Raw genomic sequence first — 72,089 nt, 5'->3', positions numbered from 1 at the left:
GACTGTGAATTGCCCTCACCACTGTGCCCTGGGACACTAGCCATTGCTTGAATTCCCACCAAGGTGCTAGTATCTGAGCTGGTGCCTGCCTGGCAGAAATATCATGACGCTGGCGAGACTTCAGGCTCCTCAGGTGTGAGAAGGGGCATCTATTGCTCCTCCTCCTGGCCCTACTCAGCTGATGCTGAAAGGAAGAACAAGGACAGTGGATCAGTTAGCGTGCAGACAATGACAAAGTTCATCCGTGACCCCCGGCTCATTATGCGCTCATCCTTCCATAACCAATGGCCCAGCAATATTGGAACAATAACTAATTTAACAATCATCAGTGCTTTGGCCGTTGGGAGGACAATGCGGACCTCACTGTTGGGCTTAAATACCTGGCCGTGCCACTCCAGCCTCACCGACACCAGTGGACCTGGCTGCATGGTACCTCTCCAGTTCAAGGGCCTCCTGCTCGAAGTGGTTTAATTTGGAGAGCTGCGCCTAGCTGCCTCCAGTCCTCACATGCTCAGCCGCGTTATGAGCATTCTTCTCTTGAAAAAGAGCGAAGAGCATTGATTTGTGCAATTTGTACATGGACTCTGTTTGTGAACAGTCCGCCCCAACCAGAGTGGGACATATCTGGGCTCCAGTGCCTCCTCATTCCGCTGCTGCTGAGCACTCAAACAAACATGCTAGGCCTGCTGCCCAACCCCCCGCTTGGAAACATGCTGCCTACATCACATTAGGAACCACACGATATTTCCTCCTATAGCAAGGAGGTGCAAGCATGTGCAGCGTAGAGGGCAGCAGATGGTTCGTTGTCACGCCACCCTGAGGCTCCCCTTCCACCATCTCATCATCCTGAACAGGACATGTCCTGGAGTTCTGAGTCGACACCTAGGTGCAGCTCCTCCAGGCTGCCACCAAACCAGTCATGCGGGACTAAGATCAACACATGCTGCCGGGTAAAACTCATCTCCTTATGACCCACTCAGGCTGACCTCAGCATGGGCACTATCTGCTGGCCCAGCCAACAAAGGAAAAATGCCTTCAATGATTCAAGGCCGTCACGACACTAAGACCCTGGGGGGAGGTGGTTGGGGGGCTGGGGGTGGTGTTGGGGAGTGCAGAGGGTAAGGCTACCTACTGGGTTAAATGCCCAATGCTAACATGGTATTCACCCTGCCACAGCACAACAAATCATTAAAGCTAAAGAAGGAAAATTCTGCCCATGAATCCTGCCCAGGATAAATGGGTGTTATGTATTATATAGTATTATATAATTTAAGAAATGAACATAACGTTTATTTTTCATTTGTCTCGGATGATATACAAGTTTCAGTAAGGAGTACTGTACGTTTGTTCCTTAAAATATCAACAGGATGTATTTTGGTCCCAACATTTTGAAGAAAAAGAAAATAAATTTATGAAGTGTTCAGATTGTATCTCTCAAAAATTACTTGAAGCATTTCACACACAATGAAATACACTGAGGCACACCGATTATCGCCAAATATCATGTTACAGTCGTAGATTATATTATGCCTAGTAAAGGCATGTCATATTCATAAATTTACACATGGACTAATTTCGTATGGAAGCTTTTGGAACTGTCTTTTACTTGTTTAACATGGGCACTGATGAACTGTTAAGATGTCTACCAAGGGGTCAGGTCACCTTGGCTTATTCAATTCAATTCTTATCAAGCTTCCGGAAAGTTCTCAATTGAATAACAATGGGTGGGGGCCTGCCCCTAGAATGGACATACAAAGACGAATATTATCTGTGGAATTCATACCAGCCATTGTTTAAAAGTTCCTCGAAACACAGAGTCAATGGACTCCAAGGGTGGAATTCTCCCAAAATGAAACTAAGTGTGATGGTGGGCAGTTTCAGCAGTGCCCAGCCCACCGTCCCTAATGGCGGCAACTCGTGCACGATTTTGCACTTGAATTCTCATTAATTATGCAGCGGCGCGTTTTGCTTTGAATCACCTGGAGATGATTCGTCCGTCCGCCTTAGCTGTTGAGTTCGAAGGTCCAGGCGCCATATTTGAATGCCAGTCCAACACACAGTCTCAATCTCTCCAGCTCACCAGAGATGTCCACAACTCATAACAGAAAGGCCAAGAGCCTCAGGACAATGTCTGTACCCCGCTTCACCCACAAGGTCCTCCAGGCCTTGATCAGAGGGGTGCAGGAACAACGGCATATGCTCTACCCCACGGATGGCTGCAGGAAGCACAGCAGCCTTACCTTTTGGGCCTGGGACACTGTAATGGACCAGGTCAGTGAGGCTGATAGCCAAGCCCGAAGTGCTACCCAGTGCAGGAAGTGGATGAATGATCTCATCTGCTCCGCCAGTGTAAGTCATCCTTCAACACCATCCAATATCAAACTGTCATCATAGCATCATGCACTCAAATGGCTACTGTCCTCAGGGGTCTCACACAACCATTAGTGGGGGACGCATATCAACACTCATTCTCTCACCGAGACAATCACATCACCACCATCCCACTTATCGTGTTACTACACTCCATCTTCTGGTCCTTCTGGGGAGGGCTCACCACATGTAGGGGAACATGCATCTTACCTCTGCTCCATCCTTTCTTATCACGTGCCTTTCTTTCTTCTTCATACAGGCCAAGATGGTGCACAATGGGTGCGAGAGAGTGCAGCCCATGGGAGGGACGTCCGACATCCTTGCCTTCAGTGAATTTGAGGAGGCTGCAGCTGAGCTGGCCATGGGACAACAGGGATCGCTCTTGTGGGGAAGGGGAGATCAGCCTCTCCAAGCAACCTAATACGGATCACAGCTCCATCCCCTCATCAAATCCTGATATTCACAGTGAGTCACATGCAAGTCTTATCTAGCTCTATTTTGTATTTTCTAGGCACAAGAGCATCAAGTTCTCCAAGGCATTCCAGCACCACCAGTGCGAGCCCCCAGACCTCATCCAAGGAGGAAGCTCTGGAAGAGCCATCACAGCACCCATGCACACCCTACACCAGCTCAGAGACACACATGTCAGTGGGGCACAGCTGTAGATTAGGCTCAGGCTCACTTTCTGGGGAACAGCTCTCTGACAGATACCCGCAGCAGCCAGAGGCAGGGACAGCCCAGGTCTTTAACACCCAGAGGGCTGCTGGAAATCAGCCACTCACTCGGTCCGAGTTGGGTGATGAGCCTCTGGAAGCGGCCAATAAATCTTTGCTGGAGATGCAACAACAGGCGGCGAAACATCAGGCAGAGAATCGGCAGTCACTCAGAGTGAACGATGGAGGAGTCCGTCCGCATTCTGCCTGATGTCGTGGCTCCAACATGTGAGCAACTGGAGGTCACCATGGGAAGGCTGAACATCACAGAGAGCTTGGTCCAGTGGGTCTTGCTGGGTTTGTGCTCAGCCCTCCACTCCATGGCCACACACCCTGGTGGGCACCATCAGGATGTGGGCAAAATGGTGACGAAGCAACTTGACCTCCCTCTGAATGCACCATCTTCTGCAGGAGTCAGGGTGGGGCCCTCGGGCACCCACAGGGAGGATGAGCTTCAGCTGGACACCCCAGGGGCCTCCTTTCAGGGCAATCCAAGGGTTTGCAGCCGCTCACAGCCCCCTCTGCCTGTGGCCCCATCCACTCCAGCTTCTCAGGCTGCCAAGGGCGCTCCTGCCCCTGAGCAAGTGACCCTTATCAGGCCGGGGCCCTCCAGGCCGTGGGTCACCAGAGGACGTCCACCACGGTCATCACAGACGCCAGGACGTAGCAGTCAGCAGCTGCCTCTACCTCTGCTGCGGATGTCAGGGCTGCACCCAGGCGTTCAAGTTAGGAAAGTTAAGAAAAATTGATGTTAGTTTTGGGTAACAGGTGTGCTAGACATGCAAATAACTTGCACTTTTGTTAATACATTTGATGATTATGTGAATGTTCCTGTCAACTAAAGGTGTTGTGATTTTATACTTTGGAGCCTTCTTATTTCGAGGCTTAACCTTCCTCCCACTCAGCGATAGCATTCCACTGTGAGATTCACATTCCCGTGATGTCAACCTCAGGTGAACAAGGATCTGCACCCCTTGTGTGATGTCAGGGAGAGGTGCTTAAATCTTTATCAGAAGTGTGAGATGTAAGCATTTCTCACCCTTCTCCCTCAAAGAACACCATTGATTGAGGGCAGCTCATCAGCATTGATATTCTAGCGGCATATGTGTCTCATCACTGGTAGTGGCAGAAGAAAAGACATGCACAGGAGGAGGAGGTCCCGAGGCATGTTCACATCTCAGTCACAGAGTGTTGGCATCATTAGATGGCAGCTGTCACAAAACTATCATAATTTTCATAATATTATTGTAGGTTATTGTTAATTAGACTTATGTTTGTGTGTGTGTGTGTGTGTGTGGATGATTCTTTATGTGTGGCTGATTTAACTAAATTAGAAATGGGAAGACTGCAAAGTTGAAATTATCAAAAGAGTTAGGTCTAAAAGGGCATGCGAAATGCTAATGAGTGAATTAGGATAAAGTCTCAGCAGATAGAGTATGAATGAAATTTGTGTGTTAGGATAAGTGGAGAGGTGTTTGGTTTTCAAAAATACATGGTAGGATGTTTACAACTAACAAAGTGAATAAGGCAGGTTATTACGTTGCTTTTTCCCAAAAGTGCTGGCCATAATGACAACATAAAAGATTTTTATTTTATGGGAAAAGTAAATTCCAAAGACACGGGGGAACAATGGGATTTACAGATTAAAGAGGGGAAAATTTTTAAAAGAAGAATGGAAGGCTGCATGAGGTGTGGCTGTGTAATATCTGAAAGGTAATCCGTGTGAAACAGACGTGGGGGAAAAGCCTGTAGCCATTTTGCAGAAGTCTGCTGTTCCAGTAACCAAAGTTGTGGTAAAAGCCTTTGGAATTCCACTGTCAAGTGGGTGCTTGCTAGATGTCACTATAAATTTAAAATCTATTTTGGGCTGTTGCCTTAAAGGGGAAGTGTCATTGGGTGTCTGGTTGGTTAGGAATTTTGGGAATTGCTATATCACCAAGTAACCGTGTAATTGTAATCTTGTGTGAGTGTTTTATTCTTTACTTTTGTTAATAAATGTTTTAATTTAATTTTTAAAATCTCTAACGTGTTGGTACACTTGATACATCTGAATTCAGTACACATATCTTCTTGCACTAAATGCAAATTGCAAAACCGTTGTGATAGCGTGGCCAAGTTTGCCTTGTGGATTTGGTCAGCCTGGCAAAAACCACCTGCTGTATCATAACTAAATTTGGGGCTGTTTACAGGATTTTTGAAATGCCTCGATTGGCTTGGAGTTGGTGAATCTTAAGGCTACGAGTACGAGAGGAAAATTGATCTCAGGAGTTGATGTTGAGGGACATTAAGTGGTGAGACTGTGATTATGGCTTTAAACATTGCTCAGGCTTTTCTGGGAGTAGAAGAAATAACCCTGATTGATTTACAAAAAATAACTAAGGTCAGTTAACAGAATTGGCAGATAAGTTGCAGTTAGGTTTAACAGCAGAGACAAAGAAAGCAGGCATAATTGAAGTAATAGCGCACTATTTGAAATTGGAAGGGATACCTGGAACTAATGAGTCACAGCTGGAGGTAGTGAGACTTCAGTTACAAATGAAGAAGCCTGAACTTGAACAAGCAATGGAAATGAAAACTTGAATTAGAGGAAAAGGAAAGAGAATGAGTATTTCAAAGGGAGCAAGCAGAAAGGCAGGAGAAAGAAAGGGAATAAAATAAGGCCAGAGAACTTGACTTTAGGGGGGAGACGTTAGTGTTGGAAGAAAGAGAAAAGGAAAGAAAAAGGGAATATCAGCTTAGAAAGCTAGAAGTTAAAAAAGAGATCTGATGCTGAAGAAGGTTCTCACGTGGAAATGACTGCTTTCAACTTAAAAGCCAATGGGGAGATGTCTAAATTTGTACAGATACTTCTGAAGTTTGAGGAAAGGGATGTAGAGGCATTCCTTATTTCATTTGAGAAGATGGCTTAGCAGATGAAATGGCCACAAGAAATCTGGACATTGCTTTTACAGTCTAGGTTGGTAGGTAGAGCTCATGAGGTATATGCATCACTGTAAGAAGAGGTATTGGTGGATTATGAGACAGTGAAAAAGGTTATTTTGAGTACATATGAGTTGGTTCCTGAAGTGTACAGGCAGAAATTTAGGAATGTGAGGAGATAGCCTGGTCAGACTTATATTGAGTTTGAGAGGGTAAAACAAAGTAATTATGACAGGTGGATATGGGCATTAAAAGCAGAGACAACTATGCAGCTCTTAGAGAAGTAATTCTTTTGGAAGAATTTAAAGATTCAGTTCCTTCAGTAGTAAGAACTCGTGTGGAAGAACAGAGGGTTAAAACAGCAAGGCAAGCAGCAGAGATAGCTGATGATTAGTTCATAGATCCAAACCTTTTCTCGTAACTCTTTTAAAGCCAAGAAGGATAGAAAGTGGGAAGGTGACAGGAAGGTAGTTAGTCAAGTAAGAGGAGTAGTTGGAGATTTTCAGGAAGCGGTGTCATCAGCCAGCGTTTCAGTGGGTACTCCTTATCTGCAAGCAGCCATCCCTCAGACATAATGGCCCCTTGAAAATCTCAGGCACCTGGGAGTGATTCAGGATGTAGGAGTCATGGCAACTCCCAGCGTATCATGCACAAACGTGCAGTATGCGCTTCCGGTGATCACACATCAGTTACACATTGATGGAATGATAGCCCTTGCGGTTTATAAACATTAGGGGCTGCTGCCATAGAGCCCGTATAGCCACACGGGTCCAGTCTATTGCATCCTGCATTCTGGGAAAGCCTGAGATGGCGGCAAAGCTGGTGAATCTTGCAGCCTGGCTACCTTTGTCCACAGCAAACTTGGCATAATGGTGGGCCTTCCTTTAAAGGGCATCTGTGACCTCCTTTATGCATCGATGTGTTGTGGACTGAGAGATGCCTGTTGATCTTTGGAAAGAACCAGGCTCCAAGAAATTTAATGCAGCGGTCACCTTCAAAGCCACTGGCAGGGGATACCCTCCAACTCCACATGGTGACAGGTCTCCACTAAGGATGTGGCATATGTGATATACCAGATATTGGGACAACGCAGGCATGCATGGCATTGCCTCTTGCTCATTTGTAAATAGGAAAATCTTGGATGATAAGCCCTAGGTCTGGCGAGTTGCCCCCGATGTCTGGGTTTCTCCTCCTGACCCCCCCTGCTCATGCTGTGGTTCTGCGCGACCATGTCCCTTCTGCTGGATCTACGTGTGGTGTCACCTCTATCTCCTTCACCTCTTCCATTGCATTAGGACCCTGACAAAGACAACATTGAGCCCTGGATCCATATCTGCTTTTGCCTTCTCTCTGAAAGGAAACATTGAAGACATTAATGATTCAAGGAGCAAGAAAGCGAAGCTCAGAAGATGACACATTTGGAGACTGTAAGGGTCCATAGTTTCTCCTGCCCTATTTGCATGGTGGCTGATGCCGCCTTGTCCCTGAGACACCAGCATACACATCGAGGTGACCAAGATGGCATCGCAGATATATAACATCTTGAGCCCAGCATGGGATGCTAAAAGTTTAAGTGAGATGATTGACTCAACCTAGCTCTGTGTTCTAATCTCAGATGTGGCATTTAAATGACCAATCAGTTGCTCATGGTGAATGAGTGGATGCCCTTTGGCCTGTTAGGTGTGTCACATCTGGTAAGCGCATGACAGGCCTTCATTGATGGAATGCCATATATGGTACAGCTGTGCCTCCCTCACTATTGCCTGCATTCCCAAATTCTACATTCCGATGTGTCACTCTTGAGATGCAGCTACTGTGATGTGAAGCCACTGAGCTCTGAATAGCTCTTTAACAGTGCGAATGGAGCCATTGGCTTTAAATTGCTTTTGTCACAAGGTCTTCCTCCTTTCTTTCTAAGCAGATTCCTGCTCACTACAATGGCAACAAGAGGTTAAAGGGCAACTCCAGAAAGGTTTCCCCCCCCCCCATGTTTACCCTTCCCCTAACTGCCATTCCACAGCCTTCCCTCCCCGTTGATCCCCCCTATGACCCCTCACCTCATAGCCACCCCCGGTTGAAATGCTAGATTCTGAAAGTGGAGGCCTGCATGTGTACCACAGCACTGTGGTGTTCCTCGGGACAATGAAAACAAAGGGAAGGAACAGTCCAACCCTATAGCCCCAAGAGATTGGCATTCATCACAACAAGACCGGTGCAGCGGCTATGGCAGGTATGTTCCACTCACCTCGAAGTTACCAGTGAACTGAGGTCCAACTTGTGCAAGTCGCCCTTTTTCAAATGGATTTGAGGCTGACGTAATTTTTCGTTGGCGTGACGCAAGATTAGAAGGCATGGCAAGATTCCAGCAAGTAGCTGTTTTAATCAGCATTCATGACATATTAACGAATACAAATGGCGCTCGCGCCATGAGTCGGCAGGATAACCAACCTGCCATGAAAAGGCTGTTGGGAAAACACTGGATTCTCCGCTCCTGCAGCCACAAAACCCGCTGCAGGAGGGATGGGAGAATTCTGCCCCTAGACCCTATGGGCAAAATTGTCCCAGATTTGCACTAAGTGCGGTAGCGGGCAGGGAAAAGGTTGTTTTAACCGCTGGCCGCAATGGTGGGTTTTCGCTCCATGTTGTCCCATTCCCAGTGGATCGTTGGCAGGTGGATTCAAATTTGCCCACCATATCATAACCTCAGCGCTTCTTCACTCTGGAGCACCAGAGCGCAGCCTACTTCATGTCTACAGAGCAGGACTGCTCCAGGCGATGGGTGGCCCTGAAAGCAAAGAAGATGTCAGCCCCCAAATTTAGTGATGCCTCTCTGGGGCTCCTGCTGGACATAGTGGTGGGTTGCCACGAAGTCTTCTAATCCTGCCCTGGGTGCAGGGGGTCCACCTGAGTCACCAATCCAGCCTGGGAGGTGGTGGCAGCAGTGGTCAGCGGCACCGGAGCACAGAGAAGGTCAGCCGTCCAGTGTAGGAAGAGGATGAATGCTCTCATTCGTTCCGCCAGGGTAAGTCAACCACCTCATCACTCTCAACACTCCAAACCCATTACACATCCACAGGAATCTCACACCTCGAGGGCCACACTAACTCTCACACACACCCTCCCATCTCCATCAGGCTCATATCCTCTGGAGTTTGCGTCCTCATCCCCTCCATGGATCCACTCACCACACAAACATTCCACACAGTGCCATGTGTCCTGCTCACACTCTCTCCATCGGTTTTCATGCAGGAGAATCTGGCTCACAACAGCAGGAAGAGGTCCTGGGACAGGGGTGGAGTGGCCCACATTAGGCCACTCATTCAGTTTGACAAGCATGCCAACATGCTGATTGGTGAGGACGTGAACCGTGCCTGCGGCAATGGTGAGGTCGGTGGTGAACCCACATGAGGATCCTGCACCACATCATCCCTCTCTCATGGCAATTGTGAGTGCTCTCTCTCCCACTTTTGACTCTGCTGCCATGCACTAATTATCTATCGTTTGGTTCACAGGGAGCTCTGCCAAGTGATTCATGCCCTCAGCCAGTGAGTCCCTCAGCTCCATCCACATCCTCACCTCCAGACGAGAGGATACCTTCTCCATTGAAGAGCTGAAAATAAGCAGCCTGGAAGACCCATCACAGCGCTTACCCACACCCTCCACCAGTGCAGAGACACACAATCAGTGGGACCTAGATCAGGAGCAGGCTCAGATTCACAATCTGGTGGTCATTGCATGGCTATGTGTCTGCAGCAGGAGGAGGCAGGTTCAGCCGAGTTCCCTGGCACTTGGAAGACTGCTGGGTAAGAGGCATCTGTGAAGTCCGATTCAGATGACGAGCCTCTGGATTTGGCCTTCCAACTCATTGTGGAGAGTCAGCAGAAGGTGGGGGAATGTCACACAGAGCTGTTGGAAACCCTCAGCAGAGTGGCATGTGAGTCAGAGGAGTGCGTCCCCCTGCTTTCTGATGAAGTGGTGCCCACATATGTGCATATGGAGGTCTCCATGGAGATCCAGGTCCCGCAGAATGTGGAGATACACACAGACCTGCACTCCATCGTGTTAGCCATGAGTGAGTTCCTGCAGTGGCAATGTGAGAGGGAAACGAGGCATCTCAATGTCCTTTCAGGTGCTCCTTCCCCTCAAGGAGTCAGGGTGGGGCTTTTGAGCACCCAAAGGGAGGAGGAGCAGCAGCTGGACAACTCTACGTCATCCAATCAGGAGTCCCAGAAGCAGCCTACTCCCTCCGAGTCCCCTTTGCCTGTGACCCCCTCCACCTTATCCTCTGTCACTGCAGAGGGAGCAACTGGCCCACAGGAGGACAGCCAAAGCAAGTTGGGGCCCTAAAGGCCTCGGCTTTCCAGAGGATCCACGCCAAAATCATCAGAGGCAACAGGACCAACCATTGCACAGGCTATCTTCACCTCTGCTGCAGATTTCAGGGCAACACCTAGAAGAGGTAATAGGCCTAGAAAAGTTATGAAATTCTGATCACAAGTGTTTGCACGGGTGAACACATTTTGTCTCTTTATAATCTGAAAATACATTCACTTTCATTGAATAATGTGTAATGTTGTCCTGCAGCTTCATTGACAGTCTTCTTCAGTCCTCCCCCTGCAACACTGCTACCCATCCCTCCCATTAGCAGTTCAGCTGGACCATGAGTGATTCTGGATGGAGAAGTGTGTGTGTGTGTGAGACAGGGCGTATTGGAGTTTCGTGCAAGCAGTCTCGCATGCATGCAAAACCTATGTTCATCACACCCATCTTACTGTCCCGAGATTTTTCACTGCTGCCTGCTGGGGTTCTCTTTCAGTTGTTCACCTGAGTTGACCTGCATCTCCATCCACCCACTGACTGCACTCGCATGCAGCGCTTGTGCCTATCCAACAAGAGGCTCCGCTCACTTTCCATTTCGAGAACGATGGTTGTAGTCAGGTTATTGTTCAGCTCCCCCATCCTTTCCCCTCCCCCAGTCACCCACGTCCTTTCCCTCATCACTGTTGACTCCACTGACATCACCTTCCACCTCCCCACTGTCACTTACCAATCAGAACCTATTTCTTTCCAGGATGTCCAGGTGAACATGTCTCGACCTTCCTAAGAATCCCACCTCCATCCACATTGATCTCCCCAACTTCCTCCTTCCCACCCCCAAGGTTCATGTCTGCCTTCGAGTCCCCACCAACCACACTTGCTGTCCTTTCTACTGTTACCGATGCACCCTCACCCTCGCACCCCTCTGACTCCCTCTTCCCCCTCTCATACTCACCATTCCATCCTACCAAGCCCATCCTCAGTTCAGTCCCCAGGAGGCAGTCATTAACTCCACATGCCCCTCCCTTGCACATTCATCTGGATATCCTCCACCCCTTCCTCCCTCCTTCCCGTGAACACCATCTCCCCTCCTAACTCCTTTCCCCTCTGAACTCCTTCTCCCACCAAACTCCTTTACACCTTCCTCCCCCCCTTACACCTACTTGCCCATTTGCTGTATTCTCCCCGTTACACCATCTTCCCCATAGTTCCTCCTCCTCCTCCCAACCTCACTCCCTGACACCTTCATCCCCCCCACCCCAACTTCGCCACCCTGACACCTTTGTTACTCCCAACCTCATCCCCCCGACAACTTTGCCCCCCACAGCCCAAACTCTACCACTCTAACACCTGACACCTCCATCCCCCATTCCCAACCTCAAATCCCAGTTACACCTTCTTCTCCCACTCACAGCTGGACTTTCCCAAGTCCACAACCATGATGTTCTGAAGCAGACCTGAGACATCAACAGAGACCTCCCACCTTCCATGATTTGCTTTGCATCTGAGCCATGTCCATGAGAATCCACCCAGCATGCGATGCACTTGTTCCTCCAGGTTCCAGTAGCTTTAGTGCTTCGGCATCTTCTGCTCCTCGGATGGCCTTGACACCATCAGATGATTCCATTGTGCTTTCAAAGTGAAATTGATTTTTGGCCTTCTCGCCATATTGTGTTTCCCACCCACCCCCGCGCCATGATGCCCGATGCCAGCAGGGCCAGAAAATTCCGGCCTATGTCTCCAAGCTTGCAGTTCAACAAAGAAAAGCTGACAAAACCAGTTATGCACAGTTTAAGTCTGAAAGACCATCTAGTGTGTACCACCTAAAAGATGCAGTGCAGCAATTCACCAAGGCTCCTTAGACAGCACCTTCCAAACCCACGACCATGACCATCTAGAAGGACAAGGGAAACAATTAAATGGGAACACCACCAGTTGGCAGTTCCCCTCCAAGCCACTCACAATCCTGACTTGGGAATATAACGCCATTCCTTCACTTTCGTTGGGCCAAAATCCTGGAACTTCCTTCCTAACAGCACTATGGATGTACCTATACCACATGGATTGCAGTGGTTTAAGAAGGCAGCTCGCCACCACCTTCTCAAGGGCAACTAGCCCAGCCAGTGAAGCCCACATCCCGTGAATGAATTTTTAAAAATGTATTGTATATCAATGGCCTTTTAGCTTTGAGCCATTTTGGGTGATTAATGGCCATTGACCATGTGACCAAAACTGGCTTCTGATACTGAGATTGTTTATTATCCCAAGATCCAGAAGAGACCTGGGCAGCCTACAGCCTACTGAAAAGAAAAGTTGCAAAGAAAGGTTATACCATCTTCTCTTTTTAAGAACCATCAGTCATTAGCCAGTCTGAGAACCAGACTCTGGAACTAGCTGCAAGTCATCAAGCAGCTAAAGCAGTTAACCTGTGCTAGTTTCAAAGTTCACCTGAGAACCAACTTCCTGGATATTTGGCTACCAAGAACCTTGCAAACTGCTTTACTAGACCCTCACTTCAACTTATATCATCAAAACTATTCAAGGAACCATAGACCTTTCATGTGGGAGACTGGAAATTATAAATAAGAGACTGTATTAACTGTAATCTGTAAAAGTGAAGTATTTTTATCTGTATCCAATCTTTTTCTGTGTGTGTGCATGCATGAGACCCCGTGGGGCTTTACATTAACCTTCTTTATTTTAAATTCACAAAAGCTTGCTGCTGAATAATTTCATTAGAGTACACACTCAAGGGGTAAGAAAGGACACTTATTTCTATACAAAATATACCTATTACAGGCAGTAAGATGGCAAATACATTCTATCCATGGACAATTGATTTTACAATTTAAATCTCAGAAACTCAAATTAATATTCCATTTTTATTTGTAATTTCTCAATTAATCCCAAACAGAATTCAAAAACTGCGCTTATGACTATTTACATCACAACTCTGACCAATACTTGGAACTTTATAAACACCCCAAACACAGAAACATTTACAAATATCACAAAAGCAAACAGAACAATTCAAATAAATGTGCATATTAACAGCAAACATCTGAAGCTTTAAACACAAAGGATATTCAGAGGAAATTGTAAATGTAAATTGTTGGCTTGTACACAATGTTGTATTATCTCTTGATGTCAAAATACAACATTGAACATTGCAAAATACAGATGAACCCTTCTAGTGAAAACTTTAGTGATGACAGCTATCTGATACAAAGGGCTTCATCAGATGATCCTGAAATATTCCCTACACAGGCAATAGAAATCAAATCATGTTAATGCAATAAAACCCTTAACTAAGAGAATGGTCTTTTAGCTTTTTACACACCATTATTTGCCTATGTGACCCTTTTGTGTATATTTCCTTCCAGGCAATACCAAGTATGCATTTGATCATGGGATGGGGAGTTGGGAGAGGGGTCCATTGGTGGGTGCAAGGCTGCTGGTAAATTACATTCAGAATGTTGCATTAGTTTCTATTTTGTCCTGATGTTCTTTTCTGCATTTACAGGAAGAAAGGACTTGCAATTATATAGCACTGTTCATCTCATCCCAAAGCACTTCGCAGGGAATTAATTATTTTTCAAGTGAAGTCTCTTGTTCTTTTGTAGGCAAATGAAGGAGCCTAACTGCATAGCAAGGTCCCACAAACAGCAATGAAATTAATAATTCCCTGCCCTTTAAACAGTTCCTTGGGATATTGTGTTCACCTTAGTGGGCAAAGAGGACCTAACATATATTGGAAGACAAGGGTAGCAGGCACATGGGAACAACATCACCTGCAAGTTCCACTCCAGGCCACATACCATCCTGACTTGGAACTATATTGCCAATCCTTCAATGCCACTGTGTCAAAAATCTGTTACTTCCTTCTTAACAGCACTGTGGGTGAACCTATGCCACATGGACTGCAACGGTTAAAAAAGCGACCTACCATCAGCTTTTCAAAGGGCAGTTAGGGAAGGGCAACAAATGCTGGCCTTGCCAGCAATGCTTATGTCCCATGAAAGAATAAAAACAGGCAGCAGTTCCTTCATTTTTGCACTGAAGTGTTAACCTAGATTTATGTGGCCAACTTTGAGAATGGGCTTATACCCACATTCTAAGTCAGAGGCAAGAACACTACTACTGAGCCAGAGTGGCAGGTAGTGATTTGCCGCTGTCACTGCTATCCCATCTTCTACTTGTTTTAACTGTTTGCTTTCAATTACTCAATGGAGGCCAGCAGCAAATGGCAACAATAAATACTGTGGCAACACTGCTATCAGATGGTGGAAAACACATCAAAGACTTTTATTATACCTAAACACATAATCACAGAATGAACAAAGCAGCTAGCTGCCAGTACCCAACTTGCAAAACAAAAGTACTTCAGTGGGCTAAGCCTGCAAGACTTGGGAATACCACATCAAACATAGGAATGGAAAAAAACCATGGACAACCAATAATACCTTTGATAAGCAATGTCTAGAAGGGCTTCCTAGAAGCTGCAGTCTCCTGGGAAAGAGGTTGGACAGATAAAAGCAGGGTGGAATGGAAGAACTGTTGCTGTTCTACATATCTAAAGCATTATAGGAGCTATTGATAGCGCCCAGGGAAAATCGTTTGATATTAGCTCTTTGATATTTGCAAGCAGTTGTCACAACCATGGGGTATATCAAATTCCATTCTGATGAAGGGGCAATACTCTAAACATTAACTTGTCTGCCTGCCTGCTGAGTGTTTCCAGCATTTCTATTTTGGTTTCAGATTTTAGTATTTTGGCCACAAATTTTATTGGTAAGTAACTAAATTGGTATAATGGAAATATTTTAAAACACTTGTTTGCAAAAAAAGGAACTTGAAAGTGGAATGACATCTGGGCTTCTATACACGTCAGTAATTGTTTTAGCAATTAGCTTGGCCCAAAAATCAGTGGTGTGGCAAAGATTGAAAAGTCACATGATTTTTGTAATACCTAATTAGGTCTCAGAAAAATGCATTACAATAAAGGCTTAAGTCTGTTCTAAGCATAGTTAAGAAACATTTATAGCAACTCATTGCAGGTTTCAAGAATTTTTTGACATACATTATGGCCAGTCAAATGCTAAGAACCTGATAGTATGCGTTTAGAATTGACCCACTCTGTCCTCACTAACAAGGTCCATCTGCATACTCAGTCTATGTCCTACCAAGAAAATATCAGATCAGTTACTTCAGAAATGCAAATTAAAATACCTACTGCTGTTTGAATATTGTATTTTTAGGATTTTCAGTGTTACAGACTAAGATTAATCCCATAAAACCTCTTTAGCTTGTGATACACAGAAAAGATTACACCCTTTACAACCCACTAATCTACCGATGGGAGGGAAACTTGTCAAGTGGCAATTTATCCAAATTTTTATACAAACTGTAAGTATGACCTGATCCACACTATAACACACGTCTTGGCTGTTAAATTAAATGTGCATTATAGAGAGAGGGAATACTTACTAGTTTACTCATTGGGTTAAGTTGAAAAATCTGTTAGAAAATGGAGCAGCATTTGGCAATTTAGTAGTAAAATCAGGTGCACTGTGCTCCCTCAGACACTTAGCTGCTGCTTTTCCTACCATCCTATTGTAATGTGTAGGTGACCTGGGACTAAGATGTTTGCCTTATTAACCAAGGCAAAGGCAAGGTGAGAATGAATGGAATGGTGAGATTGCATGGCTCTGCATTGAATGGTCTGAGCCAGGGTAGTGGATTTACAGAAGCTGCAGAGCACGTGAAAAATAAGATTTAAAATATTTTAAGTCACTATATGCTTAAAATGAATTTCTTGCAGTATTGTATGTTGTAAGCAGAACCTTTATCCTGGACACTGAAATAGAAGTCCTGCTTATAAACACACAGTGCCACTATCTACTACTGGATTCATTGATTGCTGTATACAGATGAACACTGGAATTAGAATATATTTTAAACCAATTTCTAACCAATTGGCTTTTGAGAAACTTTACCTCCCTCACTGGGTTGTTCCAGCTGAAACTCCCTGACAGAATAAACTGATGGCAGGATAGTGACATCATTGCCTTTCAACCTGCAGTCTGCAGAAAAGGTGGAATTCAGCTCATCACTTGGGGAGAAGGCACAGTTTATGCAGATTGAGGCAAATCATCTGCTGTACAAGCTTGGAAGTCTTGCAATTAAGTTTTTCTCAGCTGTATGTCAATTAAATCAGCACAACTGAGAAGCATGGTGACAACTAACAATGATTTTGTATCAATAAAAAGCTTGAGTCTAAAGCATGCTGCTGCGTTTTATCAGTATCGACTGGATTTGTTAATGGCTTTATACTAGCTAGTCAGCAAGTATAGGTAAGTCCATGTTTGTGATAGGGTGATAAGGTTATTCTTGTGCAGCAAAGTACACGTCAAACAATAAAACAAAATAAAGAATAGGGATGTTGAGGAAATATTTCACTTTTTGTAATTTAATTTTTAAGATTAAATGATTTAAACATTAACATCAAAATAGCTTACAGCATCAGAAATCTGTGTGTTTTGTTAAGTTAAAAAGCTTAATAAATGTAAATTTTTTACCTTTGAACTGCTTGACAGACTGCTTGGCCTACTTGTTGCTTTCTTTTGTTTCTCAGTGATTATTTTTTTCTTCATCTGTAAATTGGACAATTTTTCTGCTGGCTTCTGCCTCCATATTTGTTGCTGCTATGAGTATATTCTCGAGGATTATTGTAGTAATTGTTAAATTAGCCGATCAGAATACACTGTCATTTGAGCACAGTTTCCTGATTGGTCACTTTTCCTGATTGGCACATCTGGGGCATTAGGTACCAATGGTATATTTTGGGTTTTGAAAGGGGGTAATATCCTTCCTCACAATATATAATTCTAAGCCTTGATTATTATACATTCCTTGATCCATATTGTATAATCATTCTTGTTTTTGTTAAATTCATCAAGTTTTGTTAATTTTGTCTTTAGGAACTTAACTAAAGGAAAACTTCTTAAAAATCAAAGTCTCTGTTTTTTTTTGCTTCTCCCAGGAGACAGCATTACTAGAAGGGTTTGGTAGACAATGTGCAAGTTTACACTATATATCAGTTTGGGCATATTTGGTGGACCCAATGGTATCGTCTTACCCTTATTCTTGTATGTTTTTATTTGACAGATGGTTGCTGACTAATGTCACATGATAGTGGATATGAATGGGCATGATGTTAAAGGCAAACTTGTGTGTGAGACAGAGGCATGGGCCTGGATTCTCATCCTTAAGGTGGGGTAGCAGGGTTCAGGAAAATTCCCAACTTGGCCTGCCTGCCTCAGGAGAAAGTGCCAGGAAAGATGGGATTTTCATTCTGGTTGTTGGGGGGTGTGGGTGGGGGTGGTGGTGGTGGTGGTGGGGTTCGGGGGGTGGGGAGCGGGGGGTGTTGTGGGGGGGAATGGGGGTGCAGGCTGTAGTTGAGCCCGTGAACTGGGAAAAAGTTCAGAGCGGCTGCTAGGTGCCGAGGCAGGAAGTTTAAAAAGCTGGCTTTGGTGTATGGGACTTTGTCCCAGTTTTAATGACAAAAGCAAGGCCCTCCAGACCTCATCCCTCAAACCTCTTCACCCTCCACCCCCTCACCGCACCCTTCACACACAATCACCATGCCCCATCCATGCTGCCTCATGCCCGCCACCTGCTGCCCATGGCCCCACATTCCCCCTGGCCAAATTATGCCACCACAAACCCCCATGGCCCCTCATGCCCCCCATGCTAAGCTATAGTGCTTCCATGTCCATTCACCTACTAGACAATATAGGACCAATGAACCCTACAGTGACAATAGAATATGTAAACAAAAGTTTAAAAAATGTTATTGATTGAACATTTTCCACTTTCTTAAAAAATACACCTTTTTTCTGCAGGCCAATAAGTGTCAATTATCCAGACCCTTTAAAGTATCAATATCAGAAACTGTAAGCACTTGAAACCTCTTTATCTTGTGTAAATAAACATTGTGCAATTGTTAGAAAAGATCAGAAAGCCAGAGCTGTCAACCAAGCAATGGTTATAAATGTAAGATAAAGAGGTTTCAAGTGCTTGCAGTTTCAACTATTGATCCTTTAAAGGGTCTGGATGATTGACACTTTTGTTTGGATATAGTAAAAAGGAGTTTTGTTTAACCAAAGTTGTCAATGAATGACTAGTTTGTACTAAAGTTTTTTTTTAACACATCCTGCTGTCACAAAAGGGTTCATTGGTCTATACAGTAAATAATGGGTAAATGAGTATGAAAGTGCCAAAGCTTGGCATGGGGGCATGAGGGGCTAAAGGGAGTGGGTGGGAGCATACTTTTGAGTGAGGGGGCATGAAGGGCCATAGGGAGTGGGTTGGGGGGCGGTGCATATCTTGACATGGTGAGGACCTTTTGAACTTACCTTTCAAAAGGTTTCCTCATGCAGACTAGGGTTCATGACACCTCTGAGGTTCTGCGAGCCATGACTCTTTGAAAAGCTGGCCTGACTCCATGAAAATTGTGAAGGACTAGGACATGCCTATCCCCACAATGGAGCCAACATCCTTAAAACATTCTGCTGAAAATCAGAATCCATGAGAATGGGATTGGTCCTGGCCCCAACTTTCACACCTCCACTGAGTCTCTCTGACTCCATGAAAATCCAACCCATGATTCTTCATGACTTAGTTATTCAACACAATAATATACTAATTTCACAAAAATTGACAAGGGGATTGGGAACTTTAAAGTTTCATTTTTGCCAGATATTTGATGTTAGGAATGCTAATGTTGGGGGAATGAAATAGATTTTCACTTTTAGCATCTAGTATCAGTCTCAGATGTGGAGTGAGGTTCTCTCTATTCCGCTTCATCAATGTGCCTCAACTCTAATTTCACCTTAGCACTATCTAAAACAACAGCTTGAAATTTCACTTTTGAAATGACATAGTCAATCTATGCTGAACGAGGAGCAGTTCTCTGCTGCAGCACCAATAGAAATGAATTGAGAGCTTCTTCAACTTATTTCAACTAAAAACTTTACATCAGTAGAAAATTTAGACTTTCATCCCATCACTCTAGACTGAATTTGATCTCAGGTTGCAGAGGTACCAATCACACAATCCTGCTAACATTATTTAAATCTGGATAGCAGTGAAACAACAGGGAACAGTAAATACTCTTTCTAATAAATTCTAGAGTTCCTGTTTAAAAACTTTCAAATAATTTAGTAAAATAAATTATGTTGAACATTCTTTGCACAGAAAACAAGCTCATGCATATTCTGTGCTGAGTACACTTATGGATAAAAAGCAAAGTTATATAATATTAGTGACTGCTTTGGTTTCTCAGCAAAGGAAAAGTTCCCAATAAGAACACTTCGTTGCTTTAAAAGAATATTCAGATACTACCGAATTTCCAGTTAATAGACAGACTACACCCAATAATTAATTTCTAATTCATTTTACTCTCACTTCATCCTTACACATCGGTAAATCATGGCCAAATGTTTTCCACTTACTATGAGAAGCCATTGGAGCATTTGCTACCAGATCATGATGAAACACTGCCTCCTACTGGCTGAAATTACATTGAAGGCAATGAAGTTAGGCACATTGTTGTACTATTTTCTCTTTCAACAGTTCACAGGATAGCCATTAACACAGAGATTCTGTTTAGTTGCTTGTGAAAACCTGTTTTTATAAAATTTCCAAATTAAAAAGTCTTGCATTGGTATATATTTTGTCCCTATACATTTTAGCAAGCAGCAGCCAGCAGTGTGACATCATCACATGGTGACAAAAGTCCACCAATTACCTCATAGGAAGTACAAGTCATTGCGTTAATTTGCCTTTTCCTGATTGGTGAAATTATAAAGATCAACCTGGACTTGAAAATCAATGTTCGCGAAGAGATCCGTGTTAAGTAGAAGCTGTTGATCTTTCTAGTTGTGGAAGTCCTTTTTATCTAGTATTGCAAGGACAAGATGTGGACAACATCATTCAAACAGCAAGTTTGAAAGTCATTGACAGAAGCAATTCAAGCAAGTCGTTTGCTGTGGTAAAGGGTTCAAATTAGAGGACAAAATAAAGAAATAGAAACTTAGGAATAAGAAGTAAAGTCAGGTGGAACATTATTTTCATTCAAGGCAGAGTTGTGCATGACGTTAACAGGAAGAACCATTCAGGCTGATGGTATAAGTAGCTTTAAGAGGCAATTATAAGTATTCTTGGAGATCAAAGGATGTGGGGAATATATGGTGAAAAGACACATTGATCTCTGAGAAAGGGACCAGCTTGTGTGGACCATGTTTATTCCTGTTCCAAAGAATTATCATTACTTTGTAAACTACAATGAAAAAAAATATATGCTGGCCTCATTTCCAAAGCATTGTGTGAGATGGCTAAATGGTGTGTGAACGAGTAGGATGGATGAGCCTGATGTTCTTATTTGTACTTTTTGAGTGCTTGTAAGAATTGCTTAAGTTCTGTCACAAAGAAACACTATAGCAGGAAGTTATCTTTAGTCCTTTATAATTAGGCTACATATGCCCTTTGATGAAGAGATCTCAAAAGCTGCTAAGTTATCACGGATACCATCTATGGAACAATCCAACAAACTCCTTAAATTTACACTTTTTCCAAGGATTCTATGGCATGGAGATGACTAAAAATGGAATTTACTTCAACTGTTAATATTATATTTGTAATTAAGCACCTTATTAGTAATAACAGCAATGTTCTCACTCAGTTATTTGTACAATATATACATGGTCAGATTCCCTTGAAATAAATTTCAATATCATTTCTGGTTAAAATCAGCAAATACAGTATCATTTTTAGTGAAATCATTTGATTTTGTTAGTAAAAACTGACATCTGTGTGTCATCAAACCAACTGAAGGAAAAATAATAAAAAGTTCAACCAATTGCCAGAAGAGAAACAGCTCTCTACGGGTTGTAATGTCACCTGTGTCTACTGTATAGAAAAGGACAGGTCGCAGCGTGTTTGGAGTGTGGCTTTTCAATGCCATCTCATCTTGGGGTTGAGATGACCTTGATAATTCAATCACTCAAGTGTCACCTACAGTTTATGGTGTCACCTCAACCCTTGACCTCCTTATTACATACCCCAATCCATGTGTGATTTTGTATGTACCATATCAGGACAGCACTTAATTTTCCCCAAATTAATGATTTATGTAATAAAATGACTATTGCTCCTTCTTACCAATAGTCTCCTTCGCTGTGCACATTAACTCACCTTGATGTAATGGAGGACAGTGTGCTTAGTCAAAAGAATAAGAGTAACCGGAGGATAAATTTTCAGCTGGTGTTATGCCCTTCATTATTTTGGACTGTCCACGCATCAATTACAAACACACTCTGCATATATCTATAATTTCCCTGGCTATCCATTATGCTATATATAACACACAATTAATTAACAGCTCTGTATTGACAAACTATATCAATTCTTCCATTAAATTGTACACACAATCTTCCTATAAAATCAGCAATTTGTCTCTAAATTTCATTTCTATTCTCCTTAAACTATGGTCCACATACCTGTCAAGCTAACTAAGCCTCAAAAAGCCTCACATTGCACCAGAATAAAGGCAAATAAAACAATTCACTTATGCACGCTTCATGGATGGGCAAGGGATGACCTACAAAAGAATCCCAATGTCTTAGGGCTTGTAAACAAATTTGTTGTTGTATCATACATTTACACTTGACTCAGGGTCAGTTGGGAACCACAAACACTTCTGTAATCCACCTTGGTCATTTTCTACATGTTTCTTTTCCTGTCCAATAATATCATTTTCAATATGTTGTTATTTCTATTATAATATTGTTCAGGGGAACATCATTATGGGTTCATGATGCAGGTGAGTAATGATGTGATTGTGAAATTTACTCATTAGGCTGCTCGCCAATTGTCCATTTAGCATCAGATGATGATTTCACATTGCCGATGTCTTCATACATTGCTGACTGCATAACTTCCAAACCCTAAAATGAAACAAAAAAAGACTTTTTAAAAAATGGTTGTATTCTGCTAAGTAACTTTGAATACGCTCACATCAATTGCTTTGATTAAAATCCCAACACTACTACATTTATTCATGCAACTTAATTAGATCCCAGTGATAGAAGACTGCTCTTACATTAAAGTCAATTTAACTCCAATCTAAGTTTTTCTAAAGGTATTTTGTTCCTCTAAAGGCTGTAACAATATCAATGTTTGCCTAGTCTCAATACCTGGCCTAATAGGCACCATTGCACTGCCAATAATTCCACACTAAAGGCTTTATTGCCAATTTCTTTTAAGGAAGTGAAGGATTGTTCCAGCAAAATGTTAAATTAAATCATTTATAGTGCTGTTTATGAAGAATAATAAGAGTAATTACAATCCTGTAACATTATCAGATGGGTTTGGATGATCAGGTGGAAATTGTGATCAGCTCTGTTCTTGATAGGAGAGCTTGAATTAACTTGTTCTCTGTACTACCTTAATGCAGGTGTTAGAATAGCAGTGAAGAACTTGGTACAAACACTTTGGGCAGAATTTTGCTCTCGAATGGCGGGCAGGCCCCACCGGCTCGGCGGCAGGCAGGCAGCCAACCCCCGCCACTGAAATGGGGCCCACTGCCATTTTAAGTGGGCAGGCCAATTAAGACCCGTCCAATGTTATGCGCTTCCTGTACGGGGGGTTGTGGGGGGGGGGGGAGGGAGGGATTCCCCATCTGTCAAAGTGCGCTCTTTCCCGCATGCGCACGAAAGAGCACACTGCTCCCTGAGACTAAGTCCTGTCTCAGGGAGATTCATGACAGGTAAGTAGTCTAAAAATAGATAAATATTAAAATTATTAACATGTCCTCCTCATGTGACAATGTCACACGAGATGGGACATGTTAATAATAAACACAAAGTTTATTACATTTTTTAAAAGCGGACATGAAACTTCATCCCGCCAGTGGATGAGGTTTCATGTGTTATCAGAAGCCCGCTGGGGCTTCTGGCCTGCCCGCCAGCCTTAAGCTTGGATGGGCAGGTCTTTAATTATCTTAATTAGTCTGTCAACAGCTGATTTCGCTGTCCACCCGCCTTCCTAAAAATTTAAATGGCCCGGGGTGACGTCGGGGATTCATCCCAACGTCATCCCATGTCATTTTCCCCTCGGTGAGTGGGCCCTGCCCCCAAATCGCCGAGGGGAAAATCCTGTCCATTAAATGCAATTAAGAACTGTGTCAAACATAGACCTTGCCCTGATGTCACATGCTGTGACAGCCAGGTTTGAATGAGTTTTAACCACCATTTTTGATGCTGACTATAATGCTGATTCTCCAGTTGGATGTTCTCACTGGAGGACTGGAACCCACAAAGAACATTGGTGTACAAATTGTTGGCCCGCTGTTATTAATTTTCCATTCATTCATTTGAATGAATAGAGAACTAGCACTTCAGGCCTACTAATTCCTTTGGTCAGCGTACCACCTAACTGCCAATCCTCACTGAGAAGTCAGCCCTTATATTTACAAAATTCATGTCCGCTGCCACTGCTGGCCATGATCTTTTGTGATGTAATTCACCTGGTAGGTTTAACAATTATGACATAATGACTGAAACTTTATTTAAACATTTTAAACAGTTGATATGCAGAAATTTTGAAAGACATTAAAAGTTATAACAAGATGTTCGCTGATCTTCGTAGTAAGTTGAAGGATCTAAGACCATGTGCATTATACTAAGTAACACACAATCGATTATTCTGCTAAAGGAACTTGTGTATAATGTGAACTATCTAGTTAAGACCATAGCATCATCTCATTCCACTACACCTGAGGTCAATTAGATGCTAATTTTTGTTGCTAAGGGAAATTTGTCAGTTGATTGACAGCTGCTTTTCCACTTGGGGAAGGGTCAGGTTATCAAGGTCAGAAGAATCCAGATTGAAATGGCTGTGTTTTTCCCTCTCTTTCAAGAAATGCTTCGTTTTAAAGCTACTATTTTTTTATTGGTATCTTCTTCTTTGATCAAGTTTTTTTTGCTGTTTTGTAATATTTTAGGCAAGCGTGACAAATGTGCTAAATTCAGAATTTAAAAAAAATATATGTACTTTAATGTCAGGAAAAACTGGTGAATTTCAGCAGTTATGTTTAATATTGATGATTATTCTAGTTGCTAAAATATCTTATCATGTAATAGTCTGATTGGCAGAGGGGTAACCATTCTATAATCAATATAAAACAACATGCTAGTTATTGAACAGCCAAGCAGCAATGCTTTTTGCTTGACAAATATTTGTTATTGAAAACATTCCACTTATTTCCACATATTCTCCACCACCCCTCATTCTGCACCCACCACCCCCCCCACCCCCGCCCCAATCCCCCGCCCCGCACATGTGGGCAGACAAATTATAAATGCAAATAAGGGAACTGCAGCTTCACATTCTTTAGTGACTGAAGGCTTTTGGCTGAGGTCAAGGAGGCAAACCTAGGGTGGTTTAAAGTCCTGGAGATGAATCCCAATCAAAGCGATTACAGTGGCAGCCCAGTCTCTTGAAGTTGGAGCTCCAGTTCTAGGTTCCAGAAGTGGAAAAAGCCTATGCCTGAACATCAGTAGTATTTTAACTTTATAGACCTAGCCTGGCTCTTGCCTCTTTGACTCTGCACAATTGAACTAGGGTTAAACACAAGAATCTGTCTCCAAGGAATGTATAAGATTAATGCTGAATGGAGCTAGTAGATGATGCAAGTTGCACTAGTTTTATTCACTGAACAATTTGGTGAGATATCAATCTCACTTTCTATCTTGGTTAGGGGAATTTTAGCGTAGTTCTTGTGGATTTTGTAAGATGTAGCACTTTTGTATGTATTCTCTTGTGTTCTAGAAGTAGAAGTATAACCAGAGATTCATGCTTTAACATTGTAATGATGTTTTTATAACATTTGAACGTTTAAGCTTATTATCAAAAGCCCTTGTTGGGGATCCAATTGTGCCAAATTCCATTTTTTTTGGGAATGGAAAACAGTTTCCAGTGGTGTTCCACAGGGCTCTGTTGGGGCCCTAGCTGTTTGTTGTATATATTAATGATTATACTTAAATGTGGGAAGCATGATTGGGAAATTTGCAGATGACAGAAAAATTGGCCGTGAAGAGGTTTGCCGTTGACTCCAGAATTATATCAATGGTTTGGTTGAGTGGGCAGAGAAGTGGCAAATGGAATTCAATCTGGAAAAGTGCGAGGTAATGTATTTGGGGAGGGCAAACAAAGCAAGGGAATACTCAATAAATGGGAAGTTATTGAGAGCGGTTGAGGAAATGAGAGACCTTAGAGTGCATGTACACAGGTCCCTGAAGGTGGCAGAACGGGTGTACAAGGTGGTCAAGAAAGCATATGGAATGCTTTCATTTATTGGATGAGGTGTTGAATTGAAAAGCAGGGATGTCATGATAAAATGCTGGTTAGGCCACAGCTGGAATTTTGTGCACAAGTTCTATTCATCACATTACAGGAAGGACATAAGTGCTTTGAAGAGAGTACAGAGGAAATTTACAAGAACATTGCCAGGGCTTGAAAGTTGCAGCTATGAGGAAAGAATGGATAGGCTAGGGTTGTTTTCCTTAGAACAGAGGGGGCTGAGGAGTGGCCTAATTGAGGTGTACAAAATTATGAGGGGTCTCGATAGGGTAGACAGGAAAGACCTGTTTCCCCTAGCTGAGAGGTCAATTACCAGGGCGCAGAGATTTAAGGCGATTGGTTGAGGATTACAGGGGACATGAGGAAAAACTTTTTCACCCAGAGGCTGATGGGCATCTAGAATTCACTCTCTGGTTTGGTGGTGGAGGCAGAAACCCTCAACTCATTTAAATGGTACCTGGATCTGCACCTGAAGTGCTGTAGCCTGTAAGACTACGGACCAGGTGCCGGAAAGTGGGATTAAAAGGAGCGGTGAGTTTATTTTTTCTCTTTTTTGGCTGGTGCAGATATGATGGGCTGAATGGCCTCTTTATACACAACTTCTTTATGGTTCTACTTCTATGGTTCTCAGTACATTGGGAAAAAAAAGTCATAGAGATTATCATTAAGCATGTGATCTCAATATTCATTCACATGGTATTTGCATGTATATTTCAGCTGCTGAAAGATTATGACTTGAAATGCTAACTCTGTTTCTCTTTCCACAGATGATGCCAAACCTGCTAAGCATTTGAAGCAATTTCTGCTTTTATGTCGGATTTCCACCATCTGCAGTATTTTATTTTTGTGTTTTGGTGCCTTGTTGTGTTTTTGCTGTTAAAATTATAAGATGAGAAACAGAATGATGATTTTTTTAAATTCATTTATGGGATGTGCACATTGCTGGCTAAGCCAGCATTTATTGCCCATCTCTAATTGCCCTTGGGAAGGTGGTGGTGAGCTGCCTTTTTGAACCGTTGCAGTCCATGTGGTGTAGGTACACCAATAGGGCTGTGGGGAGGGAGCTCCAGGATTTTGACCCGGCGACAGTGAAGGAACAGCGGTATATTTCCAAGTCAGGACAGTGAGTCACTTGGAGGGAACTTCCAGGTGGTGGTGTTCCCATGTATCTGTAGCCTTTGTCCTTCTAGATGGTAGTGGTCATGGGTTTGAAAGGTGCTGCCTAAGGAGCCTTGGTGAGTTCCTACAGTGCATCTTGTAGATGGTACACACTGCTGCCACTATGCGTCAATGGTGGAGGGAGTGAATGTTTGCGGATAGGGTGTCAATCAAGCAGGCTACTTTGCCCTGGATGGTGTCAAGCTTCTCGAGTGTTATGGAGCTCCCAGGAGCAGTCATCCAGGCAAGTGGGGAGTATTCCATCACACTCCTCACTTGTTCCGTGTAGATGGTGGACAGGCTTTGGGGAATCAGGAGGTGAGTTACTTGCTGCAGGATTCCTAACCTCTGACCTGATCTTGTAGCCACAATATTTATGCAGCTAGTCCAGTTCAGTTTCTGGTCAATGGTAACCCTCAGGATGTTGATAGTGGGGGATTCGGTTATGGTAATGCCATTGAATGTCAAGTGGTGAATGTTAGATTCTCTCTTGTTGGAGATGGTCATTGCCTGGCACTTGTGTGGCATGAATGTTACTTGCCACTTGTCACCCAAGCCTGGATTTTGTCCAGGCCTTGCTGCATTTGGACATGGATTGCTTCAGTATCTGAGGAGTTGTGAATGGTGCTGAACATAATGCAATCATCAATGAACATACCCACTTCTGATTTTATTATGGAAGGAAGGTCATTGGTGAAGCAACTGAAGATGGTTGGGCCCAGGATACTACCTTGAGGAACTCCTGCAGTGATGTCCAGTGATTAGTTACTGAATGGTTGTGGATGTTTCCTTAAGTAAATATACACCTGTCAAGTACATTTACCTGTATTTTGTGAAACATTTTCTCCTAAAACTAGTGCCTGTGCTCACAAAGGTGTTGCAATAGCCACACTAGTCAGCAATTTCTTTTGGATGATACTGATCAAGCCAAACTATCTCCACGTCACCTGTGTTTAGTGAAACTGGCACACCAGTAACAAAAGAGTTTAAAATACCTGCAACAGCACAAATACCTCTCACATCATTTGGTTCAAGTACATATTTCCCCAGGTGTAACATTAGTTTTAAAATTGCCCCCTTTGTTTCATACCTCATACATATGGTACGTCTCTGCTTCTTCATTCCTCTTTGCCTGATTGTTCTGTGAAGAATAAAATTGATTATGCTTACAACTCTTCTTTCTTTCTCATTTGCTGATTTTTTTTTTACCCTCGTCCTTTGAGCAGCATCACTTCTTGTTTCAACTATATGGACCATTTAAAATAGATTGCCTTTCAAATGCCAAAAATCATTTGTTACCTCGATATTATGTTTCACAATTGGACTGAAATATCAGCTTCAGGTAAGACTTTATACATCAACAAACTTGTGACTTAAAATCTTTTCCTGCTAAACTCTAATAAGGATCTTGGTAAGCATCACAAGATGACTGTCCTTCAATATTACTAAAATATAGGTGCACATGTGGGGCATTAGCACCAGGCCTCTAGGGAGCAATCCATATACTGACTTAAAATAAAGCATCTCTAAAATATCTATGTTAAGAGAAAGTATATCACATCATTTGGCACCATGGATTGAGCAGATGGTCCTTTCAGTGGATATTTGAGGTTAAACCATTCCAGAATAATGGGACGAAAGTCTTCTCTTTTTGCTGGTTCCAAAAACTCCAAGTTTAAATCTGGATGATGTTAGTCAAGTTCCAAATAAACAATGGCCTTCACTATCTTTTTCTCCTCACTATTCTCAAGGTACTGAGGCCAATTATAACACTGCTACTACTTAAATCAGCGAACGTACCACAGATTTCAGACTTGTATGTTTGGCACTACATATTTACTCAGTACAGGCCATTGGGGACTGAAAATAAATAATTTCTGAATCAGACTGCTGAAGGTTAGGAAAGTAAATGGCTGATCATATCCAGGGTGGCAGTCAGGACACAGCATCTGGCCTGAATGTTCACAGATTAGGGAGAGGAAAATCGGCCAGTTATTACTCCTGATTGCTCTCCAGTAATGTTCTGCTAGAAGTGTACTCGCTTACATCAGATTGGACAAAGCTACTGTCTAACAACCAGCTGGCATGCACTGACAAGACATAAAGGATGGCCATTTAGGTGCAGTACTGGAGGACAGCCAAGGCTGCCTATCCATACCTTAGCAAGAAATTAATATATTCAGATGAGGAAGGGAACAGAAAGGAAAACACATGGGTTAAAAAAAAATAAAATGTGGTAATCAAAATTGTTTTAGATATTTTGAGTAAATTTCAGCCAGGAACACTCTTCATGTCTTGGTCTTACAGTCAAAGGGTAGACCTTGACTTATTGCAATGGTGTAAAGCCAGTAACATCAATTTGGCAGCCTGTCTTACATCTTTCTCAATGGATACTTCACGTCGAGAGGGTTGTAAAGCTGAATTGCTATCAACATGTTATACACCACACAAATTCTACCTCAGGAAGCCATCTTCAGTCCAAAACTATATTGTCTGTTACTGTTGCAATGAGCATGTCAATTATCATCTTCAATGCCTGGATGTTAAAAATCGCCTGGGAAGAATGCATCAAGGAGCTCTTGCTTTTCCTTGCTTGATAGAGAGAATCTATTTCCTCTGTTAAGGGAGTCCAGGGCAAGGGACATAACCTTAAAATTGGAGCTAGGCCTTTCATTGCTGATGTCAGCAAATACACAACAAAAACCTGGAATTCTTTCCCCAAATGGCAATTGAGGTTGGAGGTCAATTGAAGATTTCAAAATTGAGATTGCTAGATTTTGTTAGACAAGGGTATTAATGGTTATAAACCAGAGTGGGTGGATGGATTTAGGATGTAGATCAGCCATGAACTGAATGGCAGAATAGGCTGAAGGGGCTGAATGGCTTACATCCATTGCCATAAAAATCAAGCGGGTTCTGTAAGGGGTATGGGATCCTCCATAAAAGATGTTCTTTTATGGTTACTGCACAGGCAATCCTTAACACCCAAGTAGAAACAACAAAAATCTATCCCAGTGACCCAAAAGGAGTACAATATTTGCAGAAGGAGAAACATCAAAGAGCTGTGAGGATGAATTGCTGCTTACTTACTTTGTTAAGTAACAACATTCCTGGTAAAGTGAGACACAGGATCAGCAGAATAGCCTGAATTAAAATCAACATGTCCTTCAATGTGTATGTGGGACTTAGCTTTTTTCTATTGATGGGTTCTGTAGGTGAAAATATCAAAACAAGATTTTACAAGAGAGAACAAAATTGCAGTCTAACTCTAACAAACTGCCAACAGACTTACCAACTCTGGACCATATTCATAACATAACTTATCAATTCCAACTGCAATGCCCCCCAGTACTCCTGCTATTGGTCATCTGATGGCCAATGATGGTGGCTACAGTATCCACAATGCCCTCTGCTTCAAAAATTGTTCAGTTCAGAGCATAGATTCAATGGGCTGTGTCTGCACCAGGGCTGTATTCTACCCAGTGTGTTTGGTAATTCTGCTGTTTCTTATGTGTCTGACACAAGATGAAATAACTCATATGATTTTTTTCTTGGGTTATTTTGCAGAAGTGTTCAGGGGGTTAATCTTTAATTCAAGGACAATCCAGGTGGGTTGTAACCCCCTTATAATGAGTGTTTCCTACTACAAAACTGACACTGTAAATGATGTGTAAATAGCAGTGTAAATGATGACATTATAACTGCCTACATCATAAGACATGGGAAATATATATCAGATGTTTTGGAGTACAATTTCCAAGGATTTTTCTTGATCTTCTGCTGTTACTGAAGTTACATCAGTGGCTAATCTGTGCATATCCACCTGGAGGTTAGCGTTAACCAGAAGCTGAACTGGACGAACCATATGGCTACAAGAACAGGTTAGAGGCGAGGAATTTTGCAGCAAATATTTGACCTCCTGACTCCCCAAAGCCTGTCCATCATCTACAATGCACAAGTCAGGAGTGTGATGGAATACTTGCCTGGAAAAGTGCAGGTCCAACATCACTCAAGAAGCTTGACACCACTCAGGACATAGTAGCTCTCTTGATTGACACCCCATCCACAAATGTTCACTCCCTCCGCCACCAACGAACAGTGACAGCTGTGTGCACCATCTACAAAATGCACTGCAGAAACTCACCAAGGCTCCTTAGGCAGCACCTTCCAAACCCATGACCACTACTATCTAGAAGGACAGGGCAGCAGACACATGGGAACACCACCACCTGGAGGATCCCCACTAAGCCAGTCACCATCCTGAGTTGGAAATATATCACCGTTCCTTCACTGTCACTGGGTTAAAATCCTGGAACTAACTCCCTAACAACACTGTGGGTGCACCTACACCACATGGACTGCAGCGGTTCAAGAAGGCAGCTCACCACCACCTTCTCAAGGGCAATTCGGGATGGGCAATAAAGGTTGGCCTAGCCAGCGACACCAAGATCCCATAATTAATTTTTTTTTAAAAATGCAAGAATGATGTAAATGGTTACTTATACCATTTAACCAGGGCTTGGTTTTCACACGCCCATGGGGGTGAGGTCGGGTGCAGGCACAGGTGCTATAGCAGTTATCAATGCCTCACTCCAATTATCAAAGAGAGGGTGAGGAACCAGCAACCGGCTCGCCTCCAATTAATTACCTGTTTAGTTCCTTGAGGAGCTTGTTAACAGGCTATAGAGAGGGCTAAAGCAGATGATCAAAACAGCGACTGGGAAGAGTGAACGGTCTAGTGTACAAAAGTGCACACATGTTGGAAGCACTGCGGGGAGCCAATATGTGTTATAGCTGCTGTATTAAAATATTGGGAATAAAGGATACTTAAAACAGGGCAGTTCAAGTACCTTTTGATTGGCTGTCTTGGCCACTTTTATGTACAATGAGGCTGCTGGCTCCCTGCTCTCTTGCCTGCTCCAATCTGCAAGGCAATGGCAAACCGAGTCATGGCTGCCATCTACTTTTCAGCTTTGTACTCCAGAACCAGTTTCTGTCTCCAGGCTGCCACTAGTTGGACCCTGAGCTTGCCTCCGGCCCAATTAATCATTTTAAAAGAGCATCATATTCGTAACACAGATGTGGTGCAAGGTTAGGACCTGGAAATGAAATGAGCATTGGGTTCCTGACCCTGGCTAGTATCTCTGGCAAAGTTGCAGCAGGAGATTAGGAGTGCCCTTGTGAAAATCCACCAAAAAATATATATTTTTCAAACAAGTAACTCAATAAAATTTTTTTTAATATTCAACAAATAAACCCCAACACACATTTAACCAAACAAGAAATTGATGGTCAGTCTAGTCCAAACTCCTTTAGAGTTTTAGATTCCCCAGATTGTTAAATGCATCAGGCCTGCTACAACTACAAGGTCCAAAAAATGTTTGAGTTTGAGTTTGCACCAGGCTAGAAGCAAAACTTTTAGCTGGGTGGGTGGGCGTGTCCCCGACCTGCTCGAGCATAAAGTGACGCACGTTAATGTCAGCCGAGCATCCCACATCAACACGCAGTCACACGATGTTTCAGTCGCTGGCAGCGCGCCCACCAACAAATAAAAGGCCTGTTAAGGCCATTAACAATGTTATTAAGAGAAATTTTTCACTGCCCGTCTAACCTTACAGTTGGCGGGCAGATGAAAATGCCAAGTGGCCTTTACACCTTTTAGGAAACCTCATCCACGGGCGGGATGAGGTTTCCTAAAGCAAATGCAATAAAAATAAAAGTTTTAAAATTTAATTAATAACACGTTCCTGCTCATGTGACAGAGTCACATGAGAGGACATGTTTTATTACATTTTTCAATTTTTTTTTACAACTCTTCATCTCCCTGAGGCAGCTCCGTGCCTCAGGGAGATTCTAAAGCGTGCACTCACGGGCATGTGTGAAGTTCTCATTCGCCCCACTCACCCTCCTCCCCCTGCCCATGCAGACAGTGCAGAGCTAACCCTCCAGGACTGGCCTGGTGTCTCCAGCAATTGAAGATCAATCTCCAGGACACTGCTGACTACAACCGTGGAGAAAAATCATAGTGACATTAAAGAAGATTTTTTTTTTTGTCATTTTCTTTGAACATTTCTCTTTACCAGATGTAAACATATTGTAAATAGGGGGGAAAAAAGACTGGCTGACTGTCAAGCTTCATCCTGTTCAGTAATTTGTCTTTTTTGCTTGCCAGTTGGTGTAGGAAGGCAGTACGTCACAAGGATTCATATATTGGCTGACTGATGGCTGGAGCATGGGGGAAAGTCATGTGATGAAACCTCCAGGAATACACAGTTGGCAACCCTGAGCAATAAAAGAAGCAATTATCAAGTATCAGCTTAGTTCAGAAGTTGGGTTCTCATGTTAAAAGGTTCCATTTATGTTCTGTGCAACATTGAGGAATACTGCATTGTTGGAGGGGCTGTCTTTTGGGTGAGATATTAAATTGAAGGACCATCAGGCAGGTGTATTTGGAGCAGGGGCGCTGTCCTGACCAATGTTTATTCCTCAAATACTACATATAAAACAGTTTAACCTATAATTTCTCCCATTTGTTGGGCCTTGCTGTGCACAATTTGTCTGCCAAAAGTAATTCGTTGGCTGTGAAGTGCTTTGAGACACCATAATGATCGGTGTTATGTAAGTGTAAGTTATTACTTTCCCCACGTTAACAAATGCAATGGGTTTTCCTGATTATAATATCTGTAATATGTGATACATTATAATTTTAAATCATGATAAATTTTTCATGAGTGATGCTTATATTTTCTCAGTTTAATCTTTGAATTTCTACCTATGTGTGGAAAATCCTACGCTGTAATATGAAGCTTCACTGCCTGTTTTGCATGATGCAGTTGTTAGTTCTGTTTACACCAAAACTCACAAATGTTCTGTTTCCATATTCATTATTACTCGTGTTTCTTTTTATTATGGTGTCCATAGTTCAAATGTGATTACTGCCTTATTACTCTCATCAGTTCTGTCTATTCTAATCCTGCAAAGCCTTCAGTTCTTGGATTTCTTACCACAGAAGTCTAGAATCAAAACTATGCTAGGTTTTTTAGCCATTAGCATTATCTTCCTAGCAAGTTTTTCCTAAGGGTGGAATTTTATGCCGACGGGATTTTATGGTGCCGCCAAAATCAACGGACTTTTGAATGGCTCACTGCATTTTACGGCCCTACCCCCTGTCACAATGGGACTGTAAAATTTTGCCCTTAATAAGTCTCTTCTTAATGGATGAAGCAGCCAAATCCTGGTGGGCTTCTTGTTACTACCCTAAGGACTATTACTAGGTTTCATGTGGCAGTTAGGGAAATAAAAGGGCTAGGAGTCTGTGCTCCACCCCGCAGACATTTGCATTTACAACGGTGGTACAGGCAAGAGAGTAGGGAGAGGAAATGACGTAGAATTCACAACACAGAAACAGGGCATTCAGTTCAACTGGTCCATGCTGGCATTTATGCTCCACAAAGCCTCCCACACCCCCTCTTCAACTAACCCTGTCAACATATCCTTCTACTCCTTTCTCCCCTCTACACCAATCTAGCTTTTCCCTTAAGTGCATCTATGCAATTCACTTCAACTACCTCTTTTGGTAGTTCCACGTTGTTATCACTCTCTGGATAAAGAAGCTTCTGCTGATTTCCCGTTTGGATATATTGGTGATTATCTTACATGAATGGATCCTAGTTTTGGCCTCCCCTAAATATAAACATCTTTTTTTTGTTTATCCTATCAAACGCTTCCATTGTTTTACAGATCTCTATCGGGTGACCCCTCAGTTTTCCCTTTTCTAGAAAAAAATAGTCCCAGCCTGATCAGCCTTTCCTTATAAGTATAACCTCTCAGTTTTGGTATCACCCCTGTAAATCAGTTTTTGCACCTTCTCCAGGGCCTTTATGCCATTTGTATAATATGACGAGAAGGGGCGGGATCTTCAAAGAACCATGGGATCAGGACCTGATGCATGCAGGTCTTAAAGATTGCAGCCCTGGGGGGTGTCTCAGAATCCTGATACCTCTGGGACAGTCTTGTATTTTCATAGGCATTGGGGATGGAGCAGGAAACACGGCTGCCACTAATTAACGGCCCCTTGAGCACATAAGGAACTCATTAAGGGGCCTGTCAAGTCGCCATTGGAATTTTGAAAGCTTAATTTGGCGAACGTGAACAGTTTGATGCACCCTAGTGCACAGCTGCTGGGTTTGCTGAGGGCCAACCAGACACTTTCTCTTTAATGGTTTATAACTGACTTCTCCTGGATCCCTGAACACCAGTTCCAGTGCTGCTGTGCAATCTAGCCTGCATGACCTCTTGCAACAGCTGTAGATGCTGCCAGCCCTCTTGCCTGTTTACTTCGGCAAAGCAGTGGCAGGCTCCAACATGGCTGCTGCCTGCCCTGGCCACTTGTGCCAGACAGGCAGCGTCTGCTTGCTGGAGGCGTTCGGAGCCACTAATTGGGTGCTAAACTCACCCCCCTGCCCAATTAAGCATTTGCGTATAAAAATAGCATCACAAGAGCATTGCAGCTTGCCATATGGTTGGGATACGGAATTCATTCAGGTGTCGCGTTCCCAACCTCACATTGAAAATCCAGCCGCAGAACCCTGCACAATACTCCAAGTGTGCTCCAGCCAATGTCCGATGTTAGATGAACATAACTTTTCTGCTTCTCAGTTCTATCCCTCTCAAAATGATCTCCTGCAGTGCAGTGCTGGGTTTGTTTCTATTAATGAAGTTAGTAATCTGCTTCACTGTTTTTAGTAGTTTCTACATCAGTACCCCCAGATTCTGTTGTTACTTTATCCCATTTAGACTCTTAATTCAGGTCAGATGAAGAATCAGTGCCGTCCAATTTTTGCCCCCCTTTTCAACTTTAGGTGGCAAAACGAAGGAAAGTCCTGCTGAAGATGTCTCCAATCTCACATTTTAAAATTGGTAACCATCCTTGTTCTATTTTAAGCTGAATTAACATCAAACATTAATACAAATAGACATTACCTAGTGCTCCAGGATAAAGAAGCTACAACAGCCATATCGTTATTTATTTGTCTATTACCAAACCCACCTAATTCCATAATAACAAAAGCAAAGTAATGAGAATGCTGGAAATCTGAAATAAAAACATAAAATGCTGCAAAAACTCAGCAGGTCTGGTAACATCTGTGGAGAGAGAAACAGAGTCAACATTTCGAGTCCGTATGACTTTTCTTCAGAGCTCTGAAGAATTCATATTGGACTTGAGACGTCAGAGCAAGATTCGTCATTGCACAGATTGTACTGTAGACTCAGCTGCTACATTCCAAGCATGTGGAAAAACACAATCTCATCAGTATTCAAAGATCCACTGCACTGTGCAAGTTCTCAACTAAACTGTGACTATAAAACTCTTGTTAAAACACTCAACTTATGCTTAAATAACTTAGGTTAAGACTACAGGGAGTAGTCAATAGACAATGCTCATAGTTTTCTTAACAGTCTCCATCACATCACTGAAAACAAAACCCAACCTTCCTTTGCGCTAACTTGTGATATTATGAGAAGATTTGTTTGGATTGACTGGAGCTTTCTCAAGGGTATGATTAGATATTTTGCATTACTGGGCACAGCTTCTGGACAACTTTACTAAATTCACATCCCTTCACAACAGTCACAATACTTAGCTTAACATCCTGAAACTTCATTCTTTCAAAAGCTTATTTAAAGTTAACTGCACAAGTGTTTGCAGAATAAAGATAGGCATCATGCTAATGCCATATACAAATATAAATCCTGATTCCACTTTGCCCACATATTGTTAAAACAGCAGGTTTGACTGACCTCCGTAGCTCATATATATTGGGACTTTGGCACACAGTAGTGAGGGCTAGGGCAGGGGAGAAGCAGGAACAAGGTGGGAGGTTATAAGGATAGCAATTTCCAACTGGTGGTCACCCATTTTACATTGGAAAATTGGTGGCTGGCACAGGAAAATGAGGTGGTGGATCCTTGCCCCCAACATAGATAATTAATGTCTGGAGATGCAGTTTTCTTGTCTGTTTTGGGCAAAGGTTGTTTATGCAAATTGCCATTTAAGGACCCAAGTTGTAGTTTTGAAATGCAATGTGCAGAGTTTATGCCATGCTTCTATCAAGTAGCATGCAGTCTAACCAGTGCTTCTTAAAGCTCCAGAAAAGAGCCCCCAATTTCTGTTGCTCTTATTTTGGCCGGAACAAGGTACTTAACATTGACAAGGCACTGGGACCAGATGGGATGCATCCAGAATATTGAAGGAAGTGATAGTGGAAATTGCAGGGACACTGGCCATAATCTTTCAGTCTTCACTAGACTCAGGGGAGGTGCCAGAGGACTGGAGAATCGCAAACATTACTCCCTTGTTCAAAAAAGGTTGTAAGGATAAGCCCAGCAATTACAGACCAGTCAATTTAACTTCGATGATGGGGAAGCTTCTAAAACAATTATCCAGGATGGAATTAATAGTCACATGGAAAAATATGGATTGATTGGGAAAAGCCAGTGTGGATTTCTTAAGGGAATTTTGTGTTTAGCTAATTTGCTGGAGTTTTTTGAAACAGTAACAGAGAGGGTTGATGAGGGTAATGCTGTTGATGCATTGTACATGGACTTCCAAAAGGCATTTGATACAGTGCTGCACAACAGACTTGTGAGAAAAGTTATAGCTCATGGAATAAAAGGGACAGTCGCAAAATGGATACAAAATTGGGTGAGTAATAGAAAACAGCGAGTAATGATAAATGGATATTTTCCGGGCTGGAGGAAGGTTTGTAGTGGAATTTCTCATGGATCGGTATTGGGACCCTGGGCATCTTTCATCTTCCCCTGATTTTCGATGAGTATGGGAGGTTTGTCTGCCGAATAGTAATTTTGCGTTGGTTGTGCAGTATGAAATTTGCAAGTTTGGAATGTGCATACATAGTCAGTTCAAGTTGTATTGTGTAGCATGTTGGCTGATGATCTGTGTTGCAGAGTTAGACGATCTTCTCCTAATGTAAGCACCTGGTTTCCAATGGTGCTCTTTGCGGTGTCTGGTGTTAGTTTTGTCTTGATATTGCCATGAATGGTAACCAAGGACAGCTTCTTGTATGTCAGTAGATCTGTGATCCCTAGGCATGTACTATCCACAGTTTAAAACATCTGGGGTGGCTAGAGTGAGTTTTCTTAGCGACACTTGAGTGTAATGTATCCCATAGATGGGATCTCAAAGTCATTGTATGCAGTAAGTTTGGCATTAGTTGATCAAATCATCACTTGCCACTTCTGTGGGTACATTGTAGTGTGCAAAGTAGAAGGATATTTGCATCTACAAGGTATCCAGTTTTGCATATAGATTATGCTGACCCATCTGTGGGCATATTATCTGGTCAGTGGAAAAAGCTTCCGTTGGTACCACTGTACCAATATATTCTTTGATGTTCACTGTGCTAAATGTCAGCTCCCATCGTGTGTCAATGTTCTGGTCATCCTGATTATTTGACTGTATAGCTTGGCTGGACATTTTGTGGATCTTATCTCGATGCTGTTCGGTACATGCCCTTGGTTGTTTGAAATGCTGCACCTGTCTAGCCTCTGGCTTCTCATGACATTGAACCACTTGATTTGGCCTTTGTTCTTTGCACTCATGCTTCCAGTGTCCTCTGGTGCAACATGTCTTGTATAAAGCATTAAAAGCTGGGCATTTTCTAGGTGGGTGTATGAGGCCATATGCCCGCATTGCTTACTAGGCTTGCCTGCATTAGCTATCATGCCAATGATGGACAAACTATGCATAGCCTGTACCATTCTGTCTACCCATTAGTATAGCTTTGCATTTGCATCCATTTTGCAATACAGCTTCCACTGTGCAACCTTTGGGTTATTCCAAGAGGCCTTCTTGGAATGCTTCCATTGGGGTAGATGCTTTCATGAGATCGATTATTGTGTCAGCTAGCTTTGCTGCTGTGAAGTTGCAATCACAACCCTTGTCTCTGTATCTATTTATGAACTGATCAATGGTCTCTGTCGGTTGCAGCCTGAAAGACATGAATTCCAGATGGTGTGGTCTGAAGTTGAGTTTCATTCATAACTGATCTTCGAATGTTGACCATATTTTGTCTGGAATTCGACTGACCTGACATGTTCTGTCTGTGGAGACCTTCATTGCCTGTAGCAGTTTTAATTTTAGTGGCTTGTTTAACTGGTTCGAACATATTGAAGTCCAGAAAATACAGCTTGTCACATTGTTAGAATAAGGTAGATTCAGATAGGAGATCTGTTGCTTTCCAGTTGAGTGTTAGAAATTTTATGGTCACCTTTTGGCTTTTATTCAGGATTTTTAAAGCTATACAGAGTTTTTAGCAGCCATGCAAGTTTCGTCCAGCTGTTTTACAGTTAATTTAGCTCTGAGTTGCAGTACCTTTAGTGGCCACTGTCTTAATTGGTCATAAGTTACTGCTTGACCCCAGTGGTGGTGCTGTTTGAGCTCTTTCTGACTTTTTTCCCAGTGGAAGTGGAAAAAACATGAAACCTTACATGAGGGGACATGTAAGGGAAATTTTTTTTTCTATTTTTAATATTTTTGCACATAGAGCCGATCTCCCTGAAGGCATGCACAAAAGAGCGCACACTGGAATTTAGGAATTCCACTCCCCCCCCCCCAACCCGCACAGGGAGCGCACAGCGCTTCCCTGCGGACATCACGCTTGGCAGACCCTAATTGGCCTGCCCACGTAAAATGGCACCACGCCTCCGACTGGGGGCACTGATCGGAAGCGCGCCCGCCCATCAATTTCCCCCCCAAAGGGGGGAAAATTCAGCCCCATGTTCTGTTCACAAAGCAGTGATTTAGGTGGGAAAATGGCTGCAGGCTTTAGTAATGAGAGAAATTGGTGAAAAAAAGATTTTTTACAGGCTTCTTCTGGATGTTACTGGATGAATTCTTCTTCCCAGTCTAGTCTGCATCATTTTAACTTCCCCAGAAGCAGCAATAATTGACTCTCTCCTGTAAGTTCTGCTTATAGTAAGACTCTGCTATTTAACTTCTGTTCCTACCTAACCATCTCAGCAGATAGACTTTTACTATTTAAGCTCTCCCAGATTTGAATAATCTTATCAGGACTTGATGCCTGCTACCTGGAGCGAGGTGCAATCTCAGAATGAAGGTATGGTATGTTTAGAATCCCTACAAAGCTACAGAATTATATAGATAATTATTTAGATAATATATAGATAATTATTTCACTTCCACACCAGTTCTTTTTGTCTGCTGGATGTGAAAGTGTTGCAACTTGTATTCTGCTCAGTCAACTTTTCAAAACCGTGCTGCCACCCTGCCACCATGTTATGATCTTCTTTGACATAAGACTACCAATGGATCGGTGACATAATAATATGGGTTCTTTATTTGAAGATACGACTATATACTCTTAATTTCACTGGAAGGCTGTGAGGCATAAATCTGACTTGACCACTGTTGCTTGCTGACTACCTACAATTCATAGGACTAATACATCACACCCTGTCGATTTGGTATTGATTGGCAGTAGTTAAAGATAAGTACTCCTAAAGGTACATGCTCATCATATCACAACACAAGGCCATAGGGAAAAAGCGAGGGAGTGGCACTAGGTGAATTACTCTTGCAGAAGGCCAACATAGACAATAGCTGTAATCCTTCTATGATTCTATGACAGTATTAGTATCATTATCAACATTTGTAGTTTCTGTAACATACCAACATGCCTATTATTTTGAAAGCTCTCTATATGAATTAAAGTATTTCTTTTTCCTTTTTATTCAAATTGTCTTACTTGTGGAATCTGCAGGCACAGTTTGGACTTTATTTATCGTCTAAAAGGTTCCTGGTGTGTCCTATGATGGATCTGCACCATGGTTGTAATTTCATCAAAATTTTTCTTTCTTCATCTCAGTGAATTGAAATTAATTGGTAAAAAAATTGAACAAGTTGGATAGTCCTCACCGCCATATTGCTGCCCAAGCAATAAAGGTGAAATTTACCCCCATAATGTTTAAATAAATATTCCCATTAATACAAACACCACAAACCTGCTGGAATTTAATGTCCACCCTGCCCTCCCCACCCCTGGAGGTGAGTTCCAAGGCGAGGCGGGCCATTTGATTGGGCGGTAGGTTGCAGGGTGGGGACCCCGCCACCTCTCTACCCCCCCCCATTTAGGTCCAGGAGAGAAGGCTTATGAGTGGCCTTCCCACCAAATGCCAACTGAAGCCCTTAAGTGGGCAATTAATTCCCACTTCAAGGCCTCACCTCTGGTATTCAACCAACTGTAGGCAGGAGACTCACTCGGCGGGGAGAACGACAAGCAATCCATGCCGGGTTTGCTTGTGGCCTTATGGGATGGGGAATGTCCTCTTTCAAAGGCACTCAGTGCCTGATCAAGGGACCCGACATTGGGGAGGGGGGGAGCGCTAAGAACCAAGCCACTGTCCTTTCCTCCCTTCCCTTGCTGGTGACCTCCTCACCACAATCCTAATCATACATCAACTACCTTTCTCAAGGGATCCCACAATGAACAAGAGACAAGGCCCAAGTGAATTACCAGCAGCAGCCAGGGCCCCCTGTAAGCAGAGCTGATGGCCTCTGATTGGCTGGCAGCTCTCAGTGACAGGATTTCTGTGCTACTGTGGTAATTCCTGAAATGAAATGTCCCCTGTGGCCAGGTTCCTGCTGCCAATTAAGGATTTAATTCTGTTGGGGCTCCCAGAGGTTGTGTCAATGAGGGAGCCGCCAGTTTCACTGGTGGCCATTGGGCCCCTGCTGCCCTCATTAAATTGCACCCACTGAGTTTACTAACAGATCCTGTTGTTGTGCTTTACGCGTTAACTGGGAATGAAAATAATAGCAATATGAATAACTCTTCCCAGTTCTCCAGCCTAACAATGTTTAAAAAAGAGAATGCAATGAATAAAAAAGTCTAAGTCAAAACAAAACCTATAACTTCTGCTTCTTGAGTTGGATTGCCAAAGTTTGTGACGGGTATATGTTTATGAGTTATGAGCTTCACTCACACCAAAGATACTGGGGTAACCACTTGGCTCCCAAATTTCAGTGAATATGAATGGCAGCTATGGGAAGGTCAGTGGTTAGCAGACGTCATGGTGTGGAGAGAGTAGGAAGGAAGTAACAAAGCCAGCCACAGGCAAGGAATGGCAGACCTGCTCAGACAACCCCATTATCTAGGATGTCAATTTTTTGACATACATGTTTTCCAAAATTCTGGGGCTGAAATTTGACTTCATCCGGGATGGTAGCATATCAGCAGTTTGCTATACATCCCATCCAACTTTGCCTCCCAAAAATTTAATTTTGCTCCCAATACATTACAAAGCATCCTCCTTCACCTTTAGGCACTATGTTCTAAGATGGTGTCAGTGACTATGGATCACCATTGGATTGGTCGATGATTATGCCTGGCAATGGTTTGCCATTGCTTTCTGCAGTATGGCTAACCAGGAAACTCCCCCACACTTGCCACCTGCCATCAGGTGTATTGGAAGGGCTTACAGTCTGATTGTCAATTTGTTTGGTCATGTTACGAATGCAACTTCTGTGGACATCAGGTTCTAAAGTGGGGCTTGAACCTGGAGCTTGTGGCTCAAAGGTAGGGACACTACCACTGTTCCACAAAGAATACTATTCCCTTTAGCAAAGATATAAAAACTTTAAGAGTTTAGGAATGGAACCCAACCCTTTTTATTAGAGATTGACACAATTTACCAATCTGCTCATCAGTCCATTTTCTTCTCCTGATATGCATTTAATTACCCCATCAACATAAATATATTGGTGGCTTCAATGACCTACACTGCTGACTTGTCCTTTAACTCTATAAATCTGGATGAAATGATTCTATTTGATGTCTCTTCTTTCTCCCAAGTTTCTCATTTTTCTTTTTTTTTCAAATTTGTATTTTCATACTGAATACTTTGCCTGGATTGTTTTTGGCAGTAATCCCTGTCATTTTTCAGTTTAACTTGCTTTCTTTATGTGTGACCCTTGTATCTGATGTCACCAATGTAAATACGGAGTGATGAAATAGGTGATAGAGAATCTCCAGTGTCCTATCTACATTAGCTTGGCAAAGGAGTAATCTGGGATCAGTACCACATAGAGAAGCAAGTTATATAGAGGGTGGGATTTTCCAGCCCCATCCGCTGCTGGGATCATCCGATCCTGCTAAACGTCAATGGACTTTTAGCTGGGCTGCCAAATCTTCCAGAGCAGTTGCTGCTATGATGAGGCCGTAAAATCTAGGCCAGGGAGCATGCTGGCATGGTACAGGTACTGGACCCTGTATCCAGGAAGCCCAGGACCAGACATGCGTCAGATTCAGGGATTTTACAGATTTTGCATCCTCGGCCTAGCACGTATTTATAATACATAAAATAAATATGAAAAATAAAGAATAAAAGGGCTTTATTCAAATTGCTACCCAGGGCACCAGCTTTGACTGCAGCTGGTTTTCAGCTCCTTCCAGATTTTGGGATGCTGGATATGGGGTCCAGTACCTGTAATCTAATTCGTAAAAATAATAATAATGGCCGCTAGATTCAAAAATGCCAAATTATTAAAAATGTGATCAGGTAATTCTCACATTAAGTTAAAAAAATGTACAGTTCAGTAAAATGCATTTAGATGTTTTTACACGGTATGAAAAGATCTTTGCTGTCGTTTTACTTACGCATTATCACATTAACTTCTGCTCCACACTGGTGATTTGTTTCATTCATTGAAGAAAGGCTGCAGTAGTAAATCCCAGAATGAGCTTCTGTTGCCTTTTCAATATAAAGCCAAGCAGATGTTCCCTTATTCATGGTTATTATTCCGTGGTTTGTCTTTCTTACTTCAATGGGTTCTTTATTAAATTTATACCACTGGACAAAGGGCTGTAGGTCAGCAGCTAAGTTTTCAAAGAGACAGCTCAGTGTTACTTGACTTCCTTGCTTCACAGCTCGATAAGGCACACTGTAGTTAATTTTCAAATCCTTGCACAATCCACCTGTAATTAAAACAGACAAAATATATATGTATATATTTTAAATATCCTATTTTCTGCCTTTCTATTCCAAAAGAAATGGGAAGCAGGGATACAATTGTATAGGCACCAACAGTCCAGTAGCACCTTGTCGAACTTGTTGTTGTCCAACTGTGGCCCAGGTCATTAATGCTATCAGGTGATTTGATCATGGGGAGATCACAACTGATTCTGTCATCACTAATTATTCACAGATGCATACTTTCCAACAAGGTGAACCGAATTGCAGTCAGCTCTGGGAATCCTAGCTGATTTCTCTACTTTCCAATCTATGTCACAGAAGCCATTTGTAGCACATGAACTTACCTCAGACCAGGAATCAAACCAGCATCTTCTGATTCATATGACTTAATGCTGCACAGCGGAGTCAGAGGATTGAATTTTCCTGGTTTTGCGATGGTGGGCTTAGAGTCAGGGGAAGCATGAGGAAAATAGCAGGGACCAGCATCAGGCCAGCTCCCTAACACGTTACCACTGCCAGACTGCTTTCCAAGGGGTGGGCTGGGAAGCAGATCTACTGCCAACTCCATGTAAATGGGCAGCCAATTAACAATGTTAAGGCCCCAGTTAAGGGCAATTGTGCAGACTCATCAGTGTTATGTTGGTGGCAGAGTGGCACCATACCACATATGGAGGTCGCCAGCTCAATGGATGTGGCATGTCACAGAGAGGGGGCGGTACTCATAAAAGGTCGCAATTGAGACCGTTCAAGTGGAGGAGTTTCCTCTCCACCCTGTTGCACCTACTGGTCTAGATCCCAGTTATTTAAAGATTGATGACCAGGCCAGGGTATTAAGGCACCCTGTAGTCTCCGACCTGCCTCAGCAGCATCCACCTCACCCAGTGGGGTTGCTGAAGCTCCAGAGCTGCTGGTCCTCTGATTGGACCAGCAGCATTGAGACCCCACCTGCTATCCTTGGAGGTGGGCCAATTAGGAGACCACCTTTTGGGAGATTGTGATGCTGCACTCTCTACCAGCTAGTGAGGACTTGGGACCCCCATTTGGGTCCTGATGTTAGGGTCCAAAGGGCCATGGGAAAATTCTGTCAAAGTCTCTCTTTAATTCAGCGCATCTGCTTCTATCCAAGGTTGCCAAATGTCCCTATTTTTCCTCCGTCCCAAAGGTTTACCCTTTAAGTTGGCACCATTGAAAGATAAATTCAGTCTATAGTGAAATGTAAAGGAGGTCTTGTGTCACAGTGAGTAGCATCCCTGCTTCTGACCCAGAAAGTCTGGGTTAAAGTCCTGCTTCCTTGATGGCCAAGGAAGGTGAATTTATAACACAGCCAAACAGGTTTTCTATCAACTTGTAAATCCTTCCAATACACCATTGTCCACTTTATGAACAGAATTCACAGCCCTACTATAACAGTTGGAAGCCATTGAATAGCCCATAAAACTCCCCAGGTAAACAAATAGACTCTTCAAAACAGCTGTGTTAACAGGGTCAATTATTTGTAAAATGGTTAGGTAGCCAAGAGGCAATAAAACTCCCCAAGTAAACAAACAGACCTCAGAACTGTCTTAGCAGATGTGAAAACACGAAGGTAATGGGAGAGTTTAAACATTTACACATTTTTATCACGCTAGGCTATCCTTTCAATAGTCTGAAATGTCCTGTACCTTTTTATCCATTAGATGAACTTTTTAACTCATGTGAAGACTTTTCCACATTTACAATGTTGATCTTTTATTTGACAGCTTGCCAGTTGACAGAAGTAACAATCTGGCAAATACATTGTTAATACATTATTAATGTAGTTATATCTCCCACTCACATTACTGTCATGACTCCCCTTAATGAACACAGAAACAACTCATGCTACAGCATTTCATGATGAACAGTAAAAGAGCAAAACTATTTTACTTAACTTCTAAACCCTTCTAGCCTCCAATCGATGGTTTACCACCTCCAAGCAGTCTGTGTAAATCCCAACAGCTGCTAAAGTTCAGCTGCCACACTGAAAATTAGAAAACTTACCTGGGCTGGGCTTTTAACGAGCCGACAATGATGTCAATAGGCACAGGTCTAGTTTCTGCCTGCTCCATTTCCTGCACTATACAAAATGGCACAGGGTGGAAACAGAGGCGGGATTTTCAGCCGCCCCACTCAGTAGCCATTTTTTGCCATCCTACATCTGTTTAGTACCATTTCAGAATCACAAGATCTGGTTTCCACTAGACTCTTTAACCTTGATGCTATAGGTAAGATTGGGAGCTCACTCTGGGCGTCCTGTGAATGAAAATCAATAACCTGCTGCTCTGCAGGCATTCTGATGGTCTACAGGAGGATCATTATTAACTATATATTTGTTCCCATATCTAAATGGTATTTGCTAGGAAATAAAGAAAGCTTAAGTAATTTAAATTGGTATTTGTAGGTGTTTTAGCTTTAATGTTTAAGTTTGATTTGTATTTTTGTATTTCTGTGTTAAGAAAAGGTCCAGGTGAGTTTTAGTTTCACTTTAAAAGGTGCCTGCATTTCTAATGAGAGTTTATGACTCTAAGTGTTGAACCTTCCAGTCAGCGTCCAGGGGCCGGCCCAGCACGTCGATGGCTAAAATGACATGCAATGATATCGGGCGTGTGTCTCAACGTCATCGCGTGTCATTTCGATATTTCGTTCGGCGCTGGAGATAGCTGCGTGCCCCCCGAACTGTCAATGGCCTGTTAAGGCCATTTTAAAAAGTAATTAAACTTGTTAAGAATGCTGCCATGGGCAGGATGAGGTTTCCTGAAGCCTTTATAAAATAATTAAATAAATTTCCCTAACTTCACAAACATGCCCCAGCTCATGTGACACTGTTACATGAGGGGACGTGTTTAAATAAATTTTTGCTTTATTTCTCAATAAGTTTTATTATCCATTCAATCTCCCTGAGGCAGCACTGTGCCTCAGGGTGATTGCTGCACTCTTTCGTGTGCATGCCCCGACTCTCACTTCCGACTCACACCCACCTGCACAGGTAGCACTGAGTGCTACTGGCCCTGTGTTATGCAGGGTGGGCCTTAGTTGGCCTGCCCATGTAAAATGGCAGCGTGCAGCCAATTGTGGGTGACGATCGGCTCCACGCCCGCTCCCATCCAGCCCGCCTGCCATAGGAAAAATTCTCCCCTAAGAGAAGTTAAGTAAACACAGTAGTAGAAAAACTAGGCTGTTGTCTAGCAACAGGGGTCCAGAAAGGCAGTCCCTGCCACAGACACACGCAGAAGAAACAAGAAACAGCAGTTTTAAGTTCAGTCTTTGGAAACAGCTGCCAGACAGAAGCAACCTAGAAGGCTCAGATAGCCAGTTCCAAGCTATAATTGTTTGAAAGCAGCTGCCAGGGAGTCGGTGAAGCAAAGGGGAAGGTAGCCGATCCCAAGCTAAAGAAGAAAGTCTCCAAGAATCCAGGGGACTGGAACAGGAGAAAGTCCCAAGCAGAGCTTCCTGTCAAAGGAAGGACAGGATCCTGGAAAAGGTCCCGCTCTGTGGAAGTGAAAGTAAGGAGCAGAGAGAAAGGTTCCAAGCTTCAAGCTTAAAGAGATAAAGGCTTGTGAAAAGTCAGAAGGTCCAAAGAGGCAACTGAAGGTCTGTAACTCTTTGCTATGGGCATGCAAAGCAGTGGTATACTGGTGACAACTGAATCAGTGAGAAAGAGAGTGCGTGGAGGAAAGCTTGAACACATGTGGTGACCCGTGGGAGAGGAACATCGGAAGGACAGATCAAAACCCTGGAGCTGGACCCTTGAGGATGGCGTCTGACAGAAAGCATCAGTTTGGTGAGTTCTTGGAGAGTGGGGATTGGAAACCCAAATGTGAAAGATAGAGTTCAGTGAGACTGGTTGGCTCATGGTGTGACAAGCGTCTGGTATGGGGGGGTTTGAGGAGAGATCCATAGGTTGAGGTGGTATCTATCACTTGGACTGGGACTTTCCGGCCCCGTCGCGGGTAGGGACCCGCCGCAGGCGAGGTGGCACCCCAGCCAAAAGTCCTTTGACTTGTGGCGGGACCGGAAGATCATGGCGGGGGACGGATGCGAAAAATCCTGCCGTTGCTTTGAGAGTGCGGCGTGTATGACCACAGGTCGCCTATTGGTTTACGTGGACTGTGTACTTCCTGTGAACATTAGAGTATAATGAAGCATTTGTAACCTCTGTTATCCTTACAAATCTGTACATATCTGTAAAGGTATAGTAGTGGGTGAAGGGGTATGGTAATATAGTTCACCTTTTCTTGTTTAATAAATGTTTTATGCTTTTGTTAAAAGTTCATTAGCTGACTCCGGTGACTCTGTTCAGTTGCCCCTCTCCACGTATCTAAACAAACAAATAAAAATTAGGATCAATCAAGCTGGATTTCACCCTGGGCTCAGGCTTGTCCAGTGGTAACCTCAGCTGGGGATCATAACACAGTCTTTAGTGAGAGAGAGCAAAATCAAGAAAAAGAATAATGTTGTCTTCTTTCATGTAATTCCAAGAAATCTGTGATAAAAATGCTTGGACTGACACCTTTGGTTAGATGGTTCTATTATAATGATATAAGGGGCCTAAAATATCAGGACAGAAATAAAATTCCTTTAGGATGCAGCAGAGCAAAGAATTGAATTTTTACTTGTCAAAGAAAAGTTGGATTAAATTGGATTTTCGTGATGAAATTCTGTGGATTGGTGCTGAGTGCTGCACCATTTGAGAAGCATAATTAAAATCTACACTTATGCAGACTATGTACATAAATATCCTAGTTTATCTCCCAACATATTACTCATGGGCCAAAGAATGGGACTTGCGAGCGTTCAGGAATATAGAGAGGACTGTGAAACATTACTGTTGGATTAGGTTTGAGACTCTTCCGGGAGGTGGTCATCTGGGAGTTTGCAATACAGGCAAGGAGAGCAAAGGAGAGGCTACAGCTGGTGTTACATTGCAGGAAACAGTTGTTAAGAACATAAGTTAAGGATTGCTTTAGTTCCCAGTTTGTTAGGCTATAAGTGCATAACTCTCATCGGAGCTGAGAGTGACGATTTTTCAACGCAGTTTTCTGATTCACTCTATTGAATAAAAAAGAACTGGTCAGGATGGAAGGCCACCTCCTAACTGGCCTCAGTAAGGTACCTTAATTTCAAACTCAAAAAAGCATTCCTCTTGTATCACGCCCTCATGGATTTCATTTGGAGTTCAAGGTGAAATTGTAAATGCCACCTTTAGGGAATCTTGGTACTGTGGCTCCATGCACATTAGGAAACGTTCTGGCCCTGCTTCCTTTATTTTAGCCCTTTCCAGTCAGCTGATTTACTGGCAGAACAAACAATGCCCCAGACACAAAAAGAACTTGAGTTCTATGTCTCATTGCAGAAGACCTTTAAAACTTGTGGTGTGCTCAAAAATCTGCAACACTTGCTTCCTCTTTCTGTGCAAATGGACAGGAATCACTGTTTACTGAGCTGTGGTAAAATTAAAGCAACAAATCGTATCTCTTCTAACAGAGTCAAAAAGCTGCAGGAAAGAATTTATTATTTCAGCAATATCAGCTATGCAAAGCAGCATTTGCATCATTTTTTTTTTAACTGCAGCCTCATCCTGATTGCTATAATTGTAACTTCCTCTCTTTGAAATGCTGTGCATAACAGTGTTCTGCCAGAAAAATAATGCCAAATGTTAACAGATAGATATAGGCTTCTGCAACAAAAAGAAATTAGAACAAGTTATTCTTACAGGTGGTTTGGAAGGTGCTGTCAAAATGCCTTGGTGAGTTTGTAGCTGGTACACACTGCAGCCACTGTGCACCGGATCTGGAGGGAATGAATGTTGAATGAATGGTGGATGGAGTGCCAATCAAGTGGGCTGCTTTGTCCTGGATGGTGTAAAACATCTTGAGAGCTGTTGGAGCTGCACTCATCCAGTGGAGAGTATCCCATCACACTCCTGACCTGTGCCTTGTAGATGGTGGAGAGGCTTTGGAGAGTCAGGAGATGAGTTTTCCACCGTGGAATTGCCAGTCTCTAATGCGCTTTAGCTTGTAGCCAAAGTATTTACGTCCCTGATCCAGTTACGTTTCTTGTCAATCGTAATGCCCCCAGGATGCTGATGGTGGCTGACTCAGCAATGCTAATGCCATTAAAGGTCAAGGGGAAGGTGTTAAACTCGATCTTATTGGTGATAGTCATCGCCTGGTACTTGTGTGGTGCAAATGTTACTTGCCACATATCAGCCCAAGCCTGAATGTTGCTCAGGTCCTGCTGCATGTTGGCATAGACTGCTTTTTATCTGAGGAGTGATGAATGGTACTGAGCACTGTGTAATCATCAACAAACATCCTCACTTCTGATTTTATGATGGAAGATAAAGTCATTGATGAAGCAACTGAACATGGTCTGTGACAGTGCCCTGAGGGACTACTGTAACAATGTCCTGGGGCTGAGATGATTTCCCCCCCAAACAGCCACAACTATCTCCCTTAGTGTCAAGTATGGCTCCAACCAGCGAAAGGTTTCCCCCCAATCCTCATTGTATTGAATTTTGCGAGGGCTTCTAGATGCCACACTTGGTTAAATATTACCTTAATGTCAAGGGGAGCCATTTTCACCTCTGGAATTCAGCTCTTTTGGGTCAAAGTTGTAATGAGATGTGGAGCTGACTGATCCTGACGGAACCCAAACTGCTGGTTGGTGAACAGGTTATTGCTGAGTAGGAAGCACTGTCAATGACATCTTCCACCATTCTGTTGATGATTGAGAGTAGACTCGTGTGGTAGTAATTGGCTTGCTTTTGTAGACAGGACATACCTGGGAAATTTTCCATATTTTGAATATATGCCACAGTTGTTGTAGTACTGGAACAGCTTGGCCAGGAGTCTGGCTGGCTCGTACTGGAACACTATAGCTAGGCTGTTGTTGGGGCCCATAGCCGTTGCTGTGTCCAGTGCACTCAGCAGTTTCTTGATATCATGTGCAGTGAATCTAATTGGCTAAAGACAGGCCTCAGTGATGCCGGGTACTTCAGAAGAAAGTTGTGATGGATCATCCACTCAACACTTGCGGCTGAAGTTGAATTGCTGGACTCCACCATCATTGTAGATGGGAATGTTTATGAATCCTCATTCTTCCTTTAAATGTTTAATGGTGCACCACTATTCATGACTGGATATGCCATGATTGCTGAGCTTTGATCTGATCCATTGGTTGTGGGATCGCTTTGCTCTGTCAATCACATGCTGTTTTTGCTGTTTAGCATGCACCTAGTTCTGTTTGGTAGCTTCACATAGTTGGCATCTTATTTTTAGGTATGACTGATGTTCCTGGCAAGCTTTCCTGCACTCCTTATTGAACTAGGGTTGGTGCCCTGACTGGATGGTACATGGTAGAGTCAGAGATATGCCAGACTATGAGGTTACAGGATGTGATAGAATGCAATTCTGCTACTGCCAATGAGCCACAGCACCTCATTAATGCCTAGTTTGCAAGATATCTTCTCTATCTATCCCATTTAGCACAGAGATAGTGCCATGCAACACAATACAGTGTGTCCTCAGTGTGAAGACAGGATTTTGTCTCCACAAGGACTGTGCAGCGATCACACTTACTAATACTGTCATGGACAGATGCATCTGCAACAGGTACATCGGTGAAGATGAGTTCAAGTTTTCTTTCCCCTAAAATTGGTTCTCTCAATACCTGCTGCAGATCCAGGCTGACAGATGTGTCCTTCAGGATTTGGGCAGTTTGGTCAATTGTCATGCTGCTGAGCCGCTCTTGATAATGGACGTTGAAATTTCCCTCCCAAAGTATATCCTGTGCCCTTGCTACCCTCAGTGGTTTTTCCAAGTGGCGTTCAACTTGAAGGAGTACTGATTCAAGAGTTGTTGGAAGGCAGTAGGTGGTAATAGCAGGATGTTTGCCTACCGATGTTTTATCTGATGCCAAGGGACTTTAAGGGTCCAGAGTCAATGCTAAGGACTCCCAGCATCACCTACTCCCAAACCTGTATCACTGTGCTGCTACTTCTGGTCAGTATGTCAAGCCAGTGGGGCAATACAGGGGTGGTGATGGTGGTGTTGGGAACTTGGGCTGAAATGTATGATTTGTCGAGTTTAATTATGTCAAGCTATTCCTTGCCCTGTCTGTGTGTCAAATCTTCCAATTTTGACTCAAGTCCTCAGATGTTACTGAAGAGGGCTTTGTAGGGTTAACTAGGCTGGACATGCTTTTGTCAATGCCAGGTGGTCCAGTTTTTTTTCCAACTTTTTTGTAGCAGTTAGCTACAACTGAGTATCTTGCTGATCATTTTAGAGGACAGTTAAGATTCAATCATAGTGCTGTATCTTTGGATGCACACATAGGTCAAACAGTGTAAGGATGGCAGATTTCCTTTCTGAAAGAATATTGGTAAAGCAGATGAATTTTTACAACAATCCACTAGCTTCATGGCCTTCATCAATGAAACTAACTGCTTACTCCAGATTTATTTATTAATTGAATTTAAATTCCCATGTTGCCACAGTGGGATTTGAACTCATGTCTCCAGAGCATTAGTTCAGGCCTCTCAATTACTGTTCTAAAAATATAACCATTATGCTACCATGCCTGTGATTTAATAGGGCAGTGGCCTGATAGGAACATTCGGCCCCCTGAACCTGCTCCATCATTCAACTAGACCATAGCTAGTTTCCATTTATTTGCATTAGCTCCCTATCCCATGATGTCCTTATCTATCAAGAATCTATCAATACTAGTTCTGAAAGTTTCAATTGTCCCCACATCCACAGCATTCTGAGGGAGTCAATTCCAGATCTCTACCACCCTTTGTGTGAACATGCTTCCTGATTTCCTTTCTAAATGGCCTAGCTCTATTTTTAACATTATGCCCTTCATTTTTGATTCCCCCCATTGGAAATAATATTTCTATATCTGTCCTATTGAATCCTTTTAACATGCTAAGTACTTCAGTCAGACCATTATTTAATCTTCTACACTCATAAGAATTCAAGACAAGTTTATGCAACCTGCCCCCATTAATTGAAACTAAGCCCTGGTGTGTTTCTGAGTCTGGTGGTCTCACAACAAAATATTTATTCAGAATGTGACCACTTCCTAACAGCATTTGTGGTTAGTTAGTCTAGATTAGTCAGTAGGTGGTATAAGTTTGATTCATGGCAGTTCCTGAGGAAGCATTGAGAATCTGTGAGATTCATTATTGATATTAATATTTTAAATCCATGAATACCTCTGTTTCAGGACCTACCAAACCAAAACCAAATTCCTTCTCCTCCTGCGTTACAAAAAAATCCCTCCTCCTTATTGTTCCTTGTGAAAGACAAACCATACTGAGGTGTAGTTATTAACTGATGCTAAGTACACAAAAGACAAGAATTTCAATGGTATCACCTTGCCACAAAATATCCATGATTCTGATCCTAATTCCTATTTGTGGAAAAAATTATGGTCCACCCTTTAATTTTTTCCCTATATGCTAATTTTGTAAAGTTGAAAATCTGGTTGGTGCGGGAACAATACGCCATCTACAGAAAAAAATGTGTATAAAAATGTTTAAGCATGTCAGGCCTCTTTTATGTCCCAGGTTTTTTTTAAAGAGATTAAACTTCAATGGTGGAACCCACTAACATTTTGACTGTTTAATGCTTTGTCCGGTGTCATAACTCAAACTGTGGAGAACTTTACTTAGAGGCCAACATTCCAATCCTGGCATTGAAATCCATTCATATTTAGCTGCACTCTGCATGTTGGGTGTACAATTTCCTTTGTTCTTGGCTGAGCTGCTAATTGGGAGATTTTGTGATGTTGTTCTGCAGAGTGAAAGGGAAAATTGACAACAATATGTCTCTTGTTTTAAAAAAGATCGCTTTCTTGCTCATCACTTATAACTGAATCTTGATTGAGCCTGAAACCCGGATCAACCCACCTTCCAGCTGAAGGAAATTTGGAAGAGATGAGACTGAGAGTGGAGAAATAGAGAGGAGAGTTAGAGTAAAAGTCTCTTGTCCACTTCAGGAAACGAGCTTCCAGGGCAAGGATTTTTTTTTTCTGGAACATTCCTCGCACGAGCAAACAATTGAAAGTGAGTTCCACAGTCCAACAGAAATCCCAGTGTAAAATGCTAAAACATTTAACATGTCTGCTGTTAAAACAAGCATTACATTAAATTATTTTTCAAGGACACAAGTTGATTACAGATGAGCAGTGTAGCAATAACCTCACACTATAAAGCAACAGAAATGGGCACAGCAGGGGTGCAGTTTGCTTAACTATATGTTACTAATTTCTGACATCTTTGAGTGTCAGCTTACAACTCTGGGCTGCTTGCAAATGGCCACAGCCGACATGCACAAAACTGCAAAAATCATTTACCAGTTCAGAAACGTATCACCTCCAGGTTATTCTCCATAAGCAGAGATAATACTAAACCTTAATAATAAAAAAAAGGAACCCATATTTCCTGTTTTTTTTGAGGACAGCATTACATTATATGGTTAAGGCTCTCACCAAACACACAGCTCCAACTTGAATGATTCAATCCCGAGCCAAATACTCAACATTGTGCAATGTCACCTTTCGTGAGTTTAAAAGACCATTGCTTAAGCCATGGTACAGTGTTCCTCAGAGAGCTGTAGATTTCTACTGAATGTCATGCACACAAATCCTTTGATGTAATTCTATAAACAGGTTAGGTATGTTAAACTGGGAAAATACTTACACTAAGATTTGAACTACTCTATGACTTCTCACATCTCGGATCTCAAAGTGTTTCAAGAACAATGAATTACTAGGGCATGAAGTGACAAGCAGGAAAATATAGAAAGAAACACTTACCGGTTGCAATGCTGAGTATAAAAAGCAAAGTGCCTGGTACTGAGCATGATGTGCCAGTAAAGAGAGCCATTGTATGATCAGGGCAGTATTTGCGATGAGAATTTTTTCTGCCTGCAGATATTCACACTATGGCACTGGTTATTTTAACTAAATTATCCTACTCAAGAAACTTCAACCTTGTCCATTGTAGCTTCAGCTCCTATTGGTGAGATGCAATGAATACAGTTGAATGTTATTGCGTGATTTCCTTCGTAATTAATTTTAGCTGAAACAGGAAGAACATAGTCCCCAGTGACAATAGCTAGACAACAGGATGGTTTAGATAAAAAAATTTTAAAACATTTTTTTTGTGTTATCTCCTAATGAAGCTTTCAAAATAATGCTCAACATTTTGGAACCAAGATTTAAACCTTATAAAGTTCAATTTCTAAAATTTAAAAATATTCCATTTCATGCCCTATGGAATAGATTGTAACAACAAGTTGTATTTCTTGTACTTATGTTTTTATTTCTACATTTAAATGTAAATGTGATTTCTGGAGAATGTATACTTTTATCAGTGCTACACTCTGAGATAACCTTACAGAAGTGCATAACATATTGAACAGCATAGAAAAGGTCGTTAGAAAGCTCCTCAAACTAAATCATAACAGTTTGACAAAGGGACACAATTTCAAAATACTAAAAGCAAATTTTAAACTCTTGCACATGAGTTCCTCATACAAAAAATGGCCAACGTGTGAAATTGGTTTCCTTCTGGGTAAGGTGATTGGAGTGAGAATGAACACATAGATTCCATTTAAATAGCATTTCTCAGGGCCTCATAATGAGTCAAAGTGCTTCACATCTAAATGAGTACTTTTCAAGTGTATCACTATTATAGCATGGCAGCCAATTTGCACACAGCGAGATCTGACACTCAGCAATAAAATAAATCACCAGATATTTAATTAATGGCATTAGTTGAGTGATAAACGCTGGCCAGGACACTGGAAGAAATCCCCTGCTTCTCTTCAAGTAGTGAAACTCTATGACCAAAGATGAATTGAGGGAGAAGAGTGCAAGAGGGAAAGAGTCAGAGAATGAAAGATATGCCCAGGCATGAGGAGGTTACAGACCTAGGAAGTGATGAAGCCATGGAAGGACTTGTATATGAGGATAAGGTTTTGAATTCAATATATTAAGGGATGAGGAGCCAGTAACGGTTGGTAGGAAATGGTAGGGGACGCTGGGCTTGATAAAACATAGGATGAGGGTAGTGGGCTTCCAGATGGAGCAGATTCCTAGCAGTCATGCAGGAAGTAAATCTGACCTGGGAAACGTTGAAGAATGGCACAACATGGGAGAAACCAAGTCTCAAAGCTTTTGGATTCTGCGCTGGAGACTTTGGTGAAGGAGGTTGAAAGGAGAGATAAAAGCAAAATACTGTGGATGCTGGAAATCTAGAACAAAAACAAAAAATACCTGGAAAAACTCAGCAGATCTGACAGCACCTGCGGAGTGGGATACAGTTGACGCTTCGAGTCCGTTTGACCCTTCATCAGAACTAAGACATATAGAAATGAGATGAAATATAAGCTGGTAGAAGGGGGTGGGACAGGAAAGAAGAGATGTTCTGTATCCACAGATCCAGGAAACCCTCCAGATACACATCCAGAAGGCAGTGGGAGTGGATAGCCAAGAGGTCAATGCCCAAAATCAAGCCCTGAAGACCTGGTTGCAATGCCACAAGTAATTCAATGGCCTCACACAAGTGGTCAAGGTCAGTGAATGCATCTTCAAAGTGCATATCCTAACAATTGCAATACTAACCTCAGGCATTGTTCAATTTACCACAGCCCCTCATTCACCTAATAACAATCTCTATCAATGATGATTCATATCTAACATGATTTACCACACCCTGTAAGAAAAGCCCTTAAACTCAATTAAGTGATTTCTCATGGTTCATGTTCAAACATACTGTCCAAAAGTTTACTACTCAGACTCCAATAGTATATTTATTACAGTTAAGCAAAAATCCCATACACCTTAGTTTCATCCAGACCCAAGGTGATCAGTGTTGGCTTCTGTCAGCTGGAATTCTGACTGTCCTGACAACATATCCTAAAATACCTGTTGTTCTTATATCTTCCTCATAATGTGAGTCATCTCACATTATGTTCACAATGTATATTGAAGTGCTGTTCCTTTTCACCCAAACGCCAGGCACCCCCAAAATGGCCATCTTGACAGTTTGACCATCAATTAGTTTATTCTAGGGGTGGAATCATCCATGCCCACTGGCATCGGGAGTGCTTGGTGGCATAAGTGGACACTATGGCGAGAAGGCCAAAAATTGGTTTCATGACGTTGTGAAGCCAGATTGTGGTTGTCTGCTCAGCCTGTCGAAGGTAGGCTGCGTTTCCCGCCATTGGACATTGGAAACTTCTTGTAATACATTTGCATGTCATTATAAGGCTAGCCCGCCAGGCACATCCCCACCCCCTGCTGGATTGTCTGCCCACGCTGTGTTTGACAATAGCACATAAAAGGCATGCACTTGGTGGGCTGCACTTTGAGGGGAACTGGAAGGTGAGTGCACAGTAACATTATGGAGCGCTCGCCAACTTCAAGGTGCAAGATGGGGGGGTGGGGGGAGGGTGCAAAGGCTGCCTTGTGGTCGAAGAGAGCGCACAAAAACAGGGAGGAGTGGGGGGGGGCGGTTGCGTGGGAAATGGCCACGCATTAGGGAAACCTGATATAAAGTGACCATTCTTCTGCAGCTGAGACAGTTCAGGCGCAGCCATTTTGATATGATTGGAGTCGGACTTCTAGCTTATCCGCCAATTCAAGCAACGCAGAGGCATCAAAATATCACTAAGTGCTCCAGAGCTTTTCACCCCTTGGGCACAGACTGCAAACTTATGAGTGTTTTAGTGGACTGCAGGATAGTTGGGTGACTGGGCACATTGTAGAATCTCCTTGCTAAAGCTGGCCATGGAGCAGTCACTGGTGGAGGTGCTCACAGCCCCTTGCAATGTCATCATCCCAGTTTGGACCAGTCTCCCCCATGGTTCAAGCTAACAGTGCAGCCTTGCATAGGGGGTTAAAAGGATGCCTGTGCCTGAGCTAAGAGCACAGCATGCAGTCCAGTGGGCAAAGCTGCTGCCAATCGGTCAGGTGGAGTGGGGTGGAGGTTGGTGGGGTTTTGGGCAACCATGCAGTGCACTAAATTCTGGCCAACCAAGTGGTGGCCAGCACTCTCTGGGATGCGCTAAGGTACCTTCAGACTTAACCAAGAGCGATTCTTGGTACACCCATGCTAACCCACGTATCTCTCTCTTTCATCCTGCAGGAGGAGTACATCAGGATCATGGAGCCTGATGAACTAGCTGTATGCCTCATGGCGTACAGAGAGCGAAGGCGACAGAGAAGAGAGTGACTGAGGCACCTAGCTGTGCAGAGGGAGGAGCAACATCCTCTGGAAGAAGGGGTGGCTGGGGCTCCCGAACATTCTGCCCAAGAGCCACTGTGAGCCATCGGCGGCATCTATAGACCCCAGCGACACCCTGGGTCTATAGATGCCGCCTTTCCTTCCTGCAGATGATCGAGAATGAGTGTGGCAAGGGAACTGGTCTGCCACATCTGCCAGCCAGTGCAGGATTTGGTGCCACTTGGACATGGAGGGCATTCACTGTCAATGGCCTTGAAAGTGGCGCTTAATTTCTATGCCAGTGGCTCCTTCCAGGGCTCCACAGGTGACCTCTGTGGGATGTCACAAACCTCCACCCACAAATGCATCCATCAGGTTACAAATGCCACCTTTGCGAGGGCACACAGCTTTGCATATTTCACCCAGGATCAGAGGAGCCAGGATGAAGAGTGATTGGAATTGCCCAGATCTCAGGTGCAGAGTTCCATCGACTGCACTCACATAGCGCTCAGGTCTCCATCGCAACACACGGTCAACTATGTCAACCGCAAGACATTCCATTTGCTGAATGTGCAGTTGGTGTGTGACCACCACAAACACATCCTGCAGGTCTGTACATGGTTTCCAGGGAGTGTGCACGACGCCTACATTTTCAGTTGGTCACAGATATTCCTGATATCTTCCAGAGTTCACAGAGGCTGCAGGGATGGTTCCTTGGGGATAAGGAATGAAGGGCTACTGATGACACCCGTGTGACGGCCTCAGACTGCAGCAGAGTGAAGATATAATGAGGCTCATGCTGCAGCTCACAACTTGGTGGAGCAAACCATCAGGATGCTGGAAATGACGTTTCAGTGTCTGGACCAGTCTGGTGGAGCCCTGCAATATAGTCCACAGGGGTGGCACACATCGTCGCTGCCTGCTGTGCCCTTTACAACCTGGCACTGCAACAGGGAGAGGAGCTGGATGAGGAGAAGATGCAGGAGCTGGACGTCTCCTCCAATGAGGTGGACATCGTTGTGATGAAACTGAAGAGGTCCTTGAAGGCAAAGATGATGACGATCAAGTCCTTGCACTGGCCAGACGAGGCAGGTGTGCTTGGGAAGCCCTCATTGCTGCTAGATTTGTGGAAGATGATGCAGTGAGGAGACACCATAAGATCCTCACTTTACATCTATGAATGTTTGACTCCAGTCTGGCTTATGGCAATACACATACCCTCTGTGATAATGCTCCTGTCATGGAGACACAGTGGAGGCCCTAATAGTCACTCGATTGCAGGAGGATGATGACAGCAAGCAGTGAGGACACTCCATAGATCTCCACATAGCCTCTGGAATGTCTGACTCCTGTCTGGCTGAGGGCAGCTCACTTGTGCTCTGTGATCAGGGTCATATCAAAGAGACGTGGCCATGAAACTTTAAAAGCATCTCATCCTTTGTCTGCCTTCAGCATCTGACCTCTTCAGGAGCACAGCATCACTGGTCACACATGCTAAAGAGATGGGGGCCAGCCCCACATTAAAGGTGCTGAGAACACCTAGATGTAACTTTGTGATGCCTGCCCATGACATTCTGGCAGCAATGACAAGCACAATTGAGGTGCAGAAATCAGTAATGTGTCCAGGGAGCATGAGGCCGGACCATTACTTTGGTTTGAAGGCTGCACAGTGCACAGGGAAGAGGCCCTGGACTGAGACACCTGCCTTTATCTTGTGCAAAAATGTTTCACATCTGAGTGACAAGAACACTGCTCATCAGAACAAGGAACCGTAGGCAGGGTGACATCCTTGGGAGTTTATTGACAATTGTGAACATTGTGTACAAGTAATTAATACCTATACCCAGGCTGTGCAATTAATTCTCCTTAACTTTCCTAACCCTGCCTCTACATCTTGGAGCTCCCTGGACATCCACATCGGAGGTGGAGGCAGTCTGCTGACTGCTACACCCTGTCTGTGATGGCCTTGGCAGGTGTCCTCTGAAGGACCAAGACCTGGAGGGCCCCGGCTGGCTTTCGGGGTCCTGCTATGTCGCAGTGGCACCCTCTTCGGCCTTTGGAGCTGGAGCTGCTAGGGTCACAGGAAGATGGGATTATGATGGGCCGGACTCCCTCGGAGTTACCTGGGTGGATGGCTCCAGGGCTTGCACCTGTTGATCCTGCTCCCAATGGATGCCCAAGTGCCTCTGGTGATTCCTTGAGGAGCAGGGGTAGCTGGAGTGAGATTGAGCTGCCCAGCACCCCTCTCGCGTACACACCATTGGAGGCCAACTATGGTGTCAGAGATGGAGTTCAGTCCGCGCAGCAGTGCAGAAGCAATGTCCTGATCCAAGGTCCCCATGGCAGCCACCATCCTGCCAGTGTTGATCTCGGTGCTCTGGCATGCCGGAGCTATCACCTGAAGGTGGACGGACTCCTCCAGCGAGCCTTGCAATCTGAGGAGTGCAGCGGACATCCCTTTCTGATGTTCCTGAGCTTGCCTTTGCAGCTCCAACAACTAAGGTATGACCAAGTCCAGAGGCTCATCATCTGACTCGGACTCAGCAAATTTCTGGCCTCCATCAGTCCTCTGAGTGCCAGACACCTGGGATGTCCCTGCCGTGGATCAGAAAGTGCAATATGCTCCACAGATTGTGATCCCGAGGCTACTCTAAAGCTAGGTCCCGCTGAAGCGTGGGTCTCTGCACTGGTGGAGGGTGTGGGTGAGCGCTGTGATGAGAATTCAAGGAGGCTGCCTTCAGATTCCTCTTCAGAGGTTGCTTTGGGGCCTGATTTGAGCCCCAGGGTCATGGACTCAGTCGGCTGTTTGGCAGATGTGCCTGTGAAAGCAAGGGGAGATAATTAGTGCATGGCAGTGACCTGTGAAACAGGACACATCGCTCACAGCATGGTTGTTGCACCGCTGGATATGGAGTCAGAGAGTCAGAGCGTCATAGGGATCTACAGCACAGAAAAAGGCCTTTTAGCCCATTGCATGTGCACTGGTCAAACAAGTACCTAACTATTCTAATCCCATTTTCTAGCACTAGGCCCATAGTCTTGTATGCCATGGCACTGCAAGTGCATATCCAAATATTTCTTAAATGTTATGAGGATTTCTGCCTCTACCACACTTTCAGGCAGTGAGTTCCAGATTCCCACCACGCTCTGGGTGAAAAAATTTGTCCTCACATCCCCTCTAAACCTCCTGCCCCTTACCTTAAATCTATGCCCCCTGGTTATTGATTCCTCCACCAACGGGAAAGGTTCCTTCCTGTCTACCCTATCTATGCCCCTCATAATTTTATACACCTCAATCATGTCCCCAATTAATCTCCTCTGCTCCAGGGAAAATAACCCCAGTCTATCCAATCTCTCCTCATAACTAAAACTCTCCAGCCCAGGCAACATCCTGGTAAATCTCCTCTGCACTCTCTCTAGTGCAATCACATCCTTCCTATAATGCGGATTCCAGAACTGCACGCAATACTGTAGCTGTGGCCTAACCAGCATTTTATACAGTTCCAGCATAACCTCCCTGTTCTTACATTCTATGCCTCGGCTAATAAAGGCAAGTATCCCATATGTCTTCTTACCACCTCGTGTATCTGTCCCACTAACTTAAGGGACTGGTGGACATCCAGTCAAAAACACCCCTCGACAATCACCCTCTGCTTCCTAAACAAAAACAGAATTACCTGGAAAACCTCAGCAGGTCTGGCAGCATCGGCGGAGAAGAAAAGAGTTGATGTTTCGAGTCCTCATGACCCTTCAACAGAACTGATTTTTAAAAATCAGTTCTGTTGAAGGGTCATGAGGACTCGAAACGTCAAATCTTTTCTTCTCCTCCGATGCTGCCTGACCTGCTGAGTTTTACCAGGTAATTCTGTTTTTGTTTTGGATTTCCAGCATCCGCAGTTTTTTGTTTTTAACCCTCTGTTTCCTGCCACTCAGGCAATTCTGGATGCAATTTGCCAAATTGCCTTGGATCCCATGGGCTCTTACCTTCGTTATCAGCCTCCCATGTGGGACCTTATCAAAAGCCTTGCTGAACTCCAAGTAGACTACATCAAATGCATTGCCCTCATCTACATACCTGGTCATCTCTTCGAAAAATTCAATCAAATTGGTCAGACATGACCTCCCCTTAACAAAACCATGCTGACTGTCCTTGATGAATCCCTGCCTCTCCAAGTGTAGATTAATTCTGTCCCTCAGAATTGTTTCCAATAGTTTCCCAACCATTGAGGTTAGACTGACTGGCCTGCAGTTCCTTGGTTTATCCCTTCCTCCCTTCTTGAATAACGGTACCACATTGGCTGTCCTCCAGTCCTCTGGCACCTCTCCTCTGGCCAGAAAGGTATTGAAAATTATTGCCAGCACCCCTGCTATCTCATCCCTCGCCTCACTCAACAGCCTGGGATACATTTCATCCGGGCCTGGACGTTTATCTATTTTTAAACCTGCCAGACCACTCAGAACCTCCTCTCTTTCTATGCTAATTTTTTTAATTATATCACAGTCCTTCTGCCTGATTTTCATATCCACGTTGTCCTTCTCTCTTGTGAACATCAACACAAAGTATTCATTTGGAACCCTACCTACATCTTCTGGCTCCACTCTGACTCCACTAAATTACCACGTTGGTCCTTAATGGGCCCTACTCTTTCCCTAGTTATCCTCTTACTCTTAATGTACTTGTAAAATAACTTTGGATTTTCCTTTATTTTACCTGCCAATTTTTTTTTATGCCCCCTTTTTGCTCTCCTACTTTCCTTTCTAAGTTCCCCCCTACACATTCTATTGTCCTCTAGGGCTTCCGCTGTTTTGAGCCCTCGATATCTGTCATAAGCTTCTCTTTTTCTTTTTATCCAATCCTGTATATCCCTCGACATCCAGAGTTCCCTAGATTTGTTGGTCCCACCCTTTATCTTCACTGGAACATGTTGACCCTGTACTCTCCCTATTTCCTTCTTGAATGGGTCCCACTGCATTGATGCAGATTTACCTAAAAGTAGCTGCTCCCGGTCCACTCTGGCCAAACCATACCTGATCTTATTAAAATCAGCCTTCCCAATTTAGAACTCTGATTTCTGGCCCATCCTTGTCCTTTTCCATGACAACCTTGAATCTAACGCAGTTATGATCACTATCTGCAAAATGCTCCCCCACTGATACATCTACCACTTGTCCAACTTCTTTCCCTAAAATTAAGTCCAGGACCGCCCCCTCTCTTGAAGGACCTTCTATGTACTGGCTTACAAAGCTCTCCTGGATACATTTTAAGAATTCTGCTCCCTCTAAACCTACCACACTATGACTAAACCAGTTAATGTTGGGGAAATCACCCACTATTACTACCCTATTATTTTTACACTTCTCTGAAATTTGCCTACATATCTGCTCTTCTAATTCTCTCTGATTGTTTGGGAGCCTATAGTACACTCTCAACAATGTGATTGCTCCTTTTTTGTTTTTAAGTTCTACACATATGGCTTCATTTGAGGAGCCTTCTAAGATGTCATCCCTCCTCACTGCTGTAATTGATTCCTTGATCAATATTGCGATACCCCCCTCCTCTTTTACCTTCTTCCCTGTCTCAACTGAAGATCCTATATCCTGGAATATTGAGCTGCCAATCCTGTCCCTCTCTCAACCATGGGCTGAATTTTCCCCCCATCGGGTGGTGGGGGGTTGTGCGGGGGTGGGCCGGAGCAAATGTGAACCCAATCGGCGTCCCCAATCGGGTGCGTGCCACCATTTTATGTGGGCGGACACCCGGAAGCGCTGTGCACTCCCTGTGCAAGCAGGGGCTGATTCCCTGAGTCGGGGCCTGTGCTCTTTTGCGCATCTCCTCTGTGCCTCAGGGAGATTTGTTTAAGTTCTGAAAAATTTATTAAAGGAAAAAAAAAAATTTAAGGACATGACCCTCAGGTGAAACTGTCACATGAGCTGTGACATGTCCATTAATTTTTTTCAAAAAAATGTATTTAATGAATAAGCCCTTCATGAAACCTCATCCTGCCCGTGGATCAGGTTTCATGAAAAATGCAAAGGCCGCCTTAGCTCTTTGCCTGCCTGACAACCTTAAGGTTGGACGGGCAGCATTCTTAACAACTTTAATTACTTTCTTAATGGCCTCACTAGGCCTTTGACAGAGCTGACAGTCTAAGTGAAATGCGGTGATGCCGGGACGCACACCCGATGTCACCACGTGTCATTTCACACCTCGGCGAATGGGCCCAGCCCCCACTCCCCAACCCGAAAAATCTGCCCCATGTCTCTGTGACAGCAATGACATCATGTTTCCACGTGTTAATTTGTGCCCTCAACTCATCTGCCTTATTTGTCAGACTCCTTGCATTAAAATAAATACCATCCAACCTTGTGCCTTAACTGGCCTATAATTTCTATGCCTTCCAGACTCATTTGCTCTCTCTTCTACTTTTGCTGTGCATCTCCCCCTGCTGAACTTCCTCTCAGGATCACATCCCCCCACCAAGTTAGTTAAACCCTCCCCAACAGCACTAGCAAACCCCCCCGCAAGGATGTTGATCCCATTCCGGTTCAGGTGCAACCCGTCTGCCTTGTCCAGGTCCCACCGCCCCAAGAAACGGTCCCTATGTCCCAGAAATCTAAAGCCGTCCCACCTGCACCATCTTTCCAGCCATACATTGATCTGGACTAACCCCATATTTCTATACCCACTTGTGCGTGGCACCATAAGTAATCCAGAGATTACTACATTTGAGGTCCTGTTTTTCAATCTGCTTTCTAGCTCCCTAAATTCTGCTTGCAGGACCTCATCCCTCTTTCTACCTGTGTCGTTAGTAACAATATGTACCACAATCTCTGTCTGTTTGCCCTCCCCCTTTAGAATGCCCTGCAGCTGCTCAGTGACATCCTTAAACCTGGCACCAGGGAGGCAACATACTATCCTGGAGTCACGTCTACGTGTGCAGAAATGCCTGTCTGTTCCCCTTACTATCAAGTCTCCTACTACTATTGTTTGCTCTTCTCCTCTTTTTCCTACCCCCCTGTGCAGCTGCGCTACTCTCAGTGCCATGAATGTGCTTCACACCCCAGAGGAACTGTCACTCTCACTGTTTTCCAAAACAGAAAAATGGTTCTCAAGTGAGATGCATCCTGGGGATTTCCTGACTGCCTGCCTGACACCTTTCCTCTGACTGATGGTCACCCATTCCCTCGCTGTCTGCACTTCCGTAAGCAGTGGGGTGACCACGTCTAAAAATGTGCTATCCACGAAACTCTCAGCCTCGCGGATGCGCCTCGGTGCCTCCGGCTGCCACTCAAGCTCCGAAACTCGGAGCTCAAGTAGCTGCAGCTGGTGGCACTTCCTGCACACGTGGTCAGTCAGAGCGCACGGAACATCTAGGACTTCCCACATGTTGCAGGCGGTACATAACACAGGACTGAGCTGCCCTACCATGCCTCTGGTTGAACAAAAACCCTTATTTTAAGTTAAATGCAGAAAAAAAGGTTAAATTATTTATATACTTTAAATAAGAACTAAAACTTTTACCTTTCTTTAGCTTAATCTATTTTAAATTGGAGAAAAAAACTGGAGAAAAACACATAGCCACTACTCACCAATCAGCTCTCACTTTTGTGCCAATGTCACTTTTTGAAAGCTTCCCTGCACTCGCGCTGGTTCTGATCTCTCCACCGCTCTCTCGCATTGTCTTGTGATGTCACTCTTGTTATTTTCAACAAGAACTGACTGCAGGGCACTCTTCCGAGGCTGCTTCACTGTGATGCTGACTGCAGGACACCCTTGCCAGACTCACTGGATCCTCACTTAGCGCACTGCCAACCTCACCGTCAGCACAGGACCAGTCCAGATCGTCGCCAGCCTGCTGGATGGCTCCATTTTCAAAGTCTGTCAGGACCTTGATTTCAGCCATTCTTCCAACAGTCTGTGACCTCTCCGTCTTGTTGTGTATCAGCTTGTCCTGCATGAATAAGGATGGAGAGAGTGTAAGCACGACACCTGGCAGGCCGGATGATAAGTATGCCTGGCATGTGTCGGAGGTGCGTGGTCCCATAGATGGGATAAGGAACATGAAGTTGTGTATGGGAGAGTGAATGGTGATGTCCCTTGAACTGGCAGTGAGTGAGGGCTCTGTGGTTGTGTGATGGGTTTGTGAGTGTGTGAGTTGAGAGTGATGAGAAGAGTGACTTACCCTGGCGGAATGGAGGAGATCATTCATCCCCTTGTGGCACTGGGTGGCTGTCCTCTTTTGCAGGGTGTTGGCACTGACCACTGCTGCCACTGCCTCACAAGACAGATTGGTGATGTTGCTGCCCATCCTGCGACCAGAGTGGGTGCAGAGGATATCACAGCAACATCCACTGTATCCAAAATGTGCTTGAGGGAACCTGGGGGCTGCAGTCCTTTTCCCTTTCAGGGCCCTATCTTCTTTGAAACAGTCGTGGGCTGGAAGCACTGAGAGGTGTGTGCACAGCTGCACTTCAAATATGGTGCCTGGCATGGTAAAGCGGCGAGGTGATGGCATGGCGGGTGAATGAGAGCCTGCCCACCATCAAATCGAAGTGTTTCCCAGAAATGTATAATTAATGTGATGGTCTTGGGATGATACGGCGTGAAAAGCCACCATTGCGGCTGCTGGGTAAAACGTCGTTTCACTCGGTCATTCCCGCACCTAGTGCAAATCAGGGATGATTCTGCCCTATGTCTCCTATCTGACAATAGAAAGGGACAGGAGATACCCTGATCGTCCCAGGGTAATGTGATGACTGGTTGGTTGTAAGGAAACCTCCATTGTTCCAACAAACCTCCAATGTTGACACATTTCCTTATCTGGTAAAGCCATGTCGATCTGATTAACCTTGATGGGACACAAAGGAAATTCTAATCCACCCTCACACACTTAACATTGCTGCAAGCCACACACCCACATCTCATAGCTTGCACACACTGCCAGCCATTTACCCATGGCAGCCACATCCCCCAAACTGATTGCAGGACACTCGCTGACATACTTCCCTCTCTCTTACAAGACAAGGTGGGCCAATCGGAGGGCCTATGCCTACATGTTCTAATTTCCTTAGAGGAAATGGCTGCAGCCATTGTGACATTTCTGAGTCCATGCCAGCACTGGGAAGATGCTGGTTTTGTGATACATCCTTCTCATTTCTATGCTCCCTCGCCAACCCCCCCAACCCCGCCCACTGCCTCAAGACCCCAAATTCTCTTATCATTCACAAGCTCTTACCTTTCCCCTCCCTGCACCACAACTTTACTCTTGTAGCCTTTCTTCTTTCAGATACCTAAGAAGTGCAACCCAGCCAGACAACGGAGGAACAGCAAGAACATGGTGAAGAGAAAGAGACACTCAATTTAACACCTGAATTCACCAGCTCAGATACTAACGCAATGCATAATTTAGAGGGTGACAGAAACAGCAACAAGACACTGGCCATTAGTGGTCTACAGGCAGGGAATGGGGTAAGGATAGTGCAGGTGCCAGCTCACTGGAGGGCAAGGTTAGACGCAACCCCTGCTGCAGAGGACTCCTGCTTTCTCACATGTGCAGCCATTCTTCAATCTTTCACAACACAGGTTCTGTTTGCAAAGGACTCTCACCACTTCATCTTGTCACAATGTGCCTTCACATTAAGAGGTGCTGGCTGAACTTAGAGATAGTTACCTAAAGTATCAGGCTCCCAGCTAATGTGTGCAGTCAGCGAATAACAAAGGCTGCATGTGGCAATTGGACAAAACAGCAGGCAGCCTGAATTGAATGTGTCGCCAGCAACTCTATGAATTGGCACGGGTTAATTGCTTACCACAACCCTGGGTCCCTTATTGGGGGTTTGTCCAACTTTAGAAGCCACTCCCACCTTTGTTGTGTACAGCCAGCATGGACCAAAATGTTGAGGATGTGCTGCCCTTGATTCTAAATCCATTGATTTGTGAAAAAACCCTTTTTGCTTGGCATTGCCTGGAGACTTAGATTTATTCTTAAGGCCAGGCATTAACACAGGCTTTGAAACTAAGCCAAGAGAAATGGCTCTGAGATGGCCATACTATATTGTGGATTTAGACTATTGAGGGCGTATCATGGTCGAAACACTATCCAGTTGAATCTGACCCTATCCTATGTATTAAAATATGGAGATTAAAAGCTGATCAAGCAGGACTTTGAGTTATTACTGCATTCTCTAAAAATATTTCCTCAAGGTGCAAGGAGGGTGGAGAAGGGGAAGGCCCTGTAATGTGATTATGCTGTGTAGCCCTTCCTGTGGTGCTCCAAATTAAGCACAACATCAGCGATACAGCAACCTGCTAGGGACTTGTTGAAATCATATTTTATTATTGGTATTCATGCTGTTAAATTAAGATTATTGAAGAAAATTGATGTTTTATTCCACTGGAAGATACAGAATCTAGTACTGGTGATGCTAATTTTAATAATATGTAGCACCAGCAACTGAAAAAAAATATTGACTTGAACAGCTGTACATTTACTCACCCTGGGGGTTTAAACTAATTGAGTCGTGAAATGAGGTTTTATCATTTTTACCATAAGAAAGTGTAGATTGTACCAGAAATGCAGGGGTAATTTTACTCTAACTCACCAGCAGAAAATCCATAGGTTTTTACACCTTGTCCAACATTACTCTCAGGTTGATAAGACCCACATTGAACCTGATTAGTTTCCTCAACGGCTGGATTAGGTTAAAATTGACGCCTAAGATTCTTCTTCCAAGCCTATTACAATTATTAAAAAGGGATTTCATTGTGAACTGCTCTGAAACTGATAATCATTGATGGGTGCATTTATTTGATCCAATACCAGCTGTTGGATGAAGATTTTTATTCTCTCTGGTTTCACACTTAGGCTGCAATGGATACAGTGGGACAATAATGTACAAATGCTTGACACACATGTCTAGAATTCCTCTCTCTGCTTTATTACAAAGATGTTAAACATGAGAGAGTGATTTCAGATGGATAAGTTGAGAGCTCGAAGGCCAGTATCTCATGGCATAATTCCAAGGAGAGAGTTCTTGTGCAAAATTGGAGCAGTTAGAGAGAGTTCATGTAAACCTATGGCCTGATTACTCATAGAATACAATAGCTTCATGCATCTGTTCACTCACGGAACTTAGATGTGAAGGCCTCTAAAGTGGCAAATGAAAAACCAGAAGTTTAGAATGGAAGAATTGTACTCAGTCAAGGACTACATGCTGACTTCATATTACAACTGTTATTTGATGCTAAAATCTGTTTTGATGTGTTGCAAACTGGCAGAATATTATACAGTTATCCTTGTGTCAGGGAATTATCATATTTTTCCTAATAATACTGTGGGATACTTTAAAGCAAGCTTATGTGTGTGTGTGTGTGTGTGTGTGTGTGTGTGGTACTGTGCATGGGGCTAATGTAATTAAACTAGAGACAATTAGATTGTAAGGTTTAAATTATCAAAAGAAGCTAGGCATAAAATGAGCATTTGAAATGGAGGTGAGTAAGAGGGTGAGGTCTCAGCAGAGAAGATGTGAATTAAATTTGCATTTTTAGATAAGTAATCTGTTTTATTTTCAAAGGAACATGGAAAACATTTACAACTGGCAAGATAAATAAGGCAAGGTTATCACGTTGATTTTTCCCAAAAGTGTAGGCTATAATGAGAACATGAAAGATTTTTATATTCTGGGAAAAGTAACTTCTAAAGCCAAGTAGAAACAATGGGATTTACAAATCAAAATGGATAAAATATATTTAATGAAGGATGTAAGGCTGTGTGAGGGATGGCAGTGTGAGACCTTGAAAGGTGTCTGCGTGAAACAGACTTGGAGAAAAAGCTTCTAGCCACCCTGAAGGAGCTTTGCTGTTCCAGAAACCAAAGTTATGTTAAAAGCCTTTGGAAGTCCTTTGTCCAGTGGGTGCTTGTGGTAATATTGCTGGATGACTTCATAAATTTGGAATCTATTTGGACTGTTGCCTTAAAGGGGGTGTGTAGTCAGGGACCTGGTTAAGTAGAAATTTTGGGAACTGTTATAACTGTGTAACTGTAATCTTGTGTAAGTCTTTTCATCTTTTGTTAATAAGTGTTTTAGTTTAATCATTACATTCTCTAAAGGTGGTAGTGGGCTCTACTTCTGACTTCAGTGCACAAACCTTCTCATAATAAATAAAAATCGCAAAATCATTGCGATAGCATGGCCAAGTTTCCCTTGTGTATTTGGTCAGATTGGCAAATACTGCCTGCCATATCATAACACTTGGTGTGAGGAAAGCAGGCCCCTGAGTACTTAAAATATGATGGTTCTCCAGACATTGACATATAACATTTATAGTACTACTCTTTCTAGCTTCATGGGATTGTTTTACAGTTTAGAAGAAAGTTTAAAGTGTGATTTTATACTGGTTGCTCCTCTACTGCACCTAGTGTGAAGGCCAAGCAATCACATAGCCATCTGCTGAATCTGGTCTCACTCTGCCTACCAAACGGTTAGAATGGCAACCTCAAACCCCAACTGTACCACTATTTCAGCCAATACAATGCAAAAACTGTGTCACACAGACACAAAAACTGCAGATTAACTGGTTTGTAATAGTTTAAATATAAAATATAGTTAATTATACTTGTTTTAAACATGGTTGTAAATTCATGCTAAGCAAAGCCCAGGAGTAGCAATGCAACTCCCCCATCACATTACTGGTTCATTGTTGTTGAAAGCAAACAGAGACACTGATCATACACTGCTCTGTATCATCAACTAAAGCATCATATCAGGTGACTGCTTCCTGACACCTGTTTCATGCTGTGTAGCTGTTGATATGCACTTCATAATTGCGGTTATGTTTGTCCCTGTAGAGCTTAGCCATTCTGAACTTTTTTGCACAAAGAAAAAAAAAATCTGCTTAAACTAATTGTGTGAGCAAATGTTAGAGCATTGTGGTGCATTCTGTAAGATTTCAGAACATATTAATCAGACAGTTGCTGGTCTGCTGAATGAATCATTTTATCTGGTGGGGGAACCAACACATGAGGGCAAAAAATTATAATTAGAGCCAGGCCACTCAGGAGTGAAATCAGGAAGTGCTTCTTCATACAAGGTAAACAACCGGCAATCCCCCCATCCCCCCTCAATTGAAGATTTCAGAGCTGAAAAAAATAGATTCATTATTAGATGAGGCATATAGAGCAAAGGCAGGAAATAGTGTTGTGGCGTAGACCAACTCCAGAACTGTGGCAGAACAGGCTCAAGGGGCTGAATGAGCGACTCCTGATCATATGTTCCCAATTGTGTGACCGAGACAGGTGCAGGGTTTGTGGGAAGAAGTTATCAAACTCCGTGGGCAGAATCATCCCAGATTTGCACAAAGTGTAGTAGCGTATGGGTAAAAGGACGTTTTACCCACCGGCCGCAACGGCGGCTTTTCACACCGTATTGTCCCATGCTCAGTGCGTACCGCCTCATTAATAATGCATTCTGGGGAAACACACCAGAACGGTGGCAGGGCGGCCTCTGATTCGCCTGCCCAGGCCTTCAGTAATCCGGGTGCCATATTTAAAGAGTGGCCCTGCACGGAGCTAGCTCTCTCCAAGGCATTGGAAGATGCTAGAAAGTCATGGCTGCCAAATGGAGGAAATATGCTGCCCCCAAATTTAGTGATGCCTCCCTCGGGCACCTACTGGATGCTGTGGTGGCTTGCCATGAAGTCCTCTACCCCCACTCTGGGTGAAGACCAGCAAGCAAGGTCACCAATCCAGCATCGGAGGCAGTGGCAGCGGTGGTCAGCGCCAAAGCCCTGAAAAAGAGGACAGCCACCCAGTGTCGGAAGAGGATGAATGAACTCCTCCATTCTGCCAGCGTAAGTCACTCTTTTCATCACCTTAACTCACACACTCACAAACCCATCACTCATCCACAGGGATGTCATT

The 72,089-nt window shown here is 43.4% G+C and overlaps 1 protein-coding gene across 1 annotated transcript; it reads right to left on the bottom strand.

Annotated features, from left to right (window-relative positions):
* Positions 1-20,829: 20,829 nt before the first annotated feature.
* On the bottom strand, positions 20,830-54,944 carry cd79b (CD79b molecule, immunoglobulin-associated beta). Its single transcript, XM_041173587.1, has 5 exons — positions 54,756-54,944; positions 43,598-43,915; positions 29,991-30,109; positions 27,991-28,041; positions 20,830-22,327 (listed from the first exon to the last, which is right to left on the bottom strand). Exons 1-5 carry the CDS (start codon positions 54,823-54,825, stop codon positions 22,229-22,231), a joined length of 657 nt encoding a protein of 218 aa, XP_041029521.1. The 5' UTR covers positions 54,826-54,944; the 3' UTR covers positions 20,830-22,228.
* Positions 54,945-72,089: the final 17,145 nt, after the last annotated feature.

This window comes from Carcharodon carcharias, chromosome 23, assembly GCF_017639515.1.
Source record: "Carcharodon carcharias isolate sCarCar2 chromosome 23, sCarCar2.pri, whole genome shotgun sequence".
NCBI classification, from domain to species: Eukaryota; Metazoa; Chordata; class Chondrichthyes; order Lamniformes; family Lamnidae; genus Carcharodon; species Carcharodon carcharias.
This window is presented reverse-complemented; position numbering and strand designations above follow the sequence as displayed.

What these genes read in the sequence shown, in the direction of transcription:
- cd79b (XM_041173587.1), bottom strand. Translation starts at nt 54,825, where the DNA reads ATGGCTCTCTTTACTGGCACATCATGCTCAGTACCAGGCACTTTGCTT. An exon ending in AGAAGTTAATGTGATAATGC is followed by an intron (nt 30,110 to 43,597) that starts GTAAGTAAAACG and finishes TTTCACCTACAG; the next exon opens with AACCCATCAATAGAAAAAAG. An exon ending in AGACGTACCATATGTATGAG is followed by an intron (nt 22,328 to 27,990) that starts GTATGAAACAAA and finishes GTTTCATTTTAG; the next exon opens with GGTTTGGAAGTTATGCAGTC.